Consider the following 62,330-nt stretch of genomic DNA (forward strand, 5'->3'; position numbering starts at 1 on the left):
GGGGTGACCTTACCCTACCATTCGACGCTGGGTTACCTGATCGTTGTTCATTACAATCAACTAATGCAATTGTCTATCATTTCCCGTGCCTTTTAAAAACGTTTTCCTTGTTCATTCTATTCCTTCTGGTATATTCGTTTCATCCTTGCCGATTGTGTTTGGAAAGACCAAAGACACCGCCCTTAAACATTGATAAACTTTTCTCTCTCCGTCTAGCCAGTGCAAAGGCAATTTGCACATACAAAGACCACTACACATGAATTATATGTATTTGATAACAATTACAAAAATAATAGCATATATATAAACGTATATACATACATATACGACCTACTTGTGAAACAGAATTATGATGGAAGTTCATTTATACATAGACCAAATAATGAAACGTTCCAGTGGGCAAACAATTCACAATCACGATTATGTTGGAAGTAAGTATATAAACAGTGACGAACTTCAGAAGTATTAAAGAACCCACTGGCTAGTTGATATCACCTATACATGTATATCCTAATTATGTGATTATGTGTAACCTTACCACGTCAGACGGACCCCATGCATAAATTATCCCATTTGTTTCTCTATGTTTAGCAACTTAAAGGGGAAGAACATAATAAGTAATCTCAGAGAACAAACCGTAATGGGCCTGCGTAGTAAACACAACACATTGTACAAACGAATGCTTTATAAACAACGGTGGGTCCTTTGTTACCTTTGGTCCTGTAAAATGGGATCGTCCATTGAATTAAATCGCTAGCTTGGAATAAACCAAAGGATTGAACATGTCTACGTTTATCAAAAAATACTTTAAAATATACATTCATATATTAATGCTTCGAACTATGAATGAGATACTTACGTGTCAAGCGCATCGTCCTGTTCTTTGAAGGCAGACTCTGAATGACGTCATGTTGCATAAATAGAGCAACCAATGCTAGCAGCACATAAACACTGTTCGCCATGGTTAGCTTTTATGAAATGACAACGCGTTCCTGTCTTGAAGAGTTATACAGGAGTTACCTGGAAGAGGTAACGCCCACCTAATCATTGAGCCAATAATGTGGCCTCATTCAGTTATAATACACGTTCCTTGATTAAATGTCTTTGTCATTTAAATCAAATTTATTCATAAAAACAAGCTAAGATGAAACAGTTAGCTTGGCTAACGACAGCAATATCTAGTCAATTACAAAATAAAAATGAGAAATGTTCCATCATTTGTAGTGACGTGTACATGATAATGGTTAAGAAGGACTTTGTCTGGCTTCAGTAGATACACGTAACCTTTACTTAGGATGCGTTCGACACGACAGTGATCGACTATACAAAATCTGACTTTAAATTAATGTATGGCTGGTCTACGTTTACGTTTGTGTTGTTGTGTCCAACTCCCCTTTACACAATCATTTTATATTAGTACGCNGGGGGGGGGGGGGGGGGTTACGGGTATTAACTCCCCTTTTAGGGGGAGGGATGACCTTGACCTAGTTATGCCTGGAATGTATGACGCGATAAAAATGAGGGAAGATGCAATGTATGACGCAATAAAGGGGAGGGATGATGCAATTATGACACAATAAAGGGGAGGTAGAAGGGAGGGTATGCATGGAATGTATGAGGTTAAAAGTCTGTGGATGACGTAAGGTCTTACCTCTCATTTTAGTGGAGAGGTAGAAGGAATGTGTGGCGGTAAGACGCAAGACTGGAGACGCATCGCGTTAACAATAGCCGTGATACTTTGGAATGTAAACCCTTAAGGAGACTGGTTCATTTACGACAGTCCGTTCTAAATAAAAAAAAAAATCCACCATAAACAAGTCACAACATGTAGACGTAAGGCGCTACCTCCCCCCTTTTTTATCTATTGTAAGACTGGACATGTCCACGGTAAAGCCGACATGGAGTCGACATTGTGTGGAAATATACAAGGAAGACATCAGAGGTCTCCACTAATGGCTCATGAGATCATCAATCGTATAGCCAGAGAAGATCTCACTCTGCCAAATATATCACATTCGACATAAGGTGCTATTTGAGTATTTCACAAAACCTGATTGCCAGAAGGTGCTATCTACTACTGTTACCCTGTCAAAAGGTGCTATGTCACAGATAGCACCTTCTGGCCGAACAGTTTGCAACCTGAAACGCAGGTATTAGGTTCCAGTTAGCCCCTTCTGACACATGACAAATAGGTAATTACAGATAATAACAAAGGTGAAGTTAGTGTTACTAATGAAACAATATAAAATTAATGGGAGCTTCTTGGTATGGCACAGACGACCGACATTGTTTGCATATTTGGAAGAACATTTAGTTTAACTCTGTTCGAAAATGTCCTCTCAGTGCATAACAATACGTCTGAAATTCTGACAAATTAATGGTGTAAAACAAGGCAAACACTTTCATGGCTGTTTCACATTTAGACTATATTACAAAGAACATGACAATGATACATGCTCAACAAAGATTGTCCCTCTAGATAAAAAATGTGTTTTTACCTCACAAAATATATACCAATGAAATATCGCATTTGTTTAACTCGAATCCGTACATCTACACATTCTTTGGCTGTGGAAGTTGGAAGGTATAATAATATACCTAGAGAACGTAGATATTGTAAACAGTGTAACTCCCCCTCTGAAGTAGAGGACGAATTTCATTTTTTATTAGTCAGTTCTTAATTCCAAAATCTCAGATCACGTTTTATCAAAAGCTATTATTGGAAAAAACCATCTGTGTTTAAAGCCGTTTAGTTATTGAGTGTCCATAATATTAAAGAATTGTGTATACTAGGAAAATTTATCTATGAGGCAAACAAATTAAGGGCATTATAATGGAATATGATTCTCTGTACATTGTCCATGATTTTTGTATAATATGTATTGTATACTGATGGGCCAATGGCCAAAAGTACGAATAAAACTTGAAACTAAGATCTTTCCCTCAGAAAATACAGTGATCCAACGTACCCGATTATAAAGGCAACATGTATGAATTCATTTCTACAAAACAACTGGTAAATGAATCTGCTCCTGATTCTGATTCATTGCCGTCTGTAACAAGCAGTGACGAAACTGACAATAATCTTCTGATGGACTGGTAGCATGGAAACAACAAAATAACAGCAAAAAAGACAGGAAAACTAACAGGAAAACTATTTACGGTAGCAGTGATTCCTAAACAGTCTTATCTGAAATCGATTAAAGAATGAAGAAAAGCATAAAAGAAAAACAAAGAAAGAAAACTTTTCTAGCAATTCACCAGCGAAGGTTGGTCGTTCTTTTAAAAAGCCATGGATTACAAAGGCAGGATATTGCAAAGAATAGCAGTTGCCTCTTTCAAGCAATTTCAACTCAACTGAAAAGGAGCAAAACTCACAAAACTCTTAGAAAAGAAACTGCTTACTACTTGGAATGGAACACAATGAAACTTGTGTCACCCTTACAATAGAAGATGCACAACATAGACCAAATGTGAATTTGACAGCTTTTGAAGTTACCCCAAAGAAAGGGAAAAGTGAACCAAAAATCCTGAAACATATAACACCACGAAAACAAGAAATTATTTCAACACCACCAAAGAAATTACTCGCACATAAATGGTGTTAAATAAAAACTCTAAACGTAAACTAAAACTGGAAAACTGGAAAAAAAATATAAAGAAAAAATTAGAGACAAAAAGGACAGGAATGTCTTAGTACTACATTTTTTTTAAAAAGAGAGACGTACAGGAACACGACTACAGCAAATGCAGATTTCATCTCATATATCTGAAGAAGAAAGACAGGAACATTTTAATTCATATTGGAATTTACAGTCGAATGACCGACAACGTGATTTCATTTGTGAACATGTACTTACGTGAAAAACCAAATGATTATAGACTGTATTGTGCATTCAAAAAGAAAGTATCAGGGTCAGTTTTTGACAGGAAAAGCCGAAAAAGTCCACACAATAGGACCCAAGAGACTGACAACGACTCTGTTAGACAACACATCAAGCTATTTCCGATAGTTGAATCACACTACACCAGAAAAGATTCCAAGACGAAATAATTGAGTATTGACTTGACAATAAATAACATGTATCCCCTATATAAAGAAATGGAAAGGAAAAAACACCAAAGAGTTGTTTCTGCCAGTGTACCGAAATATATTTTGCAACGAGTACAATCTGTCCTTTCGTACACCAAAAAGGGACCAATGCAACATCTGCAATTAATATTCACAGAAAGGACCAATAGGAACAGTAGATGTCTGTTTCAAATACAAATATCAACAACACCAACAACGCAAATAAGAGGTAAGAAATGAAAAGGAATTGGACAAGACAGAAGAAGAAAAGAGTTTCATGTGCCCACATTTGATGTGTAATCCGTTTTAACTACAACTTGTTCACTTGTTAATCAGGCATACTACAAGAGAAAACTGTGTTATTATAACCTGCCTGTCCATTCACTTGATGTAGAGTATTATCTATGGAATAAAACAGAGGTCAAAAGGGGAAGCTGTCTTTAATTATACCTGATCCCTTTACCAAATGCAGTTTAGCATGTATCCTTGTTACTTGATACCTGCAGAGGTCAGAACAAGAACAAGTTTATTCCAACTGCATTGTTTAACTCTGTGTCTTCGAGCGCGACCACAAAGACTATGGATCAGTGGTTTCTTGAACCCCGACACACCCGGATGGAGTGCAATAATATGCATTCAGCAATTGAATTTGCAAAGAAGCATACGTCAGTTTTGGTTACAAGTCAATATGATACTGTAGTTCACATGGGAATGCGTTCAACTCCATACTCTGTCATATACCTATGAAGCATTGGTATTTTTTGGATATTAAGAACATTTCAAAATCGTACACCACAAACATCATTCTTGATGACAAATGACAGCAGGTTCTACTGAAGGATATTAAACATAAACAACATACAAAAGAACAACGTGGGATAATCAAATTAAAGGCATGTCCTTAAATCTTCCTTCAGAACGATGAAGTGTGTGCCAGCTTCTCGGAGAGACAACATTGGGTGATCGATGACTTGCCTTTGCCAAAACGATACACAGAAAGGCTTCCAATTACAGACATAAAGGAAGGATCTTCGTTGTTTTTATTCATCGCATCTCATTCCTGAGGAGTACTAGCGATTTTATGAAATGTTCCCAAAATCGAAAAAAATAAAGGATAAATTACCTGAATCTGATGTCATCGAATTTAACATTGACAGGGATGATGAATAGAATGAAAAGACATCTAAAAGTCTAAAAAATATTCCTTCATAGATGATCACGATAACAAACTTATTAATTATCTTGATGCTTAAGAAAACAATTTAAAACATGCTATGATTCACAGAATAAAAAGAAAGAGATATTCTTCCCGCAATAACATGAGAAAAAAATAACCTCAAATCATAAATGATGTTTGTGTACATGTTCTGAAGGTAATTTAGCAGTGAAACATTTGAAACTTTCATCTTATCTTCATCTTGCCGATCTGATTAAATTGTTAAATTAAGGAACTAACAGGTTCAATAAGAATTTTTGAAAAATGAAATTTGCTTCAGATGAAAATTAACCCCATCCCCCGCCAACACCAACCTACTCCTTCTCAACTGATTCATAGTCTTGGGGCACATTGGTTATTAAATTATAAAAATATTCATGGTGAAAACGATATTTTAAAGGGTTAATTAAAAACGTATTTAATCAAATTGGTTTTAGAATTGTAAAAATATTGATCTGATGAAAATATAAGAGATGAAATAAAAATAATGAACCGTCTTTGCTGTGATTCGAACTCAGTTCAGAGGCCTTGTGATTGTTATGAGATAAGACGTCACGTGGTCATTCTCCAACGCATGTACACGTGTTGAACAGAAGGTCCTCGTGTTGAAAAATGGATTACGACTCTGACAGTATCCTAAGTCATATGTTGGATTCGTATGAGGGTTAAATTTACCAATGGGAGAACGAAAGTGTTTTTGACGCAAAATCCAATCGTCTGTACCGAAAAGGAGACAGAAAATGCAGAAAACACCAAAGTACCGGATACATGGAAACTAGTACTGCTGACATGGATATTGGATTCGGCTCAGGTAAACGTCGAAAGAAATTATATGATATGTGTTATTGTCATTCCTTTGTTTTTGCTTAATTATTTCACATAAATAATAAAGGCTGCTATTTTTTGCTTAAAAGTCTGTAAACGTTAACCGCATCTGTCCGATCACCATGGGCACAGAATAATTGTTTGGATATAAAGGTACAGATTTCTTTTCTTATTTACATTTTTGTTTCTTTCGCAGCTAAGGAGGACATGAAGTGAACAGAGTATGATTTGATGGTTCTGAGTAAAAACAGATCAAATAGTTTTGAGATTGAAAAAGTAGCCGGTGTTAGCTCCAGTGACACCAATTGTTTGCTATTAAGCATTTTAACCACATGATGGTAACATTGGAAACAATGAAACAAATGAAAATAATTATTGTTATTAAAATACCATCAAATTTATTCCATTTTATTGTGTTGTGTTCTTTTGGATTTTAGGTTCAGTTTTTATGCAGTGGTGAAAGTGTGGAGTCTTTTATGCCATCTATTTACTCAGGCCTTTGTATCAATAATGCCAACCTACATTCAGTGACATGAAGGTCCCATTGGTTAATAATGCCTAGTTTTGGGCATCACACAAAAGGCGTTTGTGTTAATAAAGCCTAGTTTTTTGTAAACAAAATACACACTTCGGCCACGGCATGAAAAAAACAGGTACATTATGAGAGATAATGTACGTTGCAAACAAAAGAGCAATGGTTTAAGTATATATAATCCCTTCTTATCCATTGATAATCATTGAAGCGTGTTACAGGTCTTAGGACCTCAAACTACACCTGTTCAAATAAAGCATCAATTTAATCTAGATAATCATGCATATCCAGGTTTTCTTCTTTCAGTATATTGTAAGCATAATTTAAATCTGAAAATCTCAACTCTTTTCACATTCTGGAATTTTAATAAGAGATATCTGACAAAAACAGCAAACACAGAGTTAAAATTTCACAAATGTAATCATCAACAAAATATATACACATCATTTGTGAAGAAAAATCACAGGTTAGCAAGTTAAAACCGGGTATTTTCCCCTATTTCTAAACATTTTCTTCCGATTGGTAAGTCAGAATGGATTATGAGAAATTCTTTTTTACACAATCAATAAAAAGTATGTGACGTTTCGATGGCTAGTACGATATGTACACTGTCACCTTTATCAGACAATTGACCAATGAAGCGTATGCACACAAAGGTGTAAAATGTGTACCAGTTGTCCATAAAATCGATGTCGATTTCAGCTACGCTGGAAACGTATGTACAATAGTTGTAATATATATACCGAAAAGACTCAATTCAGCTACGCTTTGTTAACACTTGGTCATAGATGTGCGAGAGTCTTTGAGCCCCCTCGTCTCGATTTAGAACTGGTCCACTGCGGCGTATCCAGATGGATTCCCTTATCTGCTGCTTGAACAGATTGCTCTCTCTGTCCAAAACTTTGGTGTTATCCCAGTCAATCACATGGAATAATCGAGTTTGTTGATCTCGATGTTTTAAAAGTTTAATTTAAAAAATATCTGACACAACTCTTCTTGTAAAGGGTTTACAATAAAAAGATGATGTTTTTAAGTATACTTTACAGAGGTAGTACACATTTTGTTTACAATATTGGCACGTAGTTGACAATAGTATGACAAGTTTTGTGAAATTATTGTGATACTTTTGTGTCAATTTCTTGAACAAAATACTTTTATTTAACTCATATCTGGTAAAACAATTACTGGAAAAGGCTTTGTTATAACCAAATGATGAAAATATTTTTCCTTCATTCCACATCTTTATTGTAAATCTTCAAAACAATCTACAAATATTATGCAAAAACCTGTTTCCATAACGTTTCATAATTGTTTACAAATACTGTTTACTACGCCTGTTATTTTTCATTTAAACAGATGTACAGTTTGAATATTACCATTGCAAAATTAATTGTATTCTAAAATTTACAGCGAATCGTATGAAAAGTTATTTGTTGTGATACTTTTGCGGCAATTTCTTGAACAAAATACTTTAATTTAACTCATATCTATTAAAAACATTACTTGAAAAGACTTTGTTATAACCAAATGATGAAAATCTTATTTCTACATTCCACATCTTTATTGTTAATCTTCAAAACAATCTATCTTTAAACTATACTACTACCACATATAATACCAAAACCTTTTTCCATAACGTTTCATGATTGTTTACAAATACTGTTGACTACGCCTTAAGGTTTAATTTGAAAAGATATAACCTTTCTTATACGCTGACATGAAATCTTATAAAATGTAATTTGTTATGATACATCTGTAAAAGTTAATGTAAACTTCTTGAACAAAATATTTTTATCTTCTTCATATTTGTTTAAAGATTTACTTGAAAAGACTTTGTTATAACTAAATTGTGGGGGACAATTCTGTATTTTATATTGTTATAATAGATCCTTTTAAAACTACCTCATACTATGCAAAACTTTTCTAAACAGAATGACGTTTTTTTATTTGTTGATTATAAAAGTTTTATATATATTTTTAACAAATTGTATTTATAACCTTGTAGACATTACTCTAACTACTGGATGGTGTTGCTTGAGTGGATATTATTTCACACATTTGGGAATACTGTTGATTGTTATTTTAAACATGCCTTACATATCTTAAATACTGTATGTCTTGCTGCCGTAGGGTGGAAAGTCTCAATGAGTTAGATATAGTACAGATTTCATTAGCTGATTACAAAATCTTATCTACTTTATTCCGCCTCCTATCTATAAAAATACTCAAAATCTACCTACTTTACAAAACGTGTCTAAACAGAATGGTGTGTAAATATTTGTTGATTATATATTGTTTTTGTATGGCATCCCATCTAAATTTGATGTATAGACTTCATGTTCTTAAAATTTCCTCTGTGTTTAACAAAATGTGTGGTGGGTGATTTGTTTTTTTCTTTCACTCATTCTATTCCTTGTTGTATAATTTGACAAAACCCTTTTCATAAATATGTTTTAGCTTTAAGTATTATTGTGAACAAAATCAAGTGTGATTACTTTCTCACATTCCTTACACTATTTGGAAAATGATATATGTTGCAATTTTATTTTACGAAACTTGTGTCATACTTTTGCAAACTTTGTGCCAATATGTTAAAAAAATAAAGTACTATTTTACTACCTTAGTTTTTAAAGTATCTTGTGAAAAGTTAAACTTTTGTTCCTATTTCATAAAAAAAAATATATATATATTTAATAAAAGTTTTATTTTAAAAGACTTAAATGATAGGGAAAAAAAATACAATTTATATTGTTGTTGTAGATCTTTTGAAAACTACCTCATGCTATGCAAAACTGAATGGTGTGATTTTATAGTTGTCTTTTACAAAAGCCGTGTACTACTTCTGTAAAAATTTCTTACTTAAAATCATTGTAAAACAACTCTATTGCAAAAGTTGTGCCATATCTTTTTGAAATAAACTTTTTTTCATGCATCAAAATGTCATGAACAAAACCGGTTTCAACTTACTTACCTGTGAAATGTTTAACAAATGATGTGTATATATTTTGTTAATTATAAAATAATATGTTTGGACATACTGTGTCTTCTTCTCTTTCAATCTCATGTATACACATTCTTGTATCTAACTACTGGACTAGGCCTTTGGCTATTTGTAAGTACTGTTGAATGGTGTTGTTGGATGGGTTTGTACATATGATAACTTAAATAGGCCGCATTCCATTCGGTAGCTATGATTCCATGTCGATGAAACGGTGATCGTACCAAAACCAGGGCAACTGTGATGTGCTCGTTAGTGTGAGGTCTCCCTCGACTATGCGATCGATAATCCACGACGTTTGCTCTAAGCAGGTTTTTCCCGACTTACCCGAGAATCGCGTCAGGTTTATTTTAAGAACGGTCGGTGATTGACAAATACTCATAAACTACCTCATACTATACTATGTTTTTATAGTTGTCTATTACAAACACTGTGTACTACTTCTGTTAAAACTTAAAAAGATGTATACTTCAAAATGTCTTTTATATTGTAAAACCATTGCAAAATTTGAGTCTGATATATTTTGAAATAAACGTCTTTCATATAAAATATCTTATGAACAAAACCGGTTTTAACTTGTAAATGTTTTACAAATGATGTGTATATATTTTGTTGATCATACATTTTATGATTGGAATTACTGGGTTTTTTTCTTCTTTTTCAATCCAATTTATGGTCTCCATCAACATCATGCCTGACTGTTAGACATGGCCTGTGATTTCGCTTGAGTAGGACATTTTATAAATCTAACTTGAATCACTGACGTGGTTGTAGGTTATTCCGTCAAAACACTAAATATTTATGGTGTTATTCGTGGGAATGAAGTCCTTGCTGTAGCGGTATGTGTCCTGTATTAGGCTGTACAATAGTCTCTCAGACTTAACATAATTTTAAATATAACAAGTTTTATAATGGTTTTATTCAAACTGTACATCTGTTCAAATAAAAAAATAACAGGCGTAGTAGACAGTATATGTAAACAATTATGAAACGTTATGGAAACAGGTTTTTTGCATAATATGGGGTAGTAGTATAGTTTAAAGATAAATTGTTTTTAAGATTTACAATAAAGATGTGTAATGAAGAAAAAAGATTTTCATCATTTGGTTATAACAAAGTCTTTTCAAGTAAAATGTTTAACATATATGAGTTAAATTAAAGTATTTTGTTCAAAAAATTGACACAAAAGTATCACAACATATTAATTTTCATACAATTTGCTGTCATTGTATAAAAACAGGAACATAATTTTAAAATATACTAAGTTTTGCAATGGTTTTATTCAAACTGTCCATCTGTTCAAGTAAAAATGTTAACAGTGATAGTAAACAGCATTTGTAAAACAATCATGAAAATTTATGAAAACAGGGTTTTTACATTAAAGAGTTATTTAAAGATAGTGGACTGTGACAACCAATAAAATGACACATCATATATTTAACATTTCAAAGATAATTTTGTTAAAGAAATAGGCACAAAGGGATCCTGTTAAACAACTTTTCATGATATGTTATTCAAACTGTACATCTTTGCAAGCAAAACCTCTAACAGATTAGAGATAGTGTAAAACTCACAGCATTTATAAACAATTTCAATCAAGAAATGTCATCAAAACAGGTTTTTACATAGTATTTGACAGTTTGTTTTAGTACTTTTGAAGATTTACGAAAACGAGTCTTTTCAAGTTAAAGTTTTAACAGATATGAGTTGAATTAAAATATTTTGTTAAATATCTAAATAACTTTTGATACTTAACTTAATTTGATATTCAACTTTATCATAAAGGTTAAGGATGTACTCTTCTGAGGTTTCAATCACGTTCATGTCTCGTTTTGATCTGGTGTAATGAGTTTTTTAAAATATTTAACAAATTACGATCAAGTTGATTAGCAAACACGCACCTGAAAAATATGTCAAAAAACTAGATGCCTGTTGTTTGTAGAACAATTTTGACAAGGATTTTAAAAATTACCAATTTGGCGGCCGTTTTGAAAATGTGTATTAATGTGTATTTCTTGCGCTTCAAAAAAGGCCAAAATTTCACCTTTTTTGACACTAGATTGATTACTTGAATTGTCATTGTGTCGCCATTTTTAATTGTAGCAGGTTCAATTTTGCTGTACAACTTTATAATGTTTATATGATAAAAACAATATGCAAGAAACTGGAAAATTATACATTATTGATATTTTTTTTTACGTATTTATTGTTACTGAAGCACTTTTGATTTTTGACCCCGAAAAAGGTAAAAAAATAACACAAATGATAATGGGACAAAAAAGAAGCACACTGACCCCCCCCCCCATTTTTGTAGATGTTTTAGACAGAGAAAGTCATTTTCATTTAATTCATCTAATATAAAAAAAAAGTTTAAAGCCAGAATTTTTTCTATCAAGCGTTTAATCTGCAAAAAAATGAGTATTTTTCATTAAAAAATAGGGGGTAGGGGTAACTAAAATCGGCTTTCTGAGTAAAAAGCATAAGATTGAGAATTTTTACTTCCATAAATTGAACGAAAATAATATTTTCATCAATTCTACAAACATTCATACATATCTGATAACACACTTGGAAGAAATTATATGAATTTGTTCTGCGAATGGTCAAAACCCCAAAAATCACCTAATCGACTATGCCATTAACTCCTTTTTCCAAAAATCCATATTAAAAAAAAGTTTAATACAGGAAATTTTTGACTTCTCAGAGGTGTACATCCTTAAGATAGTGTTTAGAGCTGATTTGGAATAAATGTCTGTGCTTGTATTCCAAAGAATTAGTGTGTCTTAAGCGTAAATTCACCTTCTCCCGGCGGAAGACACAACATGTATTGTTTGATTTTTTTTTGTTAGAAGTTCACCCTCAGCTGCCTATAATATATGAAGCTATAACATGAACGATTTTTTTCATTATCGCAAAAAACTCGCTCGCATCAATTCTTCTTTGGCAAATTATGAATCAGGAGTATCTATCTATATCATGTATGATGGATGTTGTAACAGGTTTATGAAAATGCAAACTTTAAAAAAATAAATAAATATCTTTAGCAATTAGAAAATAAGCTTTTGAGAGTTAAATAAACATGATTACCAGCTGTTTCGTTCTTTGGAACTCTCTCTGTCGTTCATAATTTATCTAGAAAACTACATTTCATTTTAAACAAACTTTTGTTCTGTTTCCCACGGAAGCCAGGAGAGGATACCCTTTATACCAAAGGCTCAGAAAACGAATGTCGCGACGGTATGCAGCAGTGCTACTGAAATCGGTACACAAAGGTTAAGACACGTTAGGTGAGCGTCGGTGTGTTTGTTTACATAGTAGGCGGGCAGTTTACGGTTGGTTGGTTATCGTTATTTATAAAGTAATGTTACATGTATTATAGGTCTACATGTTATCACGAGGGGATATATTATAGGTTGAAATAGCGATATATTTGTACCTTTATAATGTTTATATACTGGTATTATTGTACGTATTATATAACATGTGTATCACTGCTAACATACATTGCAGTCGTGTGTCGGTAATAATTAATATAAGTTACATTTGACCAAAATAATGTTTAGTTTATTACACAGTACAAATCTGACAAACCAGTGAACTGCCCGTAGACTTCCACAGAGTAAGACTCACGGAGATTGCCGCTGGTCAGTTTTATTTCAGTTGCTTAAAACCAAAACTGTTTATCTACGGCCACTGGACACACTCTATCCATACATACCCCTTTACAATACAAATATAAGTTTTTCAAGAAGAATAATAGTATTTTTATAAGAAGAATCAGTTCATCTCTTCTGAGCAATTGGATTGGTTTTTTTATGAGGCTGACCTTATTCAAGTGCTTATCAAAACTGGTAGCATTGCGTTTTAAAAAGTCTTTCAACTTTACGATTTCTAGGATTGCTGTCGACCTCTGATACACAAACTAATAACACGGGTTTTCCAGAAATGCAATAATACTAAGAATATTGACAGTTTGTTTTGGTTCATCATGATGGGATATATTTTTGTGTTCAATGTGGCTTGATGTTTCATTTCACTACCCCTATAAACAGGTATGTATCAGGTCTAGAGAGGAATGTACAGTAGTTTAAGTTGTTGACTTTTGATAATTACCGAAAATCTTTGCGATCACGACACGTACTTAACGAAGTGATGACAGGTGCACCCTATTAGCAAGGCCGAACATGTTGACATTCCGACTGTTTATCAACACAGACATCGAAAGACTATATATAACGAAAACCAAGCGTAATCTTAATTTATACATTTACTATTTTTCAACTCGAACCGATCCCATAATTGAAGACGTGATTTCTTGTTGACATCCCATTGAGCGCAAGGCTCTTTCACCATTAAGGCGACACAAACTTGCATGTTTACAACATTACAGTCAGTTACAGGATTATAATAGAGCACCTGACTTGGCATGTCGTCTGGACTTTTTGTAGGTTTTCCCTAAAAATTTGTTTATCCTATTTCCTATTTAATTCAATTTAACGAATTTTTATTTAGTTTTAGTTGATAACAAATGGATTTTTTTTTCTTTTTCTGTCAAACATAAAATATTTATTGCACGAACCATAGCGTTAGGCAGTAATTTAGTCACCAAGCAACTTTAACCATTCAGAAATTAGAATTACAAATACCACGCCAATTATTTGCAAAATACGACGTCAATCTTTTTTGTGTTGTCTATGTTTTTCAGGTTATACGATGAAGCCTGAAAAAAGTACAGCCTTTGGGTAGTATCCATAATTCAATTATGTTGAAATATTACTCACAAGCAGCACGGATTAAAAAAACAACATATTTAAGGTATTAAATCTAAATGCTTATATTTACATAACGCGTTTCTTACCTTCACCTTTATTGATATTTATCTGCAAAACAATGGCTTGTTCATATCTAATGTCTGTTTTTATATTACAATTGATCATAAATGTTTTTGATTATTCACACATAGTTGCGGTGACGGGCGGAAACGCGTTAGCTGAAGTGTCAAATCAAATAGTCGATATTCCGCATCGATCAAGACTTTTCTATTCAATATCAAAAATCAAATTTTGTAATATCATATTGCAATTGTAATACGTTGTTTGACAAAGTTAATATTTTTGGACCAAAACAATACATTTAAGAGCCAAGTAATTTTCCGTTAAAACATAGCTATTTTGCTAAAAATCGTGAACAGCATTTCTTTCAACATATAACTAAAATAACACAGTATCATAAAATAATTCATTTATTTATATGACGATAATGATAGACTTTTATTTTTCTTATTGTTACTTTCAGTTAGTTTTACATTCACGGAAGAATACATCTTTCCTTTCGTCAATGTCCTCATAAGACACGTAGTATTCTAGTGTTTGAAATGTTTCTATAATCTGACTTTCTATTCCATCTGCAATTTCAGTAGCTTTTTCTGAATTATTTCTTAAATATAACCAAAATTGATGGGGGATTTTCTTACCGCTGCTTCTTCAACATTTTTGCATTAATATCAAGATCGTTTTAATTTACCCTATGGTTTGCTCAATATCCTCTTTAGTATAGAAGTTAGTTTGTATATAACATCTTCTTAGATATCTGTATTACATGTACGTCCCCGCATACCTTTGGCTCGGTAGTAGGGTTCCCGACTATCGTTTTGGCCTATTTGCCGCCCGCTGAGTACACAGACTGTGCCCGCAAGTGTGTTGATTGGAAGGGATTAGTGATCGTAACAGTGAATTGGTATTACTCTGTTAATTTGGCCTGTGACTGGCGCTGGATAGGACAGCTACATGGTCAGCGTTTACCTGTATTACAGCTTCATGTTTACGCAGGGCCCAATCTTGATATTTAAACTTTGTGAATATTTTGTTCAAGTCTTACCAACCATAAAATCTATGTACCAATATAATACAAGGCGACAACACTCACTGCTGTCCTCTCTAGAACTCGCCTCTTCGCCAGGTAACATACCGGCTTTTATCTCAGGTGCGTATATTGAATGTAGCGGTTAAACAGACAACCTATTCAATAATTTGACAAGAGGTGTAACAGATGACTTTTTGTTAGTAAGACGGAAGGTTATATATTACATGTTAAATGATCATGATATGTGGGTCGACCGGCACAAAGAGATGAACATTTTGTTATTATAGGTGCCTACAGTCTGCTGGTAAAAACATGCCATTGTTATCATTAACAATATTGTCAGACATAAACGCAATTATTCCCACGATGTGATCCTCAGTCTATAGTTAGAAATTAATAGGATGACCGTTGGAGAGTCTGTTCCTGGCCGTAGATAAACACAAACTGGCCAGCGGCCATCCCCGTGAACCTCTGCTGTGCCAGTCTACAGTCCTAGACAGAGGTTTGTCAGATTTATACCAGTTATAAACCAAAGATCATTTTGGTCAAAGATATTTATGAACGGACCACGACTACAATGTTATTTAGCAGTGGTATACATGGTAAACAATACGTACAATAATAAAAAAAATTAACCATTATGAAGGTTAAAATTGCATCACCAATTGAACTTATATACTAGCCCCCACATGATCATATGTAGACCTATAAACACATGTAACATTACTATATAAATAGCGATAGCCAATCAACCGTAAACTGCCCGCCTACTGTGTAAACAAACTCACCGACGCTTACCTAACGTTTCTTAACCTTCGTGTACTGATATCAGTAGCACTGCTGATCAGCGCCAGGACATGTGCTTTCAGAGCAAGTGGTGATCCTTGGTATCCTTCTTACGTATTGGCCGGTCATCATGCCTGAAATAATCTTACATGGCTCAATTCAATTTGTTCTTCCGTCGGAAACAGACATAATGTATTGGTAAAGAGAAACATAGTTTGTCCATCTATCTCTCATAAGCTTAATTTTCGAATTGTTTAAGGGTCTATTCAGTGAAGTAAGCCTTTTTATTTCCTTTTCACAAAAAGCAACCATGTATAAAATAGGTAGATACTCTTTTTAAACAATTTGTGTCGAGTGATAGACAAGAACGATTTTTGCTTGGTATTCTAAATCAATAATGAAAAAATCGGGAATTGTTATCCGCAGCTGCGGGTGAACTTCTAACAACAAACGTACAAACAGTCCGCACATGTATTCATGCATAAGTCACCTTACTTCTTTGCAAGGCATTTTGAATCTTATACATCGTAACCTAACATGTCTTTAAAATAAGCACAGATTGTATTTCGAAATAATAGCATCTTCTAAGAACCATCTTGATTATAGCAACGCTATTTATCTGGAATACAAACACAGACATTTTAGTCTGAATTAATAGCATACACCAAAAAACATCTTATATTCTATGTTTAAACTGATGTCCTATATATTGTATAAAATCAAATTCTCCCTAAAGTAGCCTCTTGTGTGCATACCATCATGAATTAATTTTTTACTTAAATGCTAGTTAGTTAATAAAGTATCACATTAGGCTTACATATTATGATAGTGTTTTTAGTCTTGCTTGCGATGTAATGCGTAAGTGAAAGTGAAATTAATGTAATGCGTAAGCGAAAGTGAAATTAATATGTTATATTTACATTTTTACTGAACTTGGACTCAATATACCTACTAAACATTTCAAAGGTTATTTTTCAATGAACTTTCCAGTTGGTGTATGAATACATCAGCATATCTATCAATATGGATTACCTCCGCCTTGCTTGTGGTACTTAATTTTCAAGTCTCACCACAATGTGAATATTTTTAATATTTTTATTTCATAACAAGAAAATATTATACAACACAATTAAATAATACATTGAAAAATTTACAAATACTTTGTACCTCAATTAAAATATTAACAACATGAAAATCAAATCTCGTCAGATTTTTTTTTCTACTCTTGTCGTCTGCTTTATCAATATGTTAAGTGTGGCTAATTTTGAAGTGGTCAATTTAGAAGCATTCATGGATACACCGAATTCATCACCCAACATCACTTTGTCCGAGTCTGACAATGAAGTTTTGATGAACACTTTGTTGCCAAATGTCACGTTAGAAGAAGCCAATGAGGAAGAGTTGGGCTATTTAGCACAAAGTGAAGACACTTGACCTGGAATTCCTTCAACTACAGAAACTAATGACTGTTAGAGCAGGTTCAAGAAAATAACTAATGCAGACTTGAAAAAATATGAAGAAATGACCCAATCAAAGTCCACCAAAAAGGACACAAAGTGGGGACTCAAAATCTTCCAAGGTAAATGTTATGATTGTTGATTTAATTGGACAATGAAAAATACAAAAAACAATGCAGACATTTTAATAATTTTCACCTGCAATTGAATCGACACTTCACACTGCACTAAAATAATTGTTCCAGCATTTGGATATTCTAGAAAATAAACAATAAACTGTGGTTTACTTATGCCTCATTAAAAAACCGTTGCCCGAATGGGTGTTCATTTTCATTTGTTCAAAAATCCACAAGATGGACCTTATATTTTTTTATATAATAGTCCTGGGAGTCGGGTTATAGGAATTTCTTATACACTTCTGTAAGTCCTTCTTCTTTTCTCTTCAGGCTGGCATACATAATGCTTTAAAACCAAACTAGACATGACCGCAGTACCAAAAGAGAAATTGGCAGAGAAACTAGGCAAATTTTACTGCGAGGCCAGACCCAAGTCAGGAGAAACTACACCCACGCCACATGAATACCATAAAAATAGTATGAAAAACATCAGAGCAGCCATCAATCGGCACATTCAAGACATTAACAGAGAAATGGATATTGTAAATGAGATTGAGTTCAACCGGTCAAATAAATTGTTGGACGGTCTGCTGAAAGAGAGATTGTCATCTGGGCTGTCAAAACCAACACAGCACAAAGTAATTGTTGAGGAAGGAGATCTAGAGAAAATTTCTGAGTATTTTTAATGGCGCTGAAACCACCTTATTTGTTCTGACAGTGCGTCTGGTACAACATTTCGGTCCAATTTGTCCCACGCGGCCTTGAATTTCATTACCAACTAAAGTGCGACTCGTTTGAATACAAATTTGATGAAACCGGTTTAATATATGCGACTCTTGCACACTAGTGTAAACAGAAAATTTCCAGGGTGGGCTGTCAAATAATGAAGCTATCGGAGACAAACGGATGTATTCAACAGGGAAAAAAACCTGTCCAGTCAGCATGTTGAAAAAGTTTATTGAAAAAACTGATCCAAATGCAAATGCCCTCTTCAATGGTTGTGTGAAAGATGCTATAAACAACCCCATGCACCATACCATCTGGTACAATGCCAAGGCCTTAGGCAAGACCACCTTTAACAATTTCATGCCTGACATATTAAAATATGCGAAATGCAGCAAGAGATACACTGCCCACTGTCTGAGAGCGACAGCCATTCAGAAAATGATTGACGAAGGTTTTGAATGTAGACAAATCATGATGATGTCCGGACATCGGAAAAAAGCGAGCATCAGAAGTTACAGTAGGAACTGCACCAGCACACAGAAACGATGTATTAGCAAGACATCGTCATCACTAACCAGTGCAGCTAACGGGAAAAGTTCGGGCGAACACCATGACATGTGAAGATCTGTTCCTCCTTGGCATACTGATTCAAATGTAAACACTGTCAATCTCGCTGTCTCGTCTCGTGTGCACCAGAGCGGTGCGAACGTTGTCACACAAAATAACAACGGTAACATGGGCCTACCTGGTTATCCTTTGAATATGATGTCTGCGTCTTCGTTCCAGACAATGGCTGGGTTCTTGTCTAATTCCACGTTCACCAACTGTTCCTTCCATTTCGAAGGTGACAAGTAGCCTAGTCTAAATAACCGCTATGTTGTTCTAAGCGCGACCCAGTCCTTGACCTAATTACTCTGTTATTCCGCAGACTGCGGGAAGTAGTTCTATAAATACATTGTTTTCAATTTCAGTGGGTTTTGTCAGAAATTTGCAATCAAATTAAAAAAAAACACTTATTTACATCTGAATTGTTTTTTTCGTTGTATTCAATGAAAACAAGTCATTCATCTTACCAGGACGACGTCTCACATTGAATGATGACGTCATAAGCTTCGGTACCTTCCGTGTTGCTAGACTTGCACAGGACCGATATTTTAGAAATTATTAAAAAAAAGTCAATATCGGACTGAATATAAATATAAGGATAGAATCCGGTTTTGTTGAGGTTTATGGGGTATAAATGCATGAACTGAACCTCAAGTTAACTTCTGTCGTATTGTTGGTAAACCAGGCAGTTCCATATCCTTGCCCTTAATCGGTACTCAGAAATATTGCTATAAATATCTGGATGGGTTAGGCTCCTTGATTATTGAGCAAGCGTAGTTTGTTTTGAAAGTATGAAATGTTAAAATATATTGCAAACAAGGATTTAGCGATACGATGCTTTGTCTGACACAACGTCATACTTATCATGAAGATTGTAAATATGGATTGGATATCAAGTCAAACAAAAACATGCACGTTCCTTGTTTTCAGTTTTAATTTCAGACTGATAATTCTTCTTTTAGCAGAGTCGTTTACACACAAAATATCTACTCACCACAGAAAGATAATATATTTTTTTTGTCATTGAAAACAATTGTATGGATATATTTGAGATAATAATATATCTAATATCTTATTGAACACACTGTTTAGCAGATGTTTCCCCTATAAGCCTGTAGTAACGGACTAGAGCGTCTTCAAATAAGCCGCGTGTGGCGTCTAATGACGTTACCAGCAATGTTGTTTCACATTTACATCAACGATTGAGCGGATCCTGGTAAGTTCCCAAACTGATGGTGTAGGCATCGAATTTGTCAAAGTCATGTTTAATTGTTGATAGATCTAAAGGCTTTGCAAACAAATCTTACACGGGACAGTGTTGTAGAAATTCCCTGCTGTTACAACTTAGATGCATTCTTCGTTGTTCTATTGGCGTCTGATCCATGACACTGCGAAAGGCAGAGCCGTTTACACATATATTGTTCGATTTATTGCGTCGTTTGACTCTTAAAGTGTAGACTGAATGTTCTGTTGTTTCCGGTTAGTTAACTATAGTTTCTACACAATTATAATGGAGGTTTAAACACGAACGAACTTTGATCGTACCATTTAGTACGCACAACTCAAAAAGGTGCGAAGGGCTCAGTACCCACTTCATATGATTATACCTTTTGTGTTCAGCTAACACATCCATTGTTTTTTACGGGTATCATGACGGTTATACCTTCTTTAGCTTCCACAACAGTAACGAAAAAGTCCACTGTCGTCACGGAGAAGATAGATTTAGCAGTCGAAAGGACGATTTACCTCCCTTTGAACGAGCAGCAAGTGTACAGTTATCTACTGTTGAATGCTGCAATGTGTGTATATTCAAGGATTAAATCTTACTTTGGTCGATTTCATGGGATGGTGATTTGAGTTGGTCTTGAAACAAATGTAATGTTGAATTTGTTTCAAGACCAACTCAATTAATCACCCCATGAAATCCACCAAAGCAAGAAACAATCTTTGTATTTCAATCAACGAGTTTTTCCAATAATTGGATCTTGTGAGGTCCATTCTGATAGGAGTTTGTGCAAGTCTAATTATTGACGCAATGTAACAAAAATCAATAGTCCGTCATTGAAGGACCATCATACAACATAATGGTCTAGTTTGATAGTTCATTAGAGCCAAATTATCGAGAAACAAAAGATATCAAATTTTCTAACGCGGCACCGCGGAAAAATAATATCTAGACGCGGCCTGGAGGTTGTTATTACACATGTCAGAATTGGTAGCTGGAGGGAGATTTTCTAGGGAAGTACATGACTTGTCACAACCGTTATATTTGTTTAAACACGCTAATAGTTATCTCCCTTCAAAATCATACGAACAGGAAATGCTAATCTGGTCAAATTCATCGGCAAATGAAACAGGTTTCATTGAGTCCACATTGAGTATTAATTGAAATATCATAGGATTGCCCTGGTTGTATGCTCAAAACAATGACAAAGCTACAGAGTTTTTAAAGATATATCTCGATAATGAGAGACAGCACACCTAAATGATGCAACTGACAGATTTAACCCGCTCTTATATGAAGTCAAACATATCTCCAGTACTTCAAATATGTTCATAACGTCAATATGTTTCAAATTCTTTCTAATCAAATGACTTTTTGGTAAAATATTGATTTCAAATTACCCTTAAAGAGAAAAGGCTTCACTTTTATTTCAGAAAATAGCAAATAAATAAAAATAAGACATACTAAATCATAATTTGTCATAATAACGGTAAATGCCTTCATCTTTAACATTGGTGATTACAGTTCAGGGTAAACATGTAAGAAACAGATCGGATTAAAGATTTACAGTGTGACAATGTGACAAAACGAGGTGTATATTCGACATATAAAGTACCCTGGTACAAGTCAGAAAGTATCAAAAAGCAGATTTTGTTGCGATCGTTAAAATTATCAGCTAATGGTCATTGTTCAAAGATTCCTGAAAGAAGTGTTAGGATTTGTTAACCCCCAACTTAAACTTTATCTGCAAATGTGTTTGACATGTCAACAAAACCATAATTTGAAATCATGATAGATAAAACTCGGGCAAAATATTAAAAAATAAGTATTTACATGGAGACCGTTCAAAAATAAAAATGAGATTAGACAGGGAATGAAAAGTATATTTTGCTTCATCGGCAACACCCGAAATTAATGCCAAGTTACACAAGTTGAAGAATTAAATTCGTGCAATGTAAATACACGTCTAATGACGTTACCGGCAATGTTGTAACGCTTGAGCGGATTCTGATAAGCTGACGTGGAGGCATCGAACTTGTCCAAGGCATGATCAGTTGTTAACAGATCTGAAGGCTTCGCAAACAAATCTAACACGGGGCAGTGATGTAGAAATGCCCTGCTGTTACAATTTGGATGCATGTTTCGTTGTTTTAATGGCAGCCGCTCCACAACACTGCAAAAGGATGATAACGACTGGTATTCAACATTTTCCTTCGACAACAGGCCCTAATAAGATTTCTATTGGCGCAAACTTGCCACGTTCGATTACCACCGCAAGGTCTACCTTAAACCATGACACTACCGTTTGTTGTCTTGAATGTGTCACACTATCCTTCTTTCATCACAATGGGGGCATGTAAGGATTACTCTAACTAACTACTTATTAGGATGACGTTATGAACGTACAGGAATCTTTGTCAGCCTAGCAAAACGCTCCCAGTCGTCGTGGTAACCAAGGAAACCACTATTTACAAATTATAACTTATCATTGACAATTTACTTTAAAGAAAAAATCGTATTCGTAATATTTTTAAACTGTATGAAACGTTTAAAATAATGCAACAGGCATCATATAAATCCATATTTTGATCGTAAAACTGTTACAGTATTCCCTAAGCTAAAAATCAACATTGTTGGTGAGTTCACTGTTGTCGCCTTTCTTCCTTTAGCAATGTCTATGTCGGCCGGTAGAACAAGAACGTACTTCTACAATTCTAAAAAAATAAAATGGATAATGAATGGTAATCGATAAAGTACACAACATTATTTTAAATACTGTTTTCTATCCGATAGGTATTTAGTTAGTAACTCATTGATTTTTTGAATGCATTGAAGTGAAATTACAAAACAGCAAATATGAATCAAAAGGTTACTTCAGCAAATACGGATTTAATTGCAAAAAAATAAAAAATAAATATCGAATCGATACGGAAAGTCGACGGAAACCAAGTAAAAATCTTAATTAAACAAAAGATGATCCTGAATTCCTTCAAGCGGCAACATCTCATGTGTCTGGAATTGAAATGTTGTTCTACATCGCTAGTTGCACGCGCAAAGATGCACGATAATTATGTCGCAAAACACTCCTACTTGAAAGGAATAACAAAGGATGATCGGTCATCAGGAAGTTATGCACAAGTCAAACCTTTACATTGGAAGAAGTTGGGGGGGGGGGTGTTGACGGAAGTGACAGTGCAATAAGGCCATCTCTGGAAACCAATTGACGATCAACGCTAAGGTGATGTAGCTATCCAGTGATAATTTGTCCATAGCTACACTGGAAATAATCTGGCAGGAAAGACACTGAAAATACACTTAATTTGGAAAAGTATTCAAGACAATGTTAAATTGTGTTACTAAGGAAATAATCAACGTTCGTGCGTATTTTGAAGTGGTATATATAACGAGGTTGACAAAATGTTCGGCCTGAGAAAGTTATTTGACTACATTTTCTCACCCCAATATATTCATCTCACTTTAATATGTATAGCATATCTTGATTTAAAAAAAAATCTGCTGTATAAACTCTAGTAATTTGTCATTGTTTATCTGAACATCAATGCGTATAATCCAGTTGTAAATCTTGGTGTTTTCTAAATGTGTACATATTTGTAACGTAATGTGCTTTGTCTTCCTGGCTGATTCCTTGTCGTCCGGCTTGCTATCGCAGGAATTGATAGGGGTCTTCCAGTACCTGATGCAGATTGACCCAGCTGGTGGTCCTGTCACTCAATTCAATTACAACAACAGAATGGCCGAGCTGTTGGTCCTGTCACTCAATTCAAATACAACAACAGGATGGCCGAGCTGGTGGTCCTGTCACTCAATTCAATTACAACAACAGAATGGCCGAGCTGGTGGTCCTGTCACTCAATTCAATTACAACAACAGAATGGCCGAGCTGGTGGTCATGTCACTCAATTCAACTACAACAAATTGTTTGGCATTAATAATGTAGAGCGAATGGATCTCAAGAATCTGATTTAATATCCTGACTCCAACCTTCTTTATTTACTGTAACGTTGTTTGTAGTGGTTTTTGTTCGTTAATGCTGAAAACAACACTCAAAACTACAGTATACTTACACAACATGATAATGTCACTCAATTAAAAGAATAGCATTGCACGTCAACACACCAAATTAGGAATCGACGGTTTAATAAACTTATAAATCCTTAATGTGGCCGTAATCTTGACTCATTGTCTTGACAAAGTCATTTTGTCATGGACAAGTAAAACATTTGCATTTGCAATACCAGAAGGTTTCACAATTTCCTATCAAAAACAATATTTAAATATCTATGGAAAAGTGTTGATACATCGTCACGTGCTTCAAATAATTGATTGAAGTAACCAATGAAAAGTGTCGTTACATCGCCAACATGCTGTTATCAAAATGCAATCATTCATTAATTTCTACAGACTAAACGAAATCGTAAAAGAATGATTTAGTATGTTCGTTGTTAAGAGAATTTCATTATATGATAATTGACATTTTAAGCTGTTTTGGCATTAACATCACGTACGTTGTTGTCTATAATGTCGAGAGCGATATACATGTAAAACTGAACGGTCTTCTTGTATGGGCAAAATGGACACAAAGAACAAATATAGAGAATAATAAACTGACAAACTGACTTGCAATAGAATACCTTCCACGCAGACGGTATTAAATGATTTTAACACCCCCACAGGTAGCTTATTGATCAAACAATGTAACAGGGAAGACTAGTTATGATGTATTATTGATCGAGAATGACAGCGTTTAAGATCGAAGAGAATTGAAAACTCAAAGTCTGTCTCTCTTGTGAGAAACGTAATATTTACAACAAGGATCTTGTCTTATACAGTGCATAGTGACTTCATGTATATCTTTCGAAAATGTTTCACGCCATTTACGAGATGATTTTCACGCACAGTTCCCTGGCAACACTAACAAATAATTACCAATAACCTCCCGCAGCATCGTTGTAAAGGCTATTATTGTGGGCTCTGCAGAATCTGGGGGTTCGTTTGGTGACACCTAGAGATGGCTTGTCAACAATGACACCAGGGCGGTAGTGTTGTATGAAGTTAGCTGGTAATTCATTACATGTACAGTGTTACACAATCAATTAAATAAACATCTTCCTAGACATTACTGACTAACCAGACATAAACCTTAGTATATACACAGGTAAAGGGAGGTAAATATTAGTGTAAAACTTGGATTTTGTATTGGCAGTATGTTAATGTCACCAATCATCTCTAAGTTACAATAACCAATGTATTTCTGAGTACAAATCTATATCTGCAAGAATTATTTTATAATCATCCCTATCCAACTTTAAAGAGTTATGTACTTACAAAACTTAACTAATAATCATCGCTTGCTGAGCTAATTTGATTAAAAAGTCAAATGTTTTAAACTTTATAAACCTTTCATTTGTCACGTGACGTATTTTGACAAATCAGCACATGTCCAGTGCCGGACAAAATAGACCAAATCATATCGAAATATTTAAGTAGTTGCTGGTCACGTAGTCATTTACACTATACATCAACTGTTCTTGGGTTCCTATTCGTCCTCCTAAAATGCATGTAGTGTATGCAATATATGAGATGTACATCCTTAGTTACTGTGTAAGTGAGAGGCGTGTACCAATCACGTAATACAAATGTTGAGACATACACAGTTGGTAAATAAATATGAATGGTAACCTTCCATTGCGACTGCTACATTACTACGTTAATTTCTGTTCTGTTCCCTGACGAGTGCTACAATGACACCAAACTAAATTTGCTCCTTCGATGAGAATATGGTCTGCCCACCTAAATTTACGTGCACAAATGTTTATCTTTTTTCCTTTACCATTTTGTACATAGTGTTCAAAATGTCGAAAATGCTCATACAAAATCTTACACTTATTTGGATCGATTATTGTTTTCCCTATTTTTACAGAGTCCGAAACGTCTCGAGATTAATTTAAAAAACATATTTAAGATACAGCAGTTCATCATAAAAGGAAAGTCTAAATAATACAACAAAACATCATCATGGTCGCGAGTAATTAGGGGAGCAGATCAACTTTAGCGAATTCAATATTCACATCGGTGCTTTAGAATTTCTTTTTATTTCTGTTTTTTTTCCACAGGCACAAAAAGTAAAAATGCGGATATTTTCTGAATATCCTTTTTGACATCAACCAGGTTCTGTTAATATTTCTGCCGGGAGATATCTTCTAAAAGAGCCGGCATGAAACCAATACCAGGTCAACGTGTACATGTATTTGTTCATCGTCTAAAATTTCATCAGCTTTTGAAAACCAGTTGTTGAGAATATGAACGAAATAACTAAAATATTTTAAGTCTCTTTATAGTCTTTACATAATGTATGTATACATCACCACTCACAAAAGAAACAATTGATAATGCATTTATGTTGAAATCACGAGTTTACTGGCATTTTTCAGCAACGTATTACTGTTTTACACCGCGTGCCGATTTATAACTAATTACAGGCAGAAACTGTTTAATTTTATTTGACATCCTTACAGGTCAAACCTCGTTCAAAATTTGAAATTAAACCCGGTGTTCAGGATGTAACAGAAATTGAGATTATATATCGATATAACGACATCTGATCATTCGTCAGGAAAAGTTAAATGATTCTTCAAAAACGGACGTGCTGCCATATTTCCCAGAACGGACTTAAGTAAAAATGGACGAACTTGCCCCGATCTCCCTTAATTGATATGTAGGTCTTAAATTCTCATTAGAGATTGTGTATTATTGTCATTCCTCGACTTGCCGACTTTCGATTAAGCTTATCTTATCTCATTCTGAAATCAGTAATTATCAGAGATCTACAAAAGCAGCGCTCTTTTAAGGCTTTGCCTCTTCATATTACTTCAAATAGATATTAACATATTAATTTTATTATCGAAAACTATCTACAATCATGTACATGTTAGTGTATCATATTTTTACGTGTCTCAAATTTTAGAACGTTCTCTGAATATGGTGACGCAGTCTGTCATTGTTCCCGCAAAACTGCTTTTTGTTCGTGTGATCTAAGGTAGTTGGACGTTATGTAAGACCGCGTCAAAGTCTTTGCAGAATGTAATCCAACTGTATGATGGAATGTCTCGAGTACACGAGTTACTGTCAAAGACGCATTACACAATATGAACGTGAGAGATAAACGAATAGGGATATCATATCTATCGTAAAACTGATATCATTTGAGAGAGATTCCGATGTGTTAGCGGAAACATTAGTGAGTCTTTTAATAAAATGGACAATTTGGAAACCAAAGAGCAAAAGGAATTATGGTACGTAGCTGAGCGCGCTACTGCATGTCAGGTACATGGGTATCTCCACGGCAGCATTTTCTATATTCAGCATTACTGTTTAATACTTAACGAATTACAGTTTACTGTAGGTTAAACAGGGTAAACTAGATAAAGCATGCACATTCTGTTAAATTAGTTTTTTTTATAAATCGGCGCCAGAAGTGACAAATTTTCGCGTAGAAGTGGCATCAGACAAGGAAAACTTGCTGTTCTGTTGAACGTGAACATTATCTGATAGCTTCATGACACAGTTATGGCCATTTCTGATAATGATATCCGGTTTCCTGCTTGAGCCGTTATTTAATATAATGACCGCTTAGTCGGAACACGTGAGTTCATCGTTGATACCTTACAGAGCCGTTGGATAAGCAGTTATACAACATAAGTTAATCATTGTCATAAGATAACCTTAACAAGTCTGAATCAAATAGTACATAATTTATTTAATAAATATATAATTTAAGGCCGACGATTATACCTAGCACAGACTTTAAGCGTTACAACACTGTCCAGGTCGTCAATCTCAGGTCTCAACCTGTCAGAAGGTGTTTCCGTTGAACGTTCTTCATCACTAGTCATTACGAAATGCAAAAACAAATGTGACTGGACTACACGTTCGAACATGTAGTTAATTATACGTCTCCATGCTATCTTTGTTGCAGCTTTGTAAGGAAACAGGACAATTTTCTTGTATAAATACAAGAAGTTTGCGGGGTATAAAACAGGTTTGTGGGTGTTGGCACTACATACACAATAGTACTGCTGTGAGACACACCGATAGGGGGTCACAAAAATGCTACCAGAAGAAAGCGGTCGTAGGTTTTTGTTATGCACGATCACAAAACAACGTGTATCTTAGGGCAAAGATCTTGATGCAGTTACTATACTACATATATAGAAAAAAATAAAGAACACTATTAACGAGCCCGTAATTCAAAACCAATTCAACTTTGGCCGAATTTTCTGTATGTAAACCCGTTAGCATTTGTCATCTGCAACGGAAATTAAATAAGACCATGAATATCAAATAAATTGAGACATCATAAAAAATAGATAAGGGAAATAAGAATATGTAATGAAGAAAAGAAAAAGGGCAAGCGCGGAAAATCGGAGGTGTTACGATTATCAACTTAGATGTAAAAACTGATAACGACAGTCATTCTCGTGGCAGTTCTCGATTAGGTTATTTGGTGCAATATGAAATGAGTTCGAGTATTAGAAAAAGCATATATTATCTTCATTCGCGATTCGTGTTAACAGGAACGTATTTAACACGAACAAGCACATTGGTGTATGTTGAGTAGAAGGTTTAAAGTAAACATTACCTGTGTACTTTTTTCTATTATATTGAATTAACAGCCTTGTATATTCAAGAACATTCTACCCTAAAATGTTTTTTTTTTTTATTATAGTATATCTCATGCATTATTTAAGACTATTGCGTTATCTGCCTGTAATTACTTACAAGAGAATCATCGATTATGCTTCAATGCTTGTACGGGGCTTTAATTACTCATGGATTGCATAGTAAAGAGGCGTCCTCCATTTATTTGGTTCGCCTCATTGATGCCGCTTAGACCGACGATGTTGCCTTACTCTGGCACTAACGTTTGGGCAAACTACTGCATACTATATTTACCTGGTGGCTTCGAAATCACTTTAACACAATTAGAAAATTGTCGTTTAATCCTTAGAAGTGTACTTAGAAGTGACAATAGAATGTCACCAATGCCTAGTCTAACACTGCATATATTTTCTATACTGCGGCGTGATGTTCTTTGTAAAATCAAACGTGTATACAGTTTCACTGTGTTGATCTTCCAATTGCTTTTATTGATTGTAAACACGGATTGTTTGCCTGCAGAAACAGACTTTATCCAGGAAGTAACATTTTTATCTCCAAACTAATCATTTTTATTTTTAATTTTATAGATACCAATCACACAGACATTTTAGTAGCCGAGACGTAAGAACCAAAACTCTCGAGAGTTTTAATACATTTTGTATTATCGTCTGCAGGGATGTCTCAATCAATGTGACAAGAACGTATCTGTGTCGGTTGTGGTTATCAATATGTTATATTGTCATTGTTATATTTGTCAAGCTGACAAAGATATAGTTTCTACAAGGTGAATGAGCTACATTACCGGAACATAGCATCTAACCGCAGATTAAGGATAGCAGAATTGGTTTTGTATTTGTTGATGATTCGGGTATGACATCATGCTTCTATGTCCCAAGATAATTGTTCATCATTTTTAAGATATTTAGAATAAGTGAACGTATAAGGCAACTGTCTTGTTTCCCATAGTTTCTGACAGTAGATGAACATGTTGTTAGTATTTTTTATTTTCTTTATTGAATATAGGAAAAAATGAAGTGGACCTATTATCGACCCCCGTGGAACTTTATTATTGGCATCAATAGGACTAGGCACATATATGTGTGTGATCAGTTACTGATTGAGAGTAACAGGGATGTTTCAATCGACACATCCAATGACGCCAAAAGCATATCCGAGCACATAACGTGTTGTCAAAGACTACGGAGATGATATTACGCTTACATACATGATAAAAGTACAGGGTGTGAGGCTAATTACGACTTACCTTATTAATACTGTTTGCATGATACGGCTTTAAGAAGCTTGTTAACACTTTACTCGTGAATCTTAGATAAAAATGACACAGTAAATGCCGAACAATAGTTCATTGACTGATCTTTGTCCAACTCATACTCATGGTCATTGAAACAAAATGTGTCGACTTTTCCGAAACATGAAGACAGATGGCAGGGCGACTTAACGTGCTATATCTCTGGAATAACATACGCTTGGCACAGTGGCACGACATATCGCTTTATCCGACAGCAAGCTGACCAGATGTTCCTTTGGAGACTCCGTCGGAAAAAAAAATTATTAGAATATTAAAGATCAAATAGAGGTCCAAAGTGTTCCAACGGGGGCAACAAATCAGGTTTTTTGTTTCTGCAAAGTTTCCTTACCAGAAAAATATGAAGAATGCTTTTTTCGATTCTGAGAAAGCCATCATGAGTGTCCTTTTGCAGCGATATTAAGTGGGGTACAGTAGTTTTTGTCTTCTCTCTTTTTTTTCTTAGCAGTTGCAAGAGGCTTACGCCAAATATAATAAATCCATTACAGAGGTAACAACAACCCCATTTATCTCAAACCTGAACAGGTATGATGATAGAAGTAGGTAGACCATTTACGAAGAACGGCGTACTTCATTAGCCTTTCCGCTTGGCTGAAGGAATAATACTCTTAATGGTGTCAATTTATCAATATTGAATCGGAAATCTTAGTAGTTTCTTTCGTTTTTAGCGCTCTATGCCATTGACAAATTGCTTAAATCACGTTTGCTACATCGCCACGTGTTGAAGGACAAAGTAGCAGGAAAATGAATGCCGTTGCAAATAATAGATGTATTCATGGAGGTCAATTAATATACCTGCTGACAACAACTGAGTAACTGAGAGCCTTGTGTTAGAGTATCTCAAAGGAATTGTAATTAGGATATTAATACTATTACAATTATTAGTTATCGTTGTGATATTCTTTGACAATGATGATAGTTAAGTTTGCATACAGGGTTTCGATATTTCTTATCTAACAGCCAATTAATTGTCTCCAGTTCCATCCCTTCAAGAATTTTGTCTGTCATTCACGATGGTATACTTTCTTTTCTAACCCCCTAGGGATATGACAGGTGTTAGTTAGAAGATTATGGTGTGGCGACAACTTTCTTCGGAGACACCAGTATTAACAAACATTCTTATACTATGCTTCGAAATTTGAAGTATCATTAACCTTAAAACAGAGGTCGCCTTATATAAATCGATAAATAAAGTGTTTAGGTCGTCGATGCAAACAAGATCCATGTGACTGCCTTACGTCATCAAAATGTTTGCTTCTAACGGTTGTCTCATTTTATTCGAGGCGGAAGGAGAAGCTTCAAAATGACGCTGATCCCATTGCGTGTATAACCCATAATGAAATGCTTACACAGGAACTTTGAGTGGAAATGTAAATATGTTCGAATGATCTGAGGCTTTGGCCATCGGACTCGTTCAGTAACAATATAAAAACAATTACCATTGTTCCCTCTCTATAACTGTAATTTTTTGTTTGTTTTACTATTCAGTGTCTATGTTTCCCGAGGTTCGTCAATTATCACAGGAATCTTATGCTAATGAATAAGTATTCAATGAATATTGCACGGAAAAGACATGCACGAATTTTTATGAAGATGAAACACCTTAACTTTGATCAATGTGCAACACTGCGATCTTTGAACTATGCGATTTGACTTCATTTTGTTCAATACATATACTATTCATTAAAACTTATTTCCTTTCTGAGGTAACAGTATTTGGTTCAACCGTAGTGTTCTTTGAGGAAGAAAGTCCCTGTATGACGTGCCCTTTACGTTGTCAAATTACAAAGAGCACTTTTCATGCATCAATCGAACCCCGGAACACGGTTATGTCGGCGTTTTGTTAACGTACATTTCTTGTTTATAGCATTTTCTATAAAGACATGTTTCTATTAATTTGGTAACTTCTTTATATGTCTGTATAATTGCAAATGCTGAATACAAGTTTTCAGAAAAAATATTATAACCCCAACTTTAAAAGATGTCGGCTGATTGGATGACCGAATGTACCCAGCCCTGTGCGAGTTCGGTCCACGTTGGAATCAGCGTAATTATGACGTCATAATGCATGCTTCGTCATTTTTCACGGCTTTCCATGTATCCTATGGGCCGTACCTGCCTCGGTGTTAATGGACGAGTCTGACCAAAATTATTATATATTGGAAAAACTCGTGTATCAAAGCAAAACGAAAGACAATACTAAGCGTTTATGTATACTGTTGAGACCCCGAAAAATATAAATATTTGCTCAAGACCTAAAATATCTCGATTGGCCGGAGTTATCCCAGGGCCAAACATGCCCCGGGTCCTTGTCCCCTAACTCCTTATTGAACCCTCCCTCACTGGATCAGCCCTAGCTCGTTGTTTATCAAAACACCTTAGTAACACTTACAAATTAAATATTCGTTTTATTAAAACAACTTTATCTAAAAAAAAATTCATTCAGATACACAACTCTAAACAAATAAAGTTCATAGATATTGTTTTGTATCTGTAATTACTCCATTCCATTTTTCAATGGACATTTCCTTTTGATTAAGATCAGTCTGTTAATAACGATTCATGCTGGACAATCGTAACAATTTCAATGAAGACAGTCTGCGGAGGTTTGTAAAACCCATATAGCTTTTCTGTTTCTTTTCCAATATGAACTGGACAACAAAATTAATGGCTTTCAATAATTTGTGATCATGCTTGATGGACATCTCAGAATTTTAAATAATCTAGCATCACTTGTTAATAGCAATGTCAAGGTTTCAAATCAGACATTGTATGGAGTCAAAAATAAATTTTAGCATTTATCATTCCTGTTCGCTTTCTTCAGATGTTACCGTAATGTACTGGCATCAGTAATAGCCAATAGTGAATACATTTTACGAAAATAAATAACCTACTGCTTTAAATGTGGTGATCTTCTTGAAACTACATGTATTTATACTATCCGTAAGTATAATTTACTGTTTATTACATGCTGCATTTCCACTGTTTTTCATTCAGTATTATTTTGATGCTAATAGTAATCACATACATTGTAACAAAATCATATAAACGCAATTGTTTATACTGAGAAATATGACAGTACCTGAGATGAAAATGCAAAATGGAAAAAATAAATCGTTATTTGAATATTCGGAAAAAAAAACTTTTTATTTGATAATAATTATGATAAAACTACTTCAAAAGAACTTTTTAAAAGTAGCATAAATGCATGAAATACGTACACTAACGTCACATCAAAAATATCCTTTATGTAAACCTGCAAAAATGTGTACTGAACTGTAGGGTTAAGAATAAACAAAATCAAAATAATCTTAATAATGTGATATAACTGCAGAAAATTCGGGTTGACTTCAGTAAGTATTGTCAACACTACGATGATGCGTGTTAACAGTGACGTCACAGTCACGTCACAACATGCTGTGGGCGTCAATTCATCCTTTCACAAAAAGCAAAATACGTGGAATGGTATACGGATTTATCTAAGGACAAATAACCAAGCGCAAGTACTACATTGAAACAATTTTCAGTTCGTGAAAAATGAAAATATCAAAATAATATGTAGGACATCGAAGGATTTCAATAGTAACATCGACTTTAAAAAAAATGTAGACTTGTTTCTGAACATAAAAATCTGCCTGAAATACGACAAAAATACAAGGTGCTGCTGTTTTTTGCGAGCCTGTACGACCGGAATGACGAAAGTTTATGAAGCCTTCATATAGCATAGAACCAATTCACTCTCATTTTTCCGTACTTTCCGTACATGTGTTGCTATAAAGGCTCGCACTGCTCGGCCGATTCCTTTGCGATCGTTCGAGAGTGCCCGCTATTAACCCAAGGGGATTCGAATCTTATAATCAACATCTCAACAAAATCAGTTTTTGGTTCGATCATCAACAGTATCTCAATCAAAGACCTAATCATCTTCACTGCTGTCGGCGTTTCCTACGTCAGCGATGACTGTAACGGCTCCAAATATAGGCGTGCTGTTGATCAATACTGCAAAGAAAAACATTTCACCAACTGAAATCGAGCTAGTTTATTGATATCACTGCTTTATAATTGATGCCGTTTTAAAAAACGTTTCAACGCTTTTAACTGACATTTGGGTTTGACGAAATCCTACCTCAGCGTCAAAAAATAAAGATAAAATCGGAATTGCGGTAGATATAGACAACCAGAAAAACAACAATATTATACCAAATTGTCAAAAATAAACCCTTGACCCCAGATTGTTAAACTGTCGCTCTAACCAACTAGGGTACCTGGTAAACAGTGTTACCCTGGCCCACTAGCGCTTCAGTTACAGGTATATTCAAAACAACATCAAGGTGGTGCTCATGTTTATACTATTAATCACTGTACTTTTTTTTGCAGTTTGACTGCAGTTGGATAGGAATCCATAACGAAACCGTCTCAAGACTTGACGTACAATAGGCGATAGCTTCTGTCAACGGCTCCAGTTCTCTAGTGAGACATTTGGATCCAGGTGAAACACTGCGTATTTTGACAATGGTTGAACGTGAATATAAAAAGTAACGACAAACCTTCTACTTGGCTGTAGTAAACAATATTGTGGTCCACAGTGGTGTTCGTTTGAGTTGGGACGTCATTGTATGCCGTGCATGTCCACTCCATTCTGTCATATGAAAAAGAATAACACTTTCGATCTATTACACAGACCCCGGAACACTGCAGCATCGACGTTGTATTCAATGCATATAGCGATGTTTCAGCAATAAAAGTCTCTGTAAATGTGTTCATCTTTTTATATTTCTGATCAATCACGAAGGCATGACAGAGTTGTACCAGGAAAACACTCCACCAGAAAATATTCATAATTATTAATCCTCTAACATCTAAGTTAGTAATAATTCTGAATTCGCTAACATACAAAATGTATGCTAGAATAAAAACACTGATATATCGGTAAGTAATGATATCATTTTCTGACACTAATATTAGGATCAACTTTATATAAATGTCCTTTATTGCGTCGTTTCGTTACGGAGTCCTGACGTTTTAGTTAAAATCTTATATGTCGTCAGTGTTATGCTTATATCTAACTCTCAATTTCGATGTATTAATTGATGTAATATAAAAGTTGGTTCTCAATTTGACACACTTAACTAATTGAAAAACAAAACTTTGACAGGAAAACATGAAGGCTAAACAAACAGCAAGCACACCGGCAAGTAGATAATCAATGTTATACATGGCATCCTTTACAACACATTGTTACAGTCCACTGCCTCGAAGCAATAACCCCTTTAATGCTTGATTGTTTTAACTGTTTACGAAACAATTTGATCGATACGGAATAAAATACACGGAGATTGTTATGGGGAGGAGAGGAGCAGACAAGAAATGAATGAAAAGGAGATGAAAAGGTATGGAGAGAGGTAGAGAAAGAATGAAAGAAAGATAGTGAAAGGAGTGGAGACGATAAATGACAGAAATAGAGAGGAGGGTGGAAGAAAAGAAAATGTAGAAATTGTATCCTAAATGAAAGAATGAGAAGAAATATGAAATAAAGCGTACAAAGAAAGAGAGAAGAATAAAAGGACAGAGGAAAGACAAGCAATGAAGGGAATATTTGTAGATTGTCAGGAATAGGAGAAATGGAAGGAGATAATGAGGGAACGAAATAAATCGAAATAGATGGGACGCATAGAGATTGGCGGAAGGAGTCCAGGGAGCCGAGGGGGGTGCATCGTAATTGTTTGAGAGAGATAAAGAGAAGGAATGACGAAATGAAAGAAATGGATGAATGGGGATCGTCAGATAAACGAGAAGTGAATGATAGAAATGCGAATTGGTGAAAAGGAGAACTATAGAAATAATTGAATAAAGTCAGTGAAAGTTAAATAGAGGGTTAATGGAGTTGGACAGAAGAGGTAAGGAAGAGTTTGAGGGGGAGGATAAGGAAACAAATGGCGATGTCAGGAGAGACTGTTAGAGGAGAGATACTAAAACTTATTAGAGAGGATATCAGATAAATATTGAAGGGAATAAGAGGACGGTTGGAGATAGAGAAAGGTGGAGATGGAGATGAAGGGTAAAGATGGAGATGTAGAGGAGAAATAGAAAAATAGGGAAGAAATTTGGATGTACATAGAATATGGAGATGTGATGTGGAGGAAACATCCATTTGTGCAGATACATTTTCCACAATTATAATATAATATATAGTAAAATACATTTGTATTTCAACTCAAGACTAAAGAAATAACGTATTTTGTAATGGAATTAACAGAAAATAGTCTGTATACTTAAAATGCAACTTACCATGGTTAAGCGGTACATAACAGTCAGGCTCACAGAAAAATATCACTAATCAATATACATTTAAACTTATAATACATTTACACTAGAACCTCACAAAGAGAAGCCCCGGCTTAGTAAGACAGCCATACTTCAATAAAAGCAGAATATCTTTTGATATGATTAGTAAGAATGTGTATTACACAGAAACACTCAAAATTATTTCATCCCACTCTACCAAATGACTTATACAGAAATATAATCGAGAAACTGATAAACACATTTTGAAGATACATAAAAATATGTATTAACTTTAATTTCAATTTACGTCAGTTACACGGTATTTTTCCGTAAACATAATTATCGTCAACATTCTACTGGGTAACGCTGTGACGTTTGCTTAGTATTATTCTATAAATTCGAAAGTTTAATTTTCAAAAAAGTAAAATGAAAATTCAATTTTGCCCCTGTAGAAGGTACACTTTCGTCCCGAAACGAAAGATAGCTGTCACAAATATGTACTTTTACGTAAATACCAGATGTGTCTTAGAATTATGACGTCATGTTCTGACCTGACATTAAGGACAGCTTGGAGACTATTCCGTGAAAAGGGAGTAATGAGGAACGATTATCAATTGCTTCGCTTTGACAAAACTTCGTGCTGTTTGTATATGAAAAAAGAGAATAACTAATTTCTTGATTGAATACGTGTTCTTAAGGCAAACTGCATTACTTTTTTTAAAGCGGTATCGATTTTGTAAGTGGGAAAAACAAACTTTAAAATTGAATTTTAACCCAAACCTAACGAATGCAGCTAAATCTATTGCTGCCATTCATTATTTATAGAACTGAAAACCACACTTAACAAACCAAAGCGACACAAAAGTTTTACTTTTTACACAAACAATGTACCTGTTCAACGTGTCGCAACGTTTCAAGACCAACTTATCCCTTTGTCAAGCTCTCTATCTGCTTCACAAAGGGACTAGGCGGTCTCGAAACGTTGCGTCATGTTTAATACGTACATTGTTTGTGTTTGAAGTAAAACTTTGATATCACATATTTCCAAACTGATGAATCTAATTGAAGATATTATATAACGTGTTATTTGTAATATGGAATATTGTATACAAGCTAGACACATTACAATCACTATAACAAGTTCCAGTGTCAATGGTTATTTAAGCATTGAACTGTTTGAATGACACAGCTTTGCAAGCAAACAAATCATAATGCGCTATCAAAAAACAGTTCAATACTTGTATTTACGTTTTCTCTGCCTCTTATGTTCTTTTTTAAACTTATCATTTATATTTAATATTAAAAAATGTCCGCCTTATCGACAGTCCACACAATTTCGTTCAATAGTTTGAAACGCGTGTTGTCGCGTGCTGATTGGCAAACAAAGTAGTATTTGAACTTTTAGCAAACACTTTATTCCACAATTCAGTATCAATACTCATACGTATGATATGTCTATGGGGTGATTTAAGTTTATCAATAGGAATCTAAGCTGAAAGTAAGATTTTAAATTGTTTCTATTTTTCCCCGGAACAAATTTCGCGCATGGATAAATACAGTGAACACCATGAATCCGACCTTGACCTCCACGAGGGAGTTATTTTTGGAAGTTAAATTAGCAGAGAGAACAGTTCGAATTTGTGTTGATTGTATGGGAATCGGACTACAGTCGGTAGTTTCTATAACAGCCTCGTTATTTGTCGTCAGAAACTTAGGAAACCGTGGCTACGAGGCGCGTGATACTGGTAGCGTTTGAAGTGAGTGATCTTGCGACGGAGCACAGGGGTTCGTTACAAATGTCTGAAATACCTTGTGTATGTTTATGTGTGGTGTGACTCATATCAGTAGGTCTATAGCATATGTGTCAGGAGGTCGATAGCATATATGTATTTAAGACATTTGTAACGAACCCCTTTTGATCAGTGCAGTGTAACAGACGATATTTCTGATAAAATGCATAAGTGTCAAAATTGTTTCCATTGCCGGCATTGGTGATTTCAACCGATGTGCTGTTTTTACGATAATGCAGATCTGGTCTTGTTTTTGTTGTAATAAAAGTATTTTTTTATTCTCTTTTTGTCTTTTGCACATTTACCATTACATTGGTGGGTCTCACAATGCCCAGCGATATCTAGCAGCCGTCATGTTTATTTATATTGGATATTGTAGTTCCGGTCGGTGTTGTATTAATACGCTAAGAATTATGTCTCGTGGTGCATGGTATTTAAAGTCCTACCAACGACACAGCTTTCAAATAGCCTATATAGTGACAATGCCATGAAAATGTAAATATATCATGTTTAGCATATTTATATTGTCATAGAATCTTATAGCATTTATCGCTCCGGGTTACTACACATTAGTTTTCCTATTTGTAAACTGCTAAAAGATATTACCAGAGAATTGTTATAAGATTTCAGCATAGTATCAGACCGCAAATCCCGTTTTACACCCTTTTTGAAACACTTCTAATTTTCCAATCATTCAAAGAAAATAGATCATGAGATAGCAGATCTATCCGTATTTCATTAGTTAGTAGGTAATAAACATGATAAAACATAACTCTTTCCATATCACACAAAGTATCAACCCTCAACTAATATCAGCACTCGGGCCTTCGGCCTTGGGCTGACATTAGAGTCTCGGGTTGATACTGGGTGTGATATGGAAAAGGACATGTACTATTCTCTATGTACATGTATATACTCAAAATCCCTGGACATAAGAAAGACAAAAGACGAATGCTGCTATGATATAGGGTTTAGGATCTGTTCTGCACTTAAGGTTTTAAGGATCTATCCCTTAACGGAGAAAAAAGAAAATCCTGTATTCTACACGGGGCCCCACGTTAGTCTCCTTTAAGGATGATAAACCGCGGAGCATTATCGTTTTTAAGAAACCCAACCTTATTGTAGCCGAAATTATATTTTCAAAGTCATTTAGTCAACAAGCTTTGAGGAAATATGTTCAAGTCGCTTGAAAAAATCATGTCATAAAGGTTTTTTTTTATTGAAATTGAAACTGGGTTTTTTTCATGTATCAAATTGTTGCAATTGTATATCATATAATGTGATAATTGCCTGTAAAAAAAGGTAAACGGGGAAACATAGGCTCTCAACTAGAATCCAAGGTTTTCTTCGAGACAGAATTACTTAAAAGGATGGCTTTTTATCAACATATATTTGATTGTTAGGAATCAAGGGTGTATTGTCAAAGTTGACCTATGTTCAAATCAGGCTTATTATTGCGATTTAAGGGTATCTTAATGGTAGTCAAAACGGGACACTCGTGCAAAGAGGTATGTTTATGTATGAAGTTTTGATTTGATAATACTTTTATGAAAATGCAACTGTATATCAACTTTTTTGCTGCTGATTATCATTACATGTTCATTTTAAATGTAAGAATACCAAAACAAACATTTCCCGATTTACGTGTCGTGCGGCGCTAACATTTTCAAAAGTCTATTTTATCAAAACTAATTCTTGTTTGGAGAAGAAATTTAATCAGAACCACGTTTGACTCTGAAATATTTGAAAAATGTATACTTGTCTGCTGATATTGATCGATTATCCCCAAATATTAGCCAAAATACCAATGTGTCCCTTTCAGGGGGCAGTAACTTCGGTAACACATGTTAAACATATGTATCAACACTATAAATATTTAACTTACAATAGTAAATTATCACACAATTCATCTAAAATATAAACTTATAAATAAACCATATCTTTGCTAAAATATGCTCATTTTATCATGGAATCATATAAACATATTCATACAATAAAGCAGTTAGAAATATAATAATCAGTATGTAGATTGGTGTAGATTATGTGTCTTCCAATTTTCTATTTAACTGCAATGTCCTCAGTCTAGATAACAGGGAAATGTATAAGCAAAGACGTATATATTACGTCTCTGGTAAAAGGATCAATTTCAAGAAAAAGATAAATAAAATGTGTAAGTACTGCCAAAGAGTCACATTATATGCAAATCAAAGTCAGTACAACTGCATCACCGGACAGATGAAAGTCAGTAACAAGGCAAATAATGCTGGACCCTGTTATGCACATTATATATTAATAATCTTTGTGAGACTTGAACGTACCGGTTCTCCCTCTGCAAGATTATTTTAAATTGGTGTGTATATCTATTATGTGTTAAAATCCATGGATTGCATAAAGAATGATAAAAAAAATCAAGATTTTATAACTGGGGGTAAAAATACTCGGGTTGCTGCTCAATTTGAACATAAATGATTGTACCGGTGCATGTTTTCGTCTGTTTCAATCGTATATCTACATATTGTAAAAAAAGGTGGGGTGCTCCTACGTTAATTTGACTCAATTTTTACTCAATTGCTTTGTATTGTATATAGGTGCTCATCAAATTTTCTAGAGATCAATTAATTAACAAAAAATATAATATTTACATTCACTAGATTAACGAATTATGTAAAAACACCGATTAATTTAGATAGCATCCGCATGTGTGTTCGGACACCCGCATTACAGCACATCATTTGCCTTCTCAGTAGAAACTTATTTCTTCATTAAAATGGGGAAAACAAAATATATGTATGTAGTATTTTACATATTACCGACACAAGCAAGTTATGACGGAATATATCATATAAGTAGCTAAAAAGCTCACAAATCGAACGCACGATCAAAGCTTCCCGGTATAGGGCGTTGAACCTGTGACGTCACATATATGTGGGCTACCCATATCGAGGCGATCGCCGCTGAGCCAAAGGTGTGTTTTTCAGATAAATCACAATATCTCGGAAATGAAGTCAACTACGACGTTCGCACTTTCTTAGCCTTTGGTTGTAAAAAACGAAGTATTTTCATAGCTTGATATAGCAAAACGTTCAGGGTACATTTCTTGGGTGCGGTTAGAAGGAGGGGCGGCAATTATTTCGAGAAATAGTGTTAACCACTAAAACATCAAATCATACTTCCTAAATTCTCAGATTAAGTTAATCTTCATGACGCCTTATCACAAGAAGAAGAAGAAGAAGAAGAAGAAGAAGAACATATAATATAACTGCACGGCGCGATAGGTCCAAACAAACAACTGTAGCAAATTCCCGGGTCCCTGTGCCTGAAACCACAGGTAGGTACCCTGTGGTCTTTACCTTCGAAATAACAATAGCCGCAGGTAACAGGGGTGACCACACGTTTAAACAATAATAAATGTAAGGCCAGGTAAAAGCAAAGACCAGATGATAGTTGGGATTCATTCGCTATTGTTTAGGACAGTGCTGTTTGTGCAATATACTTTTAAAATGACTGTCAAGAGAAAGCAAGAAAAACCTTTGGTTCAAGGCTGTTTTAAGGGGGGAACTACACAAGTAATTCAGATTTCAGATTATGTTTTCATCACTCAGACAAATGAAAATGTGTAACTTGAGGGTACAGCACGGAATTAGATTATTTGAGTCCGTGGGTACAGCAATGAGTATGATTAAGCGTAACAGGGTGCATAGAATGTACACATGTATGCTGTGTTGTAAGATGTATAGATAAGATACATATAACTAACGCTCCGGCTACAATATCATTCATATAAATATTGATTATAATTATCAAATAATACCACTAAAGAGAATATTATAAGAATTATACCTGTCTGAGATATAAGTAGAGAAGGACGATTTTAAGAGGAAAAAAAAAACAACAATTACACGGAATTCGCTTGCAGCATTTAAGTTGGATTTGTAACATAATACAGGAATAATACTCTATGCAAACTCATCACATTCATTTGTTTTATACATAAGATGATTTTCATATCCAATATTTTCCAAACACAAGTTTCATATTTCATCTCCTTTTGAACATTTAGGCGATCGCCTAGTTTAAATAAAAACAAACAATTACACGTACGTTATTTAGTTTGGGTTGTTTATCATTTTTCGACAAATTGAATAAATATTTTTTAGCAACAAATTCAGAATTTGAGACCAAAAAAATGAACTACCCACTAGACGTATCCATATGTATCGTTGATGTCGAAGAACCATTGTTCAAGACTATTCCCGTAACTTCACCTTGGAATAATATTTGGGGAAAATATAGAAATTAAAATAAAAGATAAGTGAGAAACCACCAACATCAAATATACTTTTAATCTTATGAATTCATAAAAAGGAATGTGTTTTTACGTCGTGTAGATTTAGTGATTAGATGATAAATGTAATGTATTGTTGAGTTCCAAATTATTTTGTTGGTGCTGACGGGGAAAATGTTGCCTATAAGTACATCTGCATCCGCCGCTGTGCAAATAACAAGCGAGCGCTGTATAGGTAAATACAGGTCAGAGACCGACACGCTTCCGTGAGCAAGTACATCTAAATCTAAGTCCGTTATTTGTCTGCTATGAACTTCGTTTTAGGAGCGTGTTTAACCAAACGGTCTGTATGCGTTTGCGTTGAGTTTGCGTTGCGTTTGCGTTGAGTTTCCGCTGCGTTTGTGTTCCGTTTGCGTTGCGTTTGCGTTTAAACGGACAAGAAAAACGGTCCAGGGTCTGTACACGTTAACCCATATATTAACTTTTCGTTATAATATCTCTAACACAAAAAGATATATCGTATAAATCTTAAAAGAAATATCTATAAACGAAAAGGAAATGTATTTCATTTAAATGATATATACTGGTTTTTATCTTAACATCTTTATATTTGTCTTTATAAGGACAACTTAAAATAGCTTCAAAAAATTAATGTTTCATGAAATAGGTATATCTTATGCTAAATTAGATGATATTTAAATTGTTTATAAGATATAGGATTAATTGAAATCTGATGCAACATCTTCTGAAGTTTAGAAAATATATGTTTAAGGTTTTAAACGTTAAGTTGGCTGACCATATGCTTCAGTATATATAGCATGCGCTCGCAATTTTTAAACAACGTAATAATCGCTATTTTCTCAGTTTCAAATATTTCCACTGGTGTTACCTGATATCAAAATGAATCCCATGTAATCGAAGATGTTACATGACTACTTATTCTAAAGTTCTTGCACGTTTTTATGAAAGTGATATAATTTGTGTGTTGGTATAAATCGATAGATAATATGATCAGGAGTGGTTTCTGATGTAATTCCCACCTGACTGTGTTACGTCTCTAGCGTCTAATACACACTCATTATTATGCCATAAGCGACTAGTCGACACACATCACGTTCGTTTTCACCAGGTACTCCGAGATTTCTTCATTGGAGCAATTTATTGTAGCAAGGGGTGATGATTTAAAAAATAGAAAGTTTTAAACATCCACCTATGCATAATACTATTGTAAGTTTTAGACGAACACATTTAACTCTGTGAGAAACTTAATGTGTTTGAGCTGGACATATTTAACTACAATTTGATATCTGACAGCAGTTCATTGTATAATTCAATGTTTTAATTTCTGCGATATTATAGAAATAAGGAAATATCAAAATGTCTTTTAAACATTTAATTATGCTAACACTATTAAATAACAGTTGTCAACATAAAACATCTTAATATCAAAATACTCGACTAAAATTGATCGTCAACGTATATGTATATTTGATGATATTTAATTATATTAGAATTACTTTATTTTATAACTTTTAGGCGGAATTGAAAATCTATTTTTGAATAAATATTGCCTTCACCTTGCCACAGTCAATGCTCAGTGTTGTTAAGTTAGATGCAATTTCTCACTAGCTCACTCTCAGTCTGGTTCGGTTTTCTTTTATCTTTTTCATGAAGTTACTATTTTTTTAAAGACAGAAAGGCGTGCAAATGTAAACATTAACATTGAACTGCTTTCAGATGCAGTTCATAGGCAAGATGAATACCCACTGCGTTCACATTGCCTATGAACAGAGTCTGAAAGCAGTTTAATGCTTCATTACTGCAAATAATACAAACACTACAAAATGTATGCATAGGTAAATACACTATGGGTCAATACGAATAAACAACCCAACAAGAAAATGGCAAAGCAAGAAAAAACAACTAAATTTGTAATAAAGCGTTACACAATCGAAAAGAATATAAATCGAATTTTTTTTTTCTCCGTTATAACTATTAAGTATACCGGAATCATCTGCTCCAATTTAATACAGATCCACGAACTATCAAACCAGCAGACAAAGTAATCAACTAATACATTTTCTGTAGCAGATTGCGACGTAACGACCAGGGTTTTGTTCTTTCAGAAGTAAAATAAAACCATTGCTATTTTTGTCATCGTTTTTATTAACAGTTCATGAAATCAATATCACAATGATGATATAACAACGATAATCATACAATGTTTTGTTATACATGAAGCTTTAACATATATATTTCTGTTACACGTTATATTAAACAATGCCGTATTAAACTTATAATGAACGATGTAACAGTTTAATATTTTGACTGTGGTGTTAAAAACCATGAAGAAAGAGAAAATGACAAGAAACAATTTTCCTAAGAAGGCTCTGTTGTAGCTTTTAATAAGCATATCTTATTTTCGTTATTATCTAGGAAGGAAAATCACGTAAGTTCCTAATTATGAAGGGCGGCTATACTGCTTCCTTCTGGAACAAGTTTATTCTTAATGAGTATATTTATTATCAGTTATTGTCGTCATAAACAACGAATCACATTATTTATTCACAGCATACAAAGAGTTATTCCAAAACTTGGTGTTTATTTGAGATCCTCTGATAAAAATCTCATCTCAAGTCAATTCACTAACAAAATCCTAGTTTTGTTCCTTCTATTCCTTTAACCCAATATGTTTTGATAACGTCTCGTCTTCAGTTGCGTAAATTGGACGAAAACGGCACACTAGATGGAGCAGATGAAGTTAAATAATGTTTAACTAATGAATAAAAAAATATATGGATTGAATCCTGTACTTTTGTGCTATATATCTTCTTTCGTTAGGGTTGTCTTTAAAACAGTTTATTTATTATACACCATAAACCTTAAACGAGCAAAATGTATTCGTTTAAACAGTATGTTAATATCATGTCAATATAATACTGAATTTGTATTGTTCTATTTTTCTGGATTTATGATGTGTATTTTAACTTTTTTTTTAATACTACAAAAAAATCCTAAAATTGTCTGATTACCATAGGTATACAATTTACATTATTGAATTCTTGAAATAAAAGTTTGGTATCATTGTGATAACACATGCTAAATAGAAATGGTAAGACGGTTAAAATCCAAATGTCAAACGCCAAAAAAACCATTACTTTAATTCAATTCGATGTACATGTTATCGTTGTAAATACAAAAACTACGATTTCATTAATAATTGAGATACATGTTTAAGATGATGCACACTTCTTGTAAACAAGAGGCCCAAGGGCCTTAGCGGTCACCTGAGTTATATCATAGGTACTGGTAGCTTTATTTTATTGTTTAGATGTGATGTGGAAATCAGCATGTAAACTAAGTGAAATACAACACTTGTCATGTCATCAAAGGATAAGAATTTTAAAATATTTGTAAATGTTCCCTTTGGGGCCCCGCTCTAACCCCTGGGGATGGGGCAGGAATTCCAAGTTTACAATGTGATACCGTCATCCACCAAAGATGATTCTGACCAAGTAAAAATAATTTCCAACAGAAAATTGTCAAAATATACCCAAAAGTGTTGTTTCCCTATATAAACTATAGTAAACTTTACCCCCTCCCCAAGGGAGAACGGATAGCTCGGGGGTCCTGAAATTTACAATTTAAATAAAGCCCCTGATGATCTTTCCATCCATGCAGAGAAAATGACTGTAATACCTCTGAGTCTGGAGAAGAAGATTTTTGAAATATTGGTTAATTTTCCCTTTTGGGCCCCGCCCTGGCCCCTAGGGTTGGGGTAGGAATCCCAATTTTACAATTTAAAACCATCTTCCTCCTCCAAGGATGATTCTGACCAAGTAAAAATAATTTCCAACAGAAAATTGTCAAAATATACCCAAAAGTGTTGTTTCCCTATATAAACTATAGTAAACTTTACCCCCTCCCCAAGGGAGAACGGATAGCTCGGGGGTCCTGAAATTTACAATTTAAATAAAGCCCCTGATGATCTTTCCATCCATGCAGAGAAAATGACTGTAATACCTCTGAGTCTGGAGAAGAAGATTTTTGAAATATTGGTTAATTTTCCCTTTTGGGCCCCGCCCTGGCCCCTAGGGTTGGGGTAGGAATCCCAATTTTACAATTTAAAACCATCTTCCTCCTCCAAAGATGATTCTGACCAAGTAAAAATAATTTCCAACAGAAAATTGTCAAAATATACCCAAAAGTGTTGTTTCCCTATATAAACTATAGTAAACTTTACCCCCTCCCCAAGGGAGAACGGATATTTGGGGGTCCTGAAATTTACAATTTAAATAAAGCCCCTGATGATGTTTCCATCCATGCAGAGAAAATAACTGTAATACCTCTGAGTCTGGAGAAGAAGATTTTTGAAAAATTGGTTAATTTTCCCTTTTGGGCCCCGCCCTGGCCCCTAGGGTTGGGGTAGGAATCCCAGTTTCACAATTTGGTAGCCTCATCTACCAAGGATGATTCTGACCAAGTTTGAAAAAAATCCATCCACTGGTTCTTGAGAAGAAGTTGATAATGTAAAAGTTTACGCACGACGCACGACGCACGACGAACGACGGACGACGACGGACGGAAAGTGATTGGAATAGGTCACTTGAGCAAAGCTCAGGTGACCTAAAAAGGAGCTATGTCATTGATTTATATAACACAACACATGACAGAGCCTATGTAATTTATCTTTCAGAAGCATAATAACCAATGTTTTAGTCAATTTATAGATTTATACATCATATGCGAATAATAGAAATAAAAAGTATACCATCAATTTAAGACAAGTAACACTAAAAGTATTACAAAGTTTAAGACTTTTAAAAATAGTTTTGAAAAAATTCAGTGGAAATTATTCCTCAGTTTAACTATAACTTTGACGGTTTAAAATTGTCATTTTTCTATACCATGGTAGACATCACAGACCCTTCTTTATCACGTTTTACGGCAATATGTACAGCTGTGGATATCACATCCTTTTTATTTCGAAGAAAGAAGTTTTTGTAGACACATGTCACCTTACTAAGTACACCTGCACAAGGTATCAACTTCACGACTGCACGCTTGAACGTCGTATTGGTCATCAGATAGATGACTGGATTCCAGATGATGGAGGATTTCGCGAACAGTGCCGGGACTGTTGCTAGCACTGGATGTATTGACTTGTATGGATAGAACATGGTGATGAAAACAAGCCCCGAGTATGGTAACCAGGAGACGATGAATGCAGCTACAAAAAAATAGAAAGTGAAAAATGGTGAACATGTTCAAACAATAAAAATGTAGATTGACAGACTTTCTGTCAGTATCATATCAGTACAATGAGAACATGTTAAGGATGTTCAGGAAAAGAAGTTGTATGTGTATTACGGATTCCCGATCTACTGCCAAAATTCGAAAACTATGCATTGTAAACCGCTTTTTGTCGACATGAGTACAACCTTGCGGGAAATTTTTGAGGGGAAAGAAAACAAAAAACCAACAATAACGCTCTGATGATATGAGGAAAAAAAGAGGTTACTTTACAATTGCTCAAAATTACAAAGCTACCTAGTTCACACAGAAGTGTACTAGACCATCAATGTTTCCAATCATTAAATGGGAAGAAACTGTATCCATACAAAAACTGCATTGCAGTGGGACAGGGATCCTTAATGTTTAACTATAACACACACACACACATATTTATTGATGTACGGTTTCAAGCTACTCATTCATACAAAAAACCATTAAATTTGATTAAATAACACTCATTGTATTTATATTTGCCGTTATATTTCCTTTGCCAGCATATTTAAAACCTGGTAGAGTTCAAAGTTCAAATTAAAAACATTAATGAAAAGATTACTCATTGGCTTTACCTATAAGAAGAAAAATAGTTTTGATGACCTTAACTTCCTTCGCCTTCGTCTGTGTGCCGTCTTTGCAACTTGCAAAGCGAATTTTTCGTCGACGTCGTACCTGTGAAGATAAAGAATATTTTGCTGTGTAAAGATGTTCATCATAAGTTGTCAAATTTAATCGATGACCTTTACAAACACTGGTTTCATGAACATTTCTCTGTCATTTTGTTTGTATTCGCTTTCAAAAATATGTCTCTTTTCAGATTTGTTTTTAGGCTTGCTGAAACAGTTGCCTTCAACATCATGCGGAGTTGGTGAGATTGCCATCAACTTGATTCGGTGTGACGTTTGTATATAATTGAGACCCTATAAACCCGAGTCCGAGTGATCTCCTCGGGCAAAAAAGGAAAAATAAAGAATATTTAAGTGTTTCCAAACGCTTAATTTCCTGGCAAGATGGGTGCCTGAATCTCTTAACTCCCTTGTTTGTTTATATATTTTATTGACACGCATGTGTTACTGCATCAGAAAATCAATCAAGGTCATATTTTTCTGTTTTTTTGTTTGTTTTGTTTTAACCAAAGGGATATCTAAATCTGACTTTCCGTTGGTTCCGTAGGTGTAGTGCAAAAACGAACTACGTAATCTACACGATAAACTCTCCGCCACGGTGTCGTTCAGCTTTGGGTTGCTGACCAGATGTATATATACCAATGAATACGTTGTTGTTGTTGTTGTTGTTTTTTTTATCAAAAACCACCCATTTAGTCACGGGTCGTTGTTCGTTCCGGCGGTACTGTCCTCGGCGTTCCAGGTTCTATTTGTGCCCTAACTATTGGAGAAATTTTGTAGAAAACGAATGAATTCTTTGACACAAAGTAGCATTGCAAGACGCCTATACGATACATGCATGTGTTGATACTGTAATATGTTAAAGTAGGGTAATTTATATTTCAATAAAACATTGCCGAATATATTAATCTAATTGACATTCACGTAAATACATTTGTTGGGATGTAAACGACTACATTACAAAGGTTTATCCTTCTGTTAAAGCGGAAACCTGACGAGAAACGAACAGGGAAGCCTTACACACGAACCGCGTTTAACAACAATATGAAAGTAGGTAAATGTAGAATAATCAGAACGTAACATTTGAGACACGATATTCTATTATACAAGCGGAACATTTTAAATAATGAAGCACGGCCAAGATGAATATGACAAAGAGTTCGCAGGACTCCTCAAAAGCGAATTCCTGAAAGGACATCTAGTCCAACTAAATATTAATGTCACGTGAAAATACGATCAAATCCTCGTCAATGACTCATTCATTTGTTTATGTTATGTCATTTGTTTATTATTATCATTTCCTGTGCATTCAGGGCTGTACAAAAACGGACACATTTTAGTAACCAATAATGCGGAAAGTCTTCCGACAAAGTAACCTTTTAATCGACCATTTCGTAAAACAAACAATAACAGACAAAAAATGCATTTTTGTTAAAGCAAATGATCTTTAAAAACGTATAGCCTATTAATTAGTACGAGAGTTAAATGACGTAATTCAAACTCACCAACACCTAAATGCAGGAGATACGAGAAACATCAATAAGATTGGTCAGAATAAAGCAGGAAGCGATAAAAATAGTTCTGCGGAAAAATTGTTCTTGAGAAACAAACTTATTCAAAGTTAATTGAACATCTGTAAATGTTTCACTGATATATCAGCCAAATGTGTCTGGAGATAATTTTTACATCTTACTCGTAAAGGCAAGTTCTACCTTGCAAAGTTTGAATACAATTTGTTTAAACTTGTTATGGGGTTGTCGGCATCTCATTCGTTTTATTTGTAAGTCTTCCGACCTAATGACCTATTAACCGGCTAGCCTTTGACAACCCTACTTATATTCTTTTACCAGATTGCTACATTCCTCGTTATGTCATTGACATACAAACACTGCATGTAACATCGAAACACGAAACTAATTCGCACGAGGTCATAGGTCACGTAATTTATAGCATTACATGCTAAACGAGGTACGTACATGATAAGAAACCAATCCTTATTTCACTAATTACATTGTATGGAAATCATGTTAGATTTAATTTTAGTTGAATGGTATTTTAATGCGTGTCTGAAAACCTTTCTATTACCTCTGAAATATTTGTGTTAATGTCATCTTATTTGAACCATTACATCGAAAGTTAATTTGGTGACAAGTTTTATCAAATGTGTTAATATCCAAAATAATATTGGAGCTAGCCATCACTCATTAATTTGAATTAGATTTTGTATTCAATGTTTATCTCTCTTACAGGAAAATAAAAATCTTACCAAAGAAATTATTCCATCTTGTGCTAACCATGTAGATAAGTATGTATGTGTTTACTATGAAGGTATACTCATTTTTGATCTGCAGGAAATATGTACTATTTTTTCCTTTGATACCATCTATATACATATATAAGTTATAAGTGACCGGGTCACAGTTGTCAAACGGTGTTTAGAACTAGCGTTAGCACTGTAAATATGATACAAATATTCAATATATATCACTGTTTAAAGTAGGATAGGTAACAAAGGAGAAAAAAACCTGTAAATAGATAGTTTACTTGCATTTGGTTTTATCAAAACGGAACACTGACCTCATAATTATACAAGATGTTTATTTCGATCGAAAACAACGAACTATCAACATCGTTCGTCAACACAGGAACTCGACACTTGACAGACTATACACTGTATTTACGGTCAACTATATATTGTGAACACAACAGTTTCTAGACCTAGATTGCCATCGTCTCATATGTTCAAATTGAAAAATTTATTCGCATTTTCCGTCCTCTTCCCTTTCCCTTACCTTGTCTTACATCGACATGCAGACATTCTTTAATTACCCCTTGCGGAGATTTGTACATAATTATCGTGTGGTATTCCACTAAATCCATAAAGTATGAATAGAGGTTTGGTCCTCGTAACTGATAAGGTTATATATAACAGTGTAAAAAAATGTTGTGGCTACTCAAGGGTCACTTTTAGATTGTCGTTTGAAATGTCATAATCTGAAAACGATAGTATGACACTCCAGAGGTTTCATTTAAATAACAACGGTCTCATCCGGTGGCTATGAAACGATGCCGAACCGATATTATCACGAGACAAAAGAAGATGTACAGGTCATTTTAGTTGAGATAGGGGCAGCATATTTATTTTCGGTTCTCAAATTATTTTCATTAAGTGATATATAGGAAAACATTTGATTCTGCAGGGGAAAGTCTGCACATTAATCGCCGTATGCGCTCATATATGGGAACAGACGTATACAAAATTGTATTCTTTCAAGAACCCACACTGGTGTTTTTATCCTCGTGTATCAAACCTGTATCAAAATTTCGAAAATATCGGCTCGACGTAATTTATTAATCCACATATCTCAGTATTTGATTAGACATGTTATTTATAATATAAGTAGAGTACCGTACCTTATTCCCCATGTAGGTAATTTCGAAAGACACATTTACGACTAGACAAAGTTCAAATTTTGATAATAGCATGTGAATCTATATACTTCGTTTTTTCATGGGTACATAAACATAATGATGTAGTTACGATTCTTGTCAAATTTTAATTGATGCAATAGTACTTATGAAACACCGAATTTAAGCAAATGATACTTAAATATGATAATGTTAGCACGGGGACCCTCTTTTTATCCCCGTTAATACATGTATATGTACAGGCATGTACATATTTTGATCCTTTTTATCTTTCTTCAATAATACAATTTACACTTACCAACAGAAAAATGCTACCGTAGGAAAACCCAATGAGTCCCAATGGAAAGACCAGTCCGAGAATAAGTAAACAGATTGTATAGGAATGGAAGATGGCGGTAGTGTTGGATAAGTTTATTTCACATGAAATGTTCAAAGATCCTTCTGTATACTCGCTCCATCCGAATAGAGGATATACAGCCAACGTCCCGCTGTAAACAATGCAGGCACCGACCAACGTCAGAGTTGCTTTCGAGGACAAAAAATCCTCACGATTTCTTCTCACAATTATCAAATATTTCTCAACTGATATGACGCTTAAAATACAAATTTGGATCAAACCAAGCCAAGTCACAATGAATCCATGAAAAAGACATCCGTTTGTCCCAAATAACCAATGATGTGACACAGCGGAAACGCCAACGAAAGGCACCGCCAGTACACTAATGAGAATACTGGCCACACAGAGCGTGATGATGTATACATTGTTCCGAGTACGCAGTTTATTATGGAAAAGTAGAATGTAAATAAATAGTGCATTAAATAAAAGTCCCATCATAAAAATGGCAAACATGGATAGCGCCATTAGCATATACACATAGTCACTGACGTTGATGTCGTTAGAATCCATTCCCAGCATGAGGTCAGGGGAAGTTTCATTGTATACTTCCATCGCTGTTAAACTCGATTTGATGTAATTCACAAAATGAACTGATTGATGAGCTGTGATGCTAGTATATCTTGTGTAATCAAGGTCCATCACCAAATGGCGTCTTTTCGATTTGGTACGATACTACAAGAACAAATACCGTTATAAAACACGTCTAAGTACATTTAGACACGTTTTTTTCTTTTACAGTTCCATCGAGGTAAAGTCTTTCGAATAAGTACCAGAATTTAGTTCTTACTACCAGAGTGAGTGGGTACTACTCTATGTACGTCGTGTCGACGGATATAATCTTGAAAAGGTTCAAACCACCTCTCGTGTTTGAAGCAACACGATCACGCAATGCCATATTGTTCCGGGCGGTTCTATATATGCGATAACGCGTTGACATTGAACTTGATTCTGCTGGTACCGAGAAACGTGTTGAGTTGTCACATGGCAAGCGCTGGTATACAGACACTCCCGTGTCGTAGGATACATGTGACAGTTACAACTCCTTATATATAGCAAGATCATGCTACTGATGTATCGATTCCTATATAGTGTATTATCAACAGTTATCTAAATTTAAGAGACGGCGATAAAATGCACGCGCACAAGCACAAACATGATATAAACATAGTGATAGATCACTAGTGTTCGTTGTAGACAAGGCTTTGTATTCATTTCTATTTGTTTCATTTTCCATGCTGCCCCCATTGAATGATCGTAAGAGGCGACTCAATTTGGGATCTTATCATTTCTCCTCTTTCTAAACAACTTCTTCCTGATGTCTCCATTGATATTGCCTAACTTTTGGCCTTTAGTTGAGCGTTAGCCCCAGTGAGGAAGGTTTTGTGTTCTGTCCCCTGGCCGAGACATACCAGAGTCTGTAAAAATGGTAGTTTCTACCCCTGCTTAACGCTCAACAATTCAGGACTGGGACGACTGATTCGCCCGTTGTCAGTGTAATGAGACCGGATGGGGTGTCCTACTGGATGTCTTCAGTAGTATGTTTCAGTGGAGTAGCACTATAAAGTCGGAATCAGTTCCGCGCTATCACAAGGAGACAAACATGAACATATCTCAGCCTCCCAAAACGCACACGCATGCATCTTGCACACAGGGGAGGCCGTCCCTGAATGACCATAGTTATTGATAGGACGTTAAACAATACTAAACAAAACCAATCTGTCAATATAAATATGTCTGTATTGGTAATATGAATAAGGTGTGTGTGCGCGTTCAAAACCTTATATCTGATATGTGTGTGCGCATCCAGAACTTTGATATGTGTATGTTATATAACGGAATATGTAGCGGCCGTACCGCATTATATATAGTGGTGTGCTACCTTCGGAAAGGGAGTCATGAGTTACCTCCCTTTACAGAACATTCAGTGGCAGATAGGAAAGGGATTCAGCTTGGGTCGGGAGATAGCAGGAAGACGGCGAAGAAGACGGTGAACATGGCGAACTCTCGATTTCCAAGGATGCTGGAACAGTCAGAAGTGGGCTTACTATAACCATTGCGTTGAACATGTAACAAGGAAGGAATTGTGCGTTATGTGTGATACGTATACCCGTTATTGACTATGCATTTTATGCGTTGGACGCGTAGAACGGCTAGAGCTGACCAGAACAAACACTGAAGACTCCAGATCTAGGTCACTGAGGCAAAAACTACCAAAGTTTGATGAGCAGAGAGATGATATTGATGCATTTCTGGAAAGATTTGAGAAATTTGCAACATCACAGAGGTGGCCAGAGGACAACTGGGCAGTGAGTATCAGTCCCCTACTCATAGGAAAAGGTTTACAAGTTTATACGAGCATGCCACCCACCCATATTGATAACTATGGAGAACTGAAGAAAGCATTACTCAGGCGATACGAACTCACAGAAGAAGGTTTTAGACTGAAATTCAGAGATGGTAAACCTGATAAGGGAGAGACATCTTTTCAGTTTATTGCCAGACTTACCAGTTATTTAGGAAGATTGACAGAGTTGGCAGAGATTGACCACAGTTATGAGGCTTTACAGGATTTACTCAGCAGAGAACAGTTTATTCAGACATGTTCAGCAGAGATGGCAGTATTTCTGAGAGAAAGAGTACCCAAGAATGTGAAGGAAATGACACGCTTGACAGAACAGTATATGGAGGCCCATGGTGGAGGTATCATGAAGCATACTAAGGTCTCACATAACAGCAAGGCTACACCAAGCAATAACAAAACTCAATACCAAGGGAACCAGAGACAGACTGATGACAGTACCAAAGCTAGCGTGAAGACAAGTAGGCGCTGTTTTGTCTGTAATGAAGAAGGACGCTTGCCACGAGACCATTTACCTGATGGGAAAGTTGCAGGTATGGTAGCCTACAAGGATACAGAGAGTAACTTGAGGAAGGGAGATAACAAGCAGTTTGTTGTGAAGAAAAGATAGAACCAGAATGTTGATAAGAATAAGAAAGCAGCAGCATGTAAGAATGTAGACAAGACGATTGGTAATCATTGTAAGACTGTTGAGAGGACAAGAGAAAAAGTTGTGGTGGAGGATAGCAAGATGAGGGATGGGATGGTGAAAACCGACATAGAGATAATTGGAAAGACATTGGGACGTATAGAACTAGTCGATGACAGTGGAATGCCCGTTCAGAAAGGATACTTGGGAGAACATGTCGTTCAAGATTTGAGGGACACCGGATGCAGCAGCGCCGCGGTTAAAGAAGATTTAGTCCGGCCTGACCAACTTACAGTTGTGGGACCGCACAACGCACCAAAAATAGCGTGCGCACACCGTGCATACATCGTTCACACACCGTCCGCACAACGTCCACATATGGTGCGCACAGCTGTGCGATTTAGCAATCGTTCGCCCCGTTGTGCGCTTCTCTCCGCACAACTGTGCGATTTGGTATCATTTGTAGATCAAAATTACGGAATGACAAAAATACGGAAAGCTTGTGTGCGATAATGTATGTACACTGTGTATATATCTGTAATTTCTCATTACAATAATCTAGATTATACAATTTCACAATGCGTGTTACACAGTATTACAGCGACCGTTAGGCTGTCAAGAACGGGTTTGGCTCCAAGGTAACAGAACAGGTAAATAACAATTTGATGAACATGAGTGTCCGGANCACAATGCGTGTTACACAGTATTACAGCGACCGTTAGGCTGTCAAGAATGGGTTTGGCTCCAAGGTAACAGAACAGGTAAATAACAATTTGATGATCATGAGTGTCCGGTGTTTTGCCTGACCAGTGCCTGACACACAGATCTAGAGCTGATATGCGATACCGTTTGACCGTAATGAATAGTATTTGTTATTTGCATTCGTTTGCCTATAGCTCCCCTTCACCTGGATTTTCACACCCCCGGCCTAACCCGACGAGCTACGTAAGTGCCCCAGGCGGGGAGAAAACTACGGTCCAGGTATATCCGTACATGTATAAGTGGTTATGTTTACCTGTGTACGGGATTGTGTTGTAATGTGTCGATTAAGTTTGTTTAAAAACACAGAAAACACAGTTTCCAAATATAAGAATGTATAGACAGAAAGATAAGTTCATAGATGTTGCTAGAATATAGAAACATACGTAAAAAACAAGTGTATATGTTTAAACACGAAACCGTATAAATTGTTAAGGCATTCTTCAATTTACACCAACCACGATTGTTATCGCACAACGTCCGTCCATCGTGCACACATATGTGCGCAAGCAATGATCGTCCATCTTTTTATCGTTCGCCCATCGTGCACACACCGTGCACACATCGTGCGGACACCGCACATCGTGTAACGATGTGCGATCCCACAACTGTACTTCAAAGGATCTCCCATGTGTGTTGATTGACGGAACGGTGCGAAGGTTCAAGATAACTAAGGTTACGGTGGATACGCCATATTACACAGGAGAGGTAGAGGCGATGTGCATGAAACATCCTATATATGAACTTGTTCTTGGAAACATAGATGGTGTAAGTTTGACAGCCGATGAAAATTGGAAACCACTTTGTAACAGGACACAAGTGTCAGCTGTGATGACCAGAGCACAGACAAAGAAGGCAAATCGGCCCATCAAGCCACTTATGGTACAAGTGGACAAAGTGGATGTGGTTGGATTAGACGGGCTGATAGAGGCTCAGAAGAATAACACTCGACGAATGGTGGAAACTTGCGAAAAAGAAAATTTCAAGCGAGGAACAGTCAATAAAGAAGTTCAGGATGGAGGTAAGGGGAGACATCCTATATCGTGTGTATGCACAAGGTAGAGGTAACTTATCGGAAGAGGTGAGGCAGTTATGGCTCTTGCTCATGAGCCCATAGTGGGCGGGCATAGACCGGATTTCGTCGAGTTTTCACTGGTGATGTTACGCGGTATTGTCAGTCGTGTGATATCTGCCAAAAGACTATACCAAAGGGACGGATAACCAAGGTACCACTCGGGGAGATGCCTCTCATTGAGGAATCATTTCAGAGAGTAGCAGTGGATCTTATTGGACCCATATACACTGTGTCGGAGGACAAGAATCGATACATACTGATTGTAGTCGATTACGCTACAAGATACCCTGAGGCAGTGGCACTACCAAGGATAGAGACCGAGCAGATAGCTGAAGCTTTACTTGGAATCTTTTGTAGAGTCGGCTTTCCGAAGGAAATTTTGAGTGACAGGGGCACGCAATTCACGTCCGAACTGATGACGGAAGTATGTAGACTGGTATCGGTAAAACAGCTGTGTACAACACAATATAATCCTAAGTGTAATGGTTGGTGTGAGCGAATGAATGGTGTACTTAAAAGCATGCTGAAAAAGATGTGCCAGGAGAGACTTAAGGACTGGGATAGATATATTCCAGCTGTACTCTTTGCATACAGGGAAGTACCACAAGCCAGTACAGGATTCGCGCCATTCAAACTCCTGTATCGAAGGACAGTTAGAGGACCTAAGCAGGCATTAAAAGGTATTTGGACCAAGGAGATGGATGAAACACCAGAGGTCAAAACTACGTACCAGTACATACTAGACCTACATAACAAACTGGAAGAGACATGTAAAATCGCAAGAGAGAGTTTACCTGACTCGCAAGGAACGTACAAACGTCATAACGACAAAAAGGCGAAATTTAAAAGTTATTACAATGTAAGGGACCGTATAATGTAGTAGAGGTCATAAACAAGATGATCTACGGAGTAAATGTGAACGGAAAGGACAAGGTGTACCACATCAACTTGTTAAAGCAGTATGTCGAACGAGAGGATGACGCTAGTGGAGTGGAAGAACCACAAGGCGGTCAAAATAGATAAAGGGTTGCAGGGATAGCAGTCATTGAATCGGATGACGAGGAAGAAGTGGACGACGAACATCTGCTTGAACTCGGAAATTTATCTGGAGTTGAAACATACCAGAATGTTATTATTAGTGAGGAGTTGACAGAAGATCAGCATACTCAGGTGAAAGAATTGCTAGAGGAATTCCAGGATATATTTACAGACAGACCAGGAACGACTCATTTATTGAAGCATCTTATAGAGACTACAACGGACACTCCGATCCGTGTGAAACCTTACCCTATACCCTACGCTAAGAGGAAGGAGGTTCACGAGGAAGTAAGGAAGATGATAGACTTGGGGATTGTGGAACCTTCTAATTCACCTTACAGCGCACCGATAGTCATGGTCAAGAAGAAAGACAACACAAACCGAGTGTGTATTGATTTTCGACGCTTGAATGCAGTTACCAAATTCGACCCAGAACCTATGGATGATATAGAGGATATTATGACACGGCTCGATAAAGACCTGTTCTTTTCAAAACTGGATCTTAGTAAGCGATACTGGCAAATTCCTGTGGAGAAAGGATCACGACCAATGACAGCATTTACGACAAACAGCGGGTGTTACCAGTTCCTTAAACTACCGTTTGGACTGGTGAATTCTGGTGCGACATTTAACCGGATGATGAGTAAGATGCTGGAAGGAAGCCAGTACATTGACCACTATGTTGACGACATACTTAAACATACGCAGACATGGAGAGCACACATGAACACTCTCAGATATCTACTTACAAAGATAGCGGGAAGACGGCGAAGAAGACGGTGAACATGGCGAACTCTCGATTTTCCAAGGATGCTGGAACAGTCAGAAGTATAGTCATTGCGTTGAACACGTCCAAGGTACTGTGCGTTATGTGTGATACGTATACCCGTTATTGACTGTATGTGTTTTACGTATACAATACGCGACGCGTTGGACCCCTTGGGTCGTTGTGACATGTGTAGGCGAAGTTGTAATTTGCGCCACACACACACATTGTCCTGTATTGTTATGTTTATGATGTAATAATTATGTTGTTGATTATGTAAACTTGTTATTAATCAAAGTGAACGCCTCTGTGATTTCTCCACAAATTTAGCGAAAGCTCTGCTACCAAAGAAAAGATCCCGAAAACAAATAAATAACAAGAGGCCCAGAGGGCCTGTATCGCTCACCTGGATACCTAAGCAATCATGGCAAACTATTCTCCAAATGAGATCAAGGGAATATGCCAGACCCCAAGGCCAATCCTTGTAGCATAGCTATATTAGATTTTCCTGCCCAGCAATTTTATGTGTATGGTCATGGGGTGGGGATCCCAACTGGTTCCAAGCTTTGACTCAGAAACTAGGTCCCTGGAGTTGTGTCCAGACCCCAGGATCAATTTTAATATCTTGACTGCATTTGTCTCTTTTTGCCAAGCATTTGTATATATAGTTTTGGGGTGGAGATCTCAACCGTTTCAAAGTTATGACCCAGGGGTTAAGTCTCCAAGGGTGGGGCAGTCCCCAAGGCCAACCTGGAAGCATATGTGCAATCATCTCTTTATACTCAGCAATTGTTTATATACGGTTATAGGGTGGGGCTCTCAACTGTTTCCAAGCTGTGACTAAGAAACTACGTCCATAGGGGTTCGGTCAGACCCCAGGGTCTATTCTGATATCATGATTGCATTCGTCTCTTTATGCCCAGCATTTGTATATATAGTTTTGGGGTGGGGATCTCAACCGTTTTAAAGTTATGGCCCAGTGACTATGTCTCCAAGGGTGGGGCCAGACCCTAGGGACATCCTGGAAGCAAATGTGCATTCTTCTCTTTATACTCAGCAATTGTATATATGGTTATATGGTGGGAATCTCAACCATTTCCAAGTAATAAAGTTTATTGGCCCCACCCCTTAGCCCGGGGGGTCAGCCCCACCATTTGAACAATTTTGAATCCCGGCCTCCCATGAATACCTCCGACCAAATATGATCAATATCCATGGCATATTTCTGCAGAAGAAGTCTTTTTTTAGCAATATAACCAAATTGCCCCCCTTTTGGCCCCGCCCCTCAGACCCCTGGGGGGTCAGCCCAACCGTTTGTACAATTTTGAATCTCCACCGCCTAGAGATGCTTCCACTCAAATAAGGTTGATATCCATAGCTTAGTTCCGGAGAAGAAGTCACTTAAAGCAGTATAGCCAAATACCCTTTTTGGCCCTGCCCCTGAGCACCCTTGGGGGTCAGCCACACCATTTGTACAATTTTAAATCCCTGCCTCCCAGGAATGCTTTTGATCAAATATGATTGATATCCAGTGCACAGTTCTACAGAAGAAGTCGTTTGTAGCAATATAGCCAAATTGCCCCCTTTTGGCCTCACCCCTTAGCCCCCTGGGGAGTCAGCCCCACCATTTGTACAAATTTAAATCACCACCACCTAGGGATGCTTCCAGTCAAATATGGTTGATATCCACTTCTTAGTTCCAGAGAAGAAGTCGCTTAAAGCAATATGGCCAAATTGACCCTTTTGGCCCCGCCCCTCAGCACCCTGGGGGGTCAGCCCCACCATTTGTACAATTTTGAATCCCCACCCCCTAGGGATGCTTCCAGTCAAATTTAGTTTAATTCCAACCAGTGATTAAGAAGAAGAAGTCGTTTAAAGAAATTGTTGACGTATTGACGGACGGACGAAGGACGCCACGGTATGGCATAAGCTCACCTTGGTCCTTCGGACCAGGTGAGCTAATAATTCTTCACTTGACAAAATCCTCTCCCGTGAAGGAAAGACCTTGACTCCATGGTCGGTTATCTACTTTATCAATGAAAAGTATAAGCTGACTGGAAAAAGATATTGAAAAGTACAACGAATCATATCCTTGCATGCAGTAATATTAATGCATATATACGCGAAACTATCAGTGTCCCTTAAGAGGTGCAGCGATAAGTACGTAACAAGTAGGATCATTAACATGAATATGCTTACTTATTATAAGGAGTGCTGTGAATGGTTAAGAATCAAAGAATGATGGTGTGATACCTGAACCAAAAGAACAAAGATGTTGTTTACAATAAATGACGACCACCCCGATTCCATGTACAAAATGAGTCCGCATTTACAAAATTTCGAGATTTTGAGTTATGCATAACATCAGTGAATAACCACTACACTAAAATTCAGCATTTCTAAAACCTTGTAAAAGTCAAATGTATCGACAAGGTTTTAGAATGTGTATAAATACCCGTTTAAGTGTTGTGGTTCTTCAGTGATGTTACCAAGCAAGGTGCTAGGGAATAAAAGGTAGTTAGAAGTATAAAGAAAGATAAAGGTTTCAAATATTGCAATGGGCCCAGCAGATTTATTTTGGTCGCTTTTGTGTCCCCAAATAGAGGACACCAAAGCATAACTCAAATATGCAGGGGGGTTACTCATTAGTCGCCTCCTCTATACTATAGTGGACAACAGCAAGTGTATTCTTTTCCCGATTCCCTACCTGCAGGGGTGTGAATTAACCATTAACCATTAACGTAGTTCCCTAAATAACCTAAGGGATAACTAGTTTTCAGATTTTGTGTTACGCCCAAAAACAGTCACCAAAGAGACACTAAAACAAATCAGCGAAGGTGTGGCTATTTGTTGCGAGGGTTACCGCAATCACATGTGGCGCCCATCATGTTAACTCCTGTACAATCTGGGAAGGAATGTAGGTCACCAACGCTTTGAGACACTGTTGATAGACATATAGATAAGGTAAACACTTAAATCATAAAATTAGAAATAACATCCTAACAATCAACATGTTTCGCCCGTAGGAGATTGTCCAAATCCAATAACCAAGGACAAAGGTTTTAAAAGAACTATAAAAAAACATAAGTATCATTAGTGCTGTCGTTTTCTATCTTGATAATAAATTAAAGGCACTTGCGATATTTAAAAATATCCGGAAGCCTCCTCAGCAGCCTC

The 62,330-nt window shown here is 35.7% G+C and overlaps 2 protein-coding genes across 2 annotated transcripts in view; both read right to left on the reverse strand.

The window, feature by feature from the left end:
* Positions 1–962, reverse strand: part of LOC110451302 — a 41,924-nt gene extending 40,962 nt beyond the window's left edge. The window contains exon 1 of the mRNA XM_021499234.1: positions 860–962. Coding sequence (XP_021354909.1) covers positions 860–962 — 103 coding nt within the window. The remainder of the gene's footprint in view (positions 1–859) is intronic.
* A 33,381-nt stretch (positions 963–34,343) lies between these two features.
* On the reverse strand, positions 34,344–53,080 carry LOC110451303 (melanopsin-like). The gene is made up of 4 exons (XM_021499235.1): positions 52,643–53,080; positions 48,649–48,748; positions 47,811–48,017; positions 34,344–34,426 (listed from the first exon to the last, which is right to left on the reverse strand). The coding sequence occupies exons 1-4, from the start codon at positions 53,078–53,080 to the stop codon at positions 34,344–34,346; spliced, it is 828 nt and encodes a 275-aa protein (XP_021354910.1).
* Positions 53,081–62,330: the final 9,250 nt, after the last annotated feature.

Source organism: Mizuhopecten yessoensis, unplaced genomic scaffold (assembly GCF_002113885.1).
Source record: "Mizuhopecten yessoensis strain PY_sf001 unplaced genomic scaffold, ASM211388v2 scaffold5921, whole genome shotgun sequence".
In the NCBI taxonomy this organism is placed as follows: Eukaryota; Metazoa; Mollusca; class Bivalvia; order Pectinida; family Pectinidae; genus Mizuhopecten; species Mizuhopecten yessoensis.

Bases quoted from the DNA above. Each gene is read 5' to 3' on its own strand.
- LOC110451303 (XM_021499235.1), bottom strand. From the start codon at position 53,080: ATGGAAGTATACAATGAAACTTCCCCTGACCTCATGCTGGGAATGGAT. The intron at 48,749-52,642 runs GTCGGTGCCTGC...TTATCTTCACAG, and splicing joins CGAAAGCAACTCTGACGTTG to GTACGACGTCGACGAAAAAT. The intron at 48,018-48,648 runs GTAAAGCCAATG...ATTTTTTTGTAG, and splicing joins AACTATTTTTCTTCTTATAG to CTGCATTCATCGTCTCCTGG.